This window comes from Leucoraja erinacea, chromosome 14 (genome assembly GCF_028641065.1).
Source record: "Leucoraja erinacea ecotype New England chromosome 14, Leri_hhj_1, whole genome shotgun sequence".
NCBI classification, from domain to species: Eukaryota; Metazoa; Chordata; class Chondrichthyes; order Rajiformes; family Rajidae; genus Leucoraja; species Leucoraja erinaceus.
Window position 1 is genome coordinate 29,862,568 of NC_073390.1, and position 72,089 is coordinate 29,934,656.

General features: G+C 44.1%; 1 long non-coding RNA gene across 1 annotated transcript; it reads right to left on the minus strand.

The window, feature by feature from the left end:
- Positions 1 to 12,288: 12,288 nt before the first annotated feature.
- On the minus strand, positions 12,289 to 32,312 carry LOC129703496 (uncharacterized). The gene is made up of 3 exons (XR_008724565.1): positions 32,042 to 32,312; positions 19,536 to 19,601; positions 12,289 to 14,171 (listed from the first exon to the last, which is right to left on the minus strand). It is a non-coding gene; the product is annotated as an uncharacterized LOC129703496 (long non-coding RNA).
- Between the last annotated feature and the right edge of the window lie 39,777 nt (positions 32,313 to 72,089).

A 72,089-nucleotide genomic window follows, 5' to 3' on the forward strand; every position in this document is an offset into this window, starting at 1 on the left:
GTCTCTGTCACAGAGGCTTTGATTGTCCTTTGATTCTTTTGTGGTGTAATCTTCCCCCTCCAACATCTCTCCTTTGTAGTTACCTCATTTTGTGGTGGGGAGACTTTGATCAGCATTCTTTTCGGTAAAGGCAGCTTTCCCTTTGTTTTGTTAATCCACGTTACTGTGCACATTCATTCTACTGACATGACATTACATGTTCTATGCCGAAGTAAGTGCCGCACACTTAGATTACAGTTGGGCAAATGTGCCAAGGTTCTAACATACCTGGGGCCAGGGTTGGAATCAATCTTCTTGACATAATAAAACAAAAGTTTTACAAGGATAATAAGAAATTCTGCACTCCCAGTACAAAGCCTCACACTATGGATTTACAGACATCATCGAGACAAAGCTGCCACATCCCCATCACTTGCAAACTTGCCTGGTAAGGACCATGCTGGGAGTATAGCCTCCTTCACCAGCGGAAGGAAATACATAGTGATTACAACAGTGAACAGCCAATTCGGACCGACTATTGCTTATGATTCAAAAGAGTAAACTGCTCATCATGATCAAAGGTTCAAAGGTCAATAAACAATAGTCACGTGTACCAACTAAGGTACAGTGAAACTTGAATTATCGTCCAATCAGTCCAGTATTCCTTTAATGGAAACACAAGAAACTGCAGGTTCTAGAATCTTAAGCAAAAAGCAAAGTGCTGGAGGAACTCAATGACTCAGGCAGCATCTGCAGTATGCATGTTTCGGGTTGGGACCCTTCTTCAGACCGATGGAGTAGTGGAGGAGAATGCTGGAAAGGAGAGGTAGGGGGTGGAGCCATTTTACCGAAATTTTTCGACAAATTTTATTTGTCTGCCAAGGCCTACTGGAGTTCTCGGTTGCCAACCATGTTAACTCTCCTTCCTATTCACATACTGACCTTTCTGTCCTTGGCTTCCTTTAATGCCAGAGTGAGGCCACAGAAAAACTAGAAGAACAGCACCAAATATTCCACTTGGGGATCTTACATCCCAATGGTATGAACATGGAATTGTCCAATTTCTAGTAATAATCACCACTATCTCCTGCCACTTCAGTCGCCCTGCCCTTTTCCCCTCCTCTGTGCACTCATTCTCCACTTCCCCCATCCTAGTCCTTTCTTTTCCTTTTAATCTCCCCTCTTTTCGATCTCCACATCCCCATCCACCCATATCCTTCCCTTTGGCTTTATAGTTCTCCCATCTTCATTCCTTATCTGACAGACTTTTCTGCTTTTCACTTCTTGTCTTTGTTACCTACTCCATCGATCCCCCCCCCCCCCCCCCTATTCACCTATCACTTGCCAGACTTTGCCCAACCCCACCTCTCTTTTCCAGCTTTCTTGCCATCACTCCATCAGTCTGAAGAAGGGTCCTGACCCAGAAAGTCTCCTGTTGATTCACTCCACAGATGCTGCCCGACCCACTGAGTTCATCCAGTACTTTGATTGTTACTCCATATTCCTTTAACATGTTTCCTTCATTACCCTATCCCATTAACATATACCCCATCCCAGTTGCAATTTTGATGAGGGAGGACATCATGGCAGTAGTCAGAGATGAAAGGATGAGGTGATGAATTTTGGTAAGTCAAGCCAGGGCATGAATTACTCAGAAAATGGTAGGACTCTGGAGAGTGTTGCAGAGCAAAGAAACTTTGGGATATAGGTACACAGTTACCTGAAAGTAGTGGTACTAGTTGACACGATGAGAAGAAAGCTTTCGGCATGCTTGCTTTCATTGACCAGGGTACTGAGTACAGGAGTTGGGACATCTTGTTACTGCTGGAAAAGACATTGATGAAACCACCTTTAGAGTATTTTGTGAAGATCTGGTCACCAGATGGTAAGAATGGAAATCTACAATTTGTACAAGAATAAAGAGGATCGGGTATGTTCATTTTTTGTTTGTAAAACTACTTCAATAAAGAACAGATTAAGCTGGTAATAATGACTGGAAGATTCGTTTTTTCTTGTCTGTGTAAGATCACTCCCACCTACCCGTGTAGTAAAGGCAATGGAAAAGTTTGGAAAAGTTTGAAATTTCCATTACAATGACCTTATGACGTAAGGGCGCTTATGTGTGTATGACTTCAAGACAGCATTCATCCATAAGCCAATACCCTGATTACAATCAGTCACCCCCAATTAGTGGACCATATTGTACACTTAGCTGGTTACAGACATTTGGAACTGGCCTCTTCCACAGCCAGGGACTGCCACAAGGGCAGAGAAAATGTCTGTAACGTTTCCATAAAATATAAGTCCGCAGACTTCTAGGAATATCTGGCCTCTGACTAATCAAAGTATGGAAGAACCATCCACTCACCTTAGTGTAATTATGATTTCATTTCAACACTGGGTAGATAGAACCTACAGTGGGAACCATTAATCAAGTGAGAATTGGTCATTCTTGTCACCGTGTTAGTGGGCTACATCATGTGTAAACTGTTAGATCACACAGTTTCTGAAGTTTTTATCAGGTTATAAGCTTCAGATCTGAGGAAAGGTCACAGACCCAAAATTTTGACTGTTTCTCTTTCTACAGATGCTACCTGCCGTGCTGAGTTTTTCCAGCATTTTCTCTTTTTGGTTCATCATTTAAAAACAAAAATCAAGTTTTGATCCCATTCAAGCTGTTAACGAGTACACAAAAATGCTGGAGAAATTCAGCGGGTGCAACAGCATCTATGGAGCTAAGGAGATAGGCAACGTTTCAGGCCGAAACCCTTCTTCAGACTGTTAACTTAACCTGTTAACGAGTGGTCAGGTTTTAGAATTAGGATTTTCCCAGCTCCTGCTTAATGAATGAAATGCAAACTGCATAAGCAAACAGGGAGAGAAATGTTGACACAATCAGAGTAATGGGTGTTGGTATGGAGTGGGCCATCCCACCAAATATTGGTGAAAATATCTGGCTGAATGTCATTGCAGTTGCTCAATCACAAGTTGGTCAACCCTGTACTTTTCCTTTCATCACGATGTAAAATGCTGCTAAAGTAACACCCAGCCAAAGCCCCAACATTTTCATTAATTCTCTTTGCACCCTTGATGCTCATTTAAAATAATTGTTTGAGGTCCTCAGATGGGAGTTGTCGAGCATCTACCTCTATTTTGTCAGTCCAAGTTATTGGGAACCAGTGCTTCAACTCTGAAATCCCATCCGAACCTGCCTGTCCTGGGTGCGGCCACACACAAACCTGAAGGACAGCACTTCATATTCCATTTGGATAGCCTATGACCCAATAGCACAGAGATTTAATTTTCTACTATCAGATATATTTACTCTTCTCTTCTACCCAATTCTCACCCTCATGCCACACCTTTCTTTCCACGCACCATGCCCCGTCATTCAGATCCTTTCCCCTTCTTCATCCACACATCTCACATCCTCCCTACCTCAATGTTCCTATTTTCCTCCACCTCCTTTTCCTCCCCCATACCCTTCCAACCACTCTGGTTCTACTTTTCACTCCCTATTTTCCTTCTTTACCACATTCTGCATCTGCACCTTTGTTGTCCCCACTTCACCCGCAAGTACTATCTCCACTGATCTGCCAATCATCCTTCCTCACCTGAATCACTTGCAGAGGAAGGAACTGCAGATGCTGGTTTACACTGAAGATAGACACAAAATGCTGGAGTAACTCAGGGAGTCAGGCAGCATCTCAGGAGAAAAGGAATAGGCGACGTTTAGGGTTCTTCTTCAGATTGAAAGATAGAGAAGGCCAGAACAAAATAGGGCCAGAAAACAGATGACCTCAGGAAGGGTGGATCCTTCTCCCCTCCCCCTCTCCCCCTTCTGCCACCCTAGTCATCCTACTAGTCCAAGTCCTACTAGTCATCCACTGTCCACATTCTTACTGCCTGACCCGTTGAGTTCCTCCAGCATGTTGCGCCCATCTATTACTTATCCGGTCCTGTTTCATCCCTTCCACTCATCTTTCTTTACCAGCTTTCTCAGTTTTATCAAGATGTACCAAATGTTGTTTGTTCATTTCACTCCACAGATGCTGCCTGACCCACTGAGTTCCTCCAGCATTTCATTTTGTGCTGAGGGCTGTGAAGTTGTTCAGGGATGTGAGTGACTCCCATAGACCAGAGTAAGAATCTCTCAGATGATGCTGTTTTCTTCAGGCGAGTTTCAGAAAGGTAGAACAGCAATGAAGAGAAAAGACGGTCCTAACCTCTCACTCATGTCCTTTCAAGTATTTCAGCAGCTCATTTTGTGATTACAATGTACCCTCTAGACATCTATGCAGGCTTATGAAGGAATTAATTGTTACAACTGTTTCTGAGTGGAAGTGACTGTTGAACAATTGTGAAATTATCCATTTTAATCCTACATATTAACTTGTCTTACCCTGCCTGCAGCATATATAATCATCATTCTCACCAATCATTCAAGAGCTCATATATTGTCCCAGAAAAGAGCTAACAGTGTACAGCAACAGTTTTCTGATAATTCCTAATTTCATAAGCGGACATTTTCATTCACTCCCTCGTACGTCAATTTTTAAATCCACAACTGGCATCCATCTTGCAAGAAATCCGCAAAGTAATATTTGGCCGTACCACCATTGTTCATCCTCTGCAACAATTGCCCCAATTTCACCCAGGGAGTTGTGAATCTGTGGAATTCTCTGCCACAGAAGGCAGTGGAGGCCAATTCACTGGATGTTTACAAGAGAGAGAGTTAGATATAGCTCTTAGGGCAAACGGAATCAAGGGATATGAGGAGAAAGCAGGAACATGGTACTGGCTTTGGGATCAGCCATAATCATATTGAATGGTGCTGCTGGCTCAAAGAGCCAAATGGCCTACTCCTGCACCTATTTTCTGTGCTTCTATTTATTGTGCAAACTTTTATGTTAACTAGACCAAGTGGGACCCATTGGGCCCGGTCCCCCAATAAGGGGGGCGGCCGGACGCGGCATCAGCTCTTACCCCGGAGATAGGTGCTGCCCAGGGCCAATCATGTTTTATTGTCATATGTCCCGGATAGGACAATGAAATTCTTGCTTGCTTGGCTTTAGGGTAGAAGCTGTCCCTGAGCCTGGACGTTACAGTTTTCAGGCTCCTGTACCTTCTTGCCAATGGCAATGGCGAAATGAGTGTGTGGCCAGGATGGTGTTGGTCTTTGATGATGATGGCTGCCTTTTTGAGGCAGCAGGGGGGAGGAGGGGGACGGTGTGAATAAACTGGGGGGGGGGGGAGAAAGAGGATGGTGGGTATGAACAACCTGTGGGGGAGAGAAGGGTGGGTATGAATACCTGAGGGGGGGGGGTGACTAACCCAGGGGGGGGGGGGGGGGGGGGGGGGGGGGGGGGGGGCACCAAAGTCAGTCATCTTCCTCTCATGTTCTTGATGTTCACCCATGGTTGGGGACTCCGGAGCCCTCCGCAGTCACCGCTACGGGCAGCCCGCCGTTCAGGCCCGCTCGCTGGGATGTTGGAACTCTGACGTCGGAACGGGAGGCCAAACTCAGCGGCTTGGACCTCCAAATTGACCACTTCCTACCAGAGTCCGCGGCTCCCGACGTCCCCAGGTCGCGCCGGGCGGAGGTTCAAGCTGGCGGCCCTTGACAAAGGGCCCCAGGGACTCCGCAATGTCGGTCAGCACCGCCCACGTTGGTAGCTCCGCGAACCACAGCCCCGTGATGTCGACGCTGCAGACCCAACGCTCCGGAGCTTCAAACAGCGATCCAGGTAGGTATCACCCACTGTGTGACGATACCTACCGCCGCCGAAGCTCTGGTCTTGTCCCTGGTCTTCGGTAGGAAAGGCTGCTCCGATCCAGTGGTAGGCCCCGAGGAGGGGTCGAGGACGCGACTTGGAGAAATAGTCTCATCCCCGCCACGAAGCGACTGGGAAGCGGTTTCCCCCTTACCCTCCCCCACATAGAAAAACGAAAGTATCCCCAAAACAAACTGGTTGGACAAACTAAAATAAAAAAGATGGGGAAAAAAAACGGACAGACTGTAGGCAGAAGCGCCTTCAATTTGGCACCCCTAGTGGTGCCCCTACAAATAGGATGAAATATTAAGTGAACCCGATTAAGACGTGGAGGGGAAAATGTGAGTCAGAATAAAAATGTAAGCGCTAACGTGTAGCATTTTGAGGAAGATACAAAAAAAAAACAAATATACAACACACAAGATGAGTCTTTTATAGGTATATAGATAAAGAGGGCCCTGGAGGATTCCTCATGAATGGGTTGACTTTGAATGCTATCCACAGGAATGTACATCATTTGCCCTGTATATTGTCCTAGCAATGGTTTAAATGCTTTCCAAAAAGGGTCATGATTTCGTACCAAGTTTATCTTTCAGTTTCCTGCTGTTATGATTCTTAATAATATTATCCACCATGATTGATATTTGTCCAATAAATCATAACCCTGTTGTTATTGTCTCCATTACCATTTTGTCCCCTGCCAACCTAAAAGTTATTCTAATGAAAGATCATCTGCCTGAACTGTTAACAATTTATATTTCTGCACAGACACCTGTTGAGAATTTTCAGGGTTTTTTCCCCCCCATTTATAATGATAGATAGATAGATATGCGATAGATATGCCATTTATTGTCACTATACATGTACAGTGAAACTGAAAGCTGCTCGTACTCAGTGCATACATACAATTTTACACAAAAAACAAGAAACAGAAAAACAAAACAGAAGGGAGATGGGGGGGGGGGGGATAGGTGCACAAATTCTACGGCGCTACATACATATATACATATATACAGATGGAAGTCCGTGTTGGGCGGTGTAGTCAGTGCATGTGTGGATTTGAATTTATGGTAGATATAATTCTCGGGAAGCAGCTATTCCTGAGTCTGTTTGTCCTGGATTTGATGCACCTATAGCGCCTTCCAGAGGGCAGCAGGTCGAACAGTCCAAACGCAGGATGGGAGCTGTCTTTGGTGATCTTCTTTGCCCTGCTAAGGCAGCGGGAGGTGTAGATGTCCATCAGGGAGGGGAGAGGGCAACCAATGATCCTCTGCGCTGTCCTGGTTACCCTCTGAAGCCTCTCCCTGTCTGCCATGGTGCAGCTGCCATACCATGCTGTAATGCAGTATGTCAGCAGGCTCTCGATGGACAAGCGGTAGAAGGTCAGCAGCAGGTTAGAGTCCAGGTTGTGCTTCCTGAGGACCCTCAGGAAGTGCAGCCGCTGCTGAGCCTTCTTGATGACCGCTGTCGTGTTGTCCGTCCAGGAGATGTCAGCCGCGATATGGACGCCGAGAAACCGGAAGGTGTTGACCCTCTCCACACACTCGCCGTTAATGTGTAGGGGGACTAAGTCGGTGCTGTGCCTCCTGAAGTCGACAATGAGCTCTTTTGTTTTCCTGGTGTTCAGAGCCAGATTGTTTTCTGAGCACCAGGTTGTCAACTTCAGGACTTCCTCTCTGTAGGCTGCCTCGTCTCCCTTTGAAATAAGTCCGACCACAGTAGTGTCGTCAGCAAATTTGACGATGCGGTTGTTGTTGTGGGCCGGACTACAGTCGTAGGTGTAGAGACAGTATAAGAGGGGGCTTAGCACACAGCCCTGTGGGGAACCGGTACTCAACCTGCGAGTGGAGGAGAGGTGGGGGCCAAGTCTCACAGTCTGGGGCCGGTTTGTGAGGAAATCCTTAATCCAGGCATCTAATGGAAGGAATTTGCACCTATATAACTATTTAATAACCTGGAATCATCCAGCAGTGTTGTTGTCATCTTTCACCTCTTCCCTACTCTTTAAATTGTTCTACATTGAACAGATTTGCAAAATAATCTTCCTGACTAAGCCAGTTTACATTTTGGCTCTGAGGCCTTGCATTATAAAAGGCCTTTCAATCATGAATGGTGCCACATGACAAGGTCTGAATGTTACCTGGCTGGTTAGAATCACAAATCATAAGTATCATGTAGTGGTTGCAGCATGGAGAAAGCTAAATTTGAAAAGGTTTCTCCACAATCCTCAATTAACAGATCCAAAGACCCGAGCAGTCAACAAGGCCATATATAATGGTTCATGTTGTTTCCTGTATTTCTCTAATTGGGGTTAGCACAGATTTAAAGACCATGTCCACTGCACCTGCACAGCCCATGCAAGGGCAGTTCAAGTCATAGAGTTAGACGGCACAGAAACAGGCACTTTGGCCCACCTTGCCCATGTCAACCCATCCACACTACTTCTAATGGATGCTGTTATGCAAATGAACATAATAAAGCAATTAGTTCACAGATGCAATCCATCTCTATCGATGCCTTTAGAGTAATTAGTGACTGATGGATGCTGGCCCAGACACTGAGAGAACTCCTTTCTCAGGAATGGAGCCTTCTGTTTCTAACAGTACAAACTGAAGGGGCTTTAATCTCCTTTGAATAAGATGCTGGAGGTCCATATAGATCTGTGTCCAGCACACTGAGAAGCTCCCAGGTAGGTCAGGATGTTTATTAAGCTTTCCAAACCTTTACAACATCAAGTGACCTGTATTTTTATGTGTTTGTTAAAGATGAATTTGTCTAGGGGCAATTTCCTGTAAACCGCCTGGAAAAGATTCCATCCTCAGCTTTCCAAATAAGCGTAGCCATAGAGTTATACCGTAATACAGCAAGGAAACAGACCCTTTGTCCCAACTTGTGCACGCTAACCAATATGACCAATCTACACTACAACCTGCCTGCATTGGGCCGATATTCTTCACAACCTTTCCTATCGTGTATCCATCCAAATGTCTTCCAGAATATCATTAAAGGGCCTGTCCCACTTTCATGAGTTATTCATGAATTATCCTGAGTTTTCCCCTTGATTCAAACTCGCAGAATGTTCGTAACGAGTCCGTAGGAGGTAGATATATTGTAGCGGCTCGTTATGCTAGCTGTAGGTACTGTGGAATCAGGTAAGTCGGGACGTTTTTTCCAGCTGGATAAAAAATGTCCACGAGTAAAAAAATGGTCGGAATGAAAGAAATTGCAACTTTTTACTCCTAAGGAGGGCATGGAAATAGTCGTGGGAGTTTGTGAACATAGTCGTGGAAGGTCATAGGAGTTTGTAGATTACCACAATCTTGATTTTTTTTTTAGGCCCTTTAAACTTGGCAGAGGTTTTGAATTAGGTCGTGAAAGTGGGACAGGCCCTTAAGAAGAATGGTCTTAGAAATAATTTGGACCTTCAAAATAAAAGTAAGCTGTTGGTAAACCTAATTAAACCATTGCACGATGTCACAGGTTTTGGCCGAAACGTCAATAATCTAGTGAGCATAATCAGATACAGTACAAGTAATGTAGCTTAGTATATTGGGGATAAAGAGACAACATTCTCTGACCATTGGATGATGTTCAACAAAGCTTTGTATACTATTCTGTGTGGTAACTTTCCATGATGAGAGTGTGGTCTGCTTCTAAAGGAAAAGCTTGGTTGAACAACACTTTATAGGTTAAATAGGTACACCATAGTAACCGGCACTTGGGTGGGATCCTTCGGGTTAATACAAGGGCAGCAATGAGGGAACCTCTATGATAATAACAGGGCAATAAAGAGGGAGGCTATGGGGAAATATCAGGGCAGCAATGAGAAAGCCCCCAGACTAATGTCGGGGCAATAACAAGGGAGCTCCTTGACTAATTTTGGGACACTTTCAAAGTTTAGATGAGTTTATTATTATAGTCAAGTGTACCGAGGTAGAGTGAAAAGCTTTTTTGTTTTCCTGCTATCCAATCAAAGAAAATACTACACATGATTACAATCCTGGCTAATATCAGGACAATACTGAAGAGATCCATGGGTTGACATCTGGTTAAAAAGTCTATTTGAATAACCAGCATCTGTCATATCTAGCGGGTGCTGGATCCAGGAGTTCTTGTAATTGCTATTGACCTGTCCTAACGAAAATTGAGCAAGCTTCATTGTTGTAAGTGAGCCCTATGTTATTTGTGAATGTGTGCAGTCAAACAGTAGAAGCATTAACCTGTTGATAGATCCCTTTACACAATTTATATTTAATGTAAGTACCGTCACAAAATAGCACTTTAATCACAAAAAGATCAGTATTGTGATTGAAGGAAACCAAGACCAATTGAGGACTGAATGATTGAAAGAATGTTAATGATCAATGTTGACTGTTCAGGACAAAGCCAGCAATACTCAATGTCACGTCAAGGCAAGTCAGAACCTGGTGTCAACGGAAGAAGGTTGAACAGTATCTGTTTCTTGACATCTTTTAGACTATTAAACGGCAATGAGCAACGATGGAGTTGGTGCTGTGCAATGGTTTCTTCAAGAATTCTACTCCAGAAAATATTATTTAGAATGCAGCACAATCAAAAGAAACCGAGGTTATTCAAAGCTCTTCACAGTTGTCACAACCTGGCACTTGCTCGATGTTCTGCTCGCTAATGGAGTGGAATCCATGACAAGACTCAACCTGGAAACCCCAGATTAATCTATATCATCCGTTTTCCCACTTCTAGATAGCCAGTGTTAAACATCAAAGGAAAATACAGCAGTTTAATGTCAAGAGTCAAGAGAGTCAAGAGTCAATTTAATTGTCATTTGGACCCCTGGGAGGTCCAAACGAAATGCCGTTTCTGCAGCCATACATTACACACAAATAGACCCCAGACACAACATAAATACATTTTACATAAACATCCATCACATAGCTGTGATGGAAGGCCAAAAAAACTTATCTCTCCACTGCACTCTCCCCCCCCCCCCCCGATGTCAGAGTCAAAGTCAAAGCCCCCGGCTGGCGATGGCGATTGTCCCGCGGCCATTGAAGCCACGCCGGGTGGTGCGAGGTCGCACACCGGGTCTTGGTGTTGGAGCCCCGGGTGTGCGCTCGCAAGTCCCGCAAGGCCCCGCTCCAGGAGCTCTTCGACCCCGCAACACGGGCGGGGGAAGTCGCCGTTGCAGGAGCCCCGAAAAGCGGTCTCCCTCCAGGGATCCGCGGGCTCCCGGTGCCGCCGTCCGCAGACCCGCAGTAGCAGCCTCCGCATCAGCAGCAGCAGCGGCATCGGCAGCAGCAGCGGCAGCGCTCCTCCACCGCTCCAACCGTTCCGGACTCGGCCAGCCCCGCGACGGCGAGTTGTAGCACCAGAGTCCCCGGCTTCTTCCTGTTGGAGGCCGCTCCTCGTTGCGGCCCCAACGACAACGGAAACCCGACGAGAAAAGGTCGGGTCTCCAGTGCAGGGAGAGATTTAAAAAGTTCCCCCCCCCTCCCACCCCCCCACACACACACCCCAATAAAAAATCACAAAAGAATCACAATCACAATCATACTTTATTAGCCAAGTATGTTTTGCAACATATGAGAAATTTCATTTGCCAAGTCAGGCATACAAACAAAAAGCAACGGAACACACAAAACACATTTAAACATAAACATCCATCACAGTGACTCCTCCACATTCCTCACTGTGATGGAAGGCGAAAAAAAATCAAATCTCTTCCCATTGCTCTCCAGCGGTCGGGGGCCTCGAGCCCTCCGTTGACTGGATAATCTTAACTCCCGTAGCCGGCAGTGGGCCCTCCGCGTTGAGGCGATCAGTTCCTGTTTTTGGGGGGGGGGGGGATGTCAGCTCCCCCACACTGGGCAATCGAACCCCGCGTCGGGGCTGGTCGAACCTTCCGCGACGTTGGAGCTCCCGACATCCACAGGCTCACCCGAGACTGTGAGCTCCCGATGTAAATTTCACCGGCCGCGGTTGGAGCGATCCCAGGCAAGGGATCGACTCCGATGTAAGTCCACGCCCCGATGTGGGGCCCAATGTCAGTTCGAGGAAGCCTCCAGCTCCATCGACGGTTGGCTGCAGAGCAACCGGAGAATGCGATCCAAAATTTAATCTCATCTCCGGCAAGGTAAAAAACCGAAACCGAAAAAAAAGAGAACATTTACACAGACTGTAACGGGTATAGCTTGGACCCAATAGCAGCACAGAATCTGGCAGGTATAATTGGTCATGAACTTTATTACGATACTGTAACACAGAGTAGTAACACAGGAATGGGTACACCGTACTCACACAGAGGCTCAGGATTGAGCGAGGGTTCCGAAGAGGGGCAGGCAGGAGACGTAGTCGGGGTAGCGGAAGGTCCGGTAACCAGGAGATCCAACACACGATGCAAACAAACCAGCGAGGGACAGACAAAAGGAGAGTCGAAGCCAGGCAGGAAGTCGAGAGGCCGTTGCAGGGATACACCAAACAGCCCAGGAGAGAGGCAGACAGAAACCCGGAGGTACGGGAAGAAGGCCGTGGTCAGAAGGCTGAGGTGATAGGAAGACAACAGGATGGAATGGTCAGGGTCAGGGGCAGGCAGGTTCGAATCCGTGTAGTCAGTCTGGAAATCGCTGGAGATCCTGCATGAACGCTGAGAACAATCTGGCACTGTGTGAACGGTGAGGAGAGTCTATATACCGGGTTAATTGGTGATCAGAGGCAACTGAGTGCAACAGGTGAGGAGAGTTGGGCTGATGAGAGGGGAGTGGCAGGCAGGCAGGTGAGGAGAAGGAGGGACCGGTGGAAAAGTACTGGGAGGTGAAGTGGATGAGAATGAGGAGAGCGCAGATTGTGACACAGACTTTTAACACACACTAAATTTAATATAAAAAACAAACAGACTGTTGGCGGGGCTGCCAATCATGCGGTGCCCCTGGTGGTATCCCAGAAGTAACCCAGCAGACTGGTCTTCTGGCAGAGCAGTGTTGATAGAGCTCAGAAGAGTGGGTGAGCTCCTGCAGAGAAAATGTTAGTTGCCACTGGAGCTCTTGTTGCTCATCTCACCAATATTTCTGCCAATTGTGGTTTGAGGCTATTTAGACTTGCATATTAAACTAATCATTTCTTGACTGATTTCCATTCTGCTTTGCCATGGATTACATTAATATCGGAAGTTGCAAGTTTCATTCTCCAGAGTCACCAATGGCACAGATTGACCTTAGTGTCCTGCATCAAGAGATTAATTGGATCTCCTGCTCCTGATTGCTGTACTTGAAAGTCCATTCTTAGTAAATCAGGATAAGCACAGCACAGACAATTTATTGACTTTGAATGGACCAGTCTCACCTTGTACTCTCACATTATGATTGAGACACAATTCAAATTATTGATCACTCATTCGACTGAAACATTTGTTCTGTTCCTCTCCACAAATGACGCACAATTTATTGAACTCTTCCAGTCTCATTCTGTTTTTTTATTACTATTGTTAAGTAGTTTGTTTTCATTGCTGGGGGATCACAATACATATAATTCTGTGCCATTCTGTACAATCTAAAGAAGTCCTCATTCAATGAACAATGGATTCTCCTGCTTCTCAACCTGCACCTTGAGAATACTTCAAAGAGGCAGGTTCAAGGAATGACACAAAAGAGGCAATAATTATCTTGTCACCAAGGACGGAAACAGTTGACTCCATTGTTCATTAGATGGTGTCCACTGTGGATCAGGATCTTTCTTCGGTGAAGATTCAAGGACTGCTTCTTTTCTAATGTGTCAGACTCTTGAACAGACCTCTCACAAGGCAAGGGATGTATTCCTGACACTCACCTCTGCCCCTCAATCTAATTTGTTGCAATCCTTGCACCTTTTTTATCTGCATTTTCTCTGTAGCTGTTACACTACATTCTGCATTCTTGTCTCCTTTCTCCTTGCACACATGTATGCTTGTGATTGTAATCATCTATGGATGTTTTTATTTGGATAGTGTTCAAAACAAAGTTGTTCACTGTTTCTCTATTTCTGAACGAATCTATACGCTGCTAGTCGCCTAAGTGCAGCTTGCATTGATTAATAATAAGTGGGATGATACTGAGACTCTAGCTGTAGTATTCACGTCAGGTACGGCATTGATATAGAAATTCAAAATTGTCTATTGAGGTTAGTGCAGTCATCAGCTTTGTTGAATAGCATTAATTTTCCAAAGGATTAAATTTTGACGTCAGAACTTGTTTTGTTTTCTTGACGTGCATCATCCAAGTGCATCAAACTCAAATGCACAGGCACTCAGGGAGCACTCCACTGCTGAATCCATTTATCTGATCTCTTTACTCCGTTCCTACTGATAATTGGCACTTGACGTAATGTAAATCTGACCATTCTGAATCATGCCAGTCACTCGTGGCATCTCTCGTCTTTACTTTCCAACCAACGGGCCATCGGACACATCTGGGGTAAAATCAAACAGCAAGAAAAAGGGAAGGAAATTAAATCAGGCCAATGCAAATATACACAAATCCTGGCAGGTTATCAGTGCCATGTGATACTGGGTTATGTTACTGTACATTGACATTGTTTTGATGAATTTAAAATGGTAAGGTAAATACATTCTCTGCAATTTCTTACGGTCTGGGATGGAGCTGTTCCCAAACCATGCACCAGGAATGCACCCCGATAAAATGCTTTCTACGGCGTATCTGTAGAAGCTGGTGAGAGTTGTGGGAGACATGCCGGTCTTCCTAAGTCTTCTAAGGAAATCAATGCTTTGGTGCGTTTTCTAGGCTATTGCTTCAATATGGGTGGCTCAGAAGATGTTTCTGATGATATTTACTCCTGACAATTCGAAGCTTTCAACCGAGATGGTTGAAATTACTTTCAATGAGGGATTACTTTGGCGCTGTCAATGCAAACAGGGGTATGTGTACCGCTTCGCTTTGTGAAATTGATCACTATCTCCTTTGTCTTGCTGACATTGAGAGAAAGGTTGTTGTCTCGATATCAGGTCACGAGGTTCTCAATCTCCTTCTAGTCATTATTTGATATCTGGCCCACAATGGCGGTGTCGTCTGCAACTTTGTAAATTAAATTAGATTTGTACCTGGCTGAACTGCCGTGGGTGTACAAGGAGTAGAGAAGGGGGCTGAGAATCCAGACTTAAAAACAGTTTCTTCCCCACTATTATCAGACCCCTTAACCAATCATATTGTTTACACATCTTTCCTGGAGGGGCTGCCATTGTTGGGGATTATCGTAGAGGATGATTTGTCCTCTATCCTCAAACAGGAATGCAAGAGGGAAACCGATGAATGAATCAGTCAAGTGATTGAAGAAGCAGATGATAGACTGTAGTGGCTAAATGACTGACATCACAATTCTCAGAGAAAAATAAGAGATGTACTGCATGGAGGTTCATTTGAGAAGGTGACTGAATCAACCAAAAAAGAAAAGAAAGATAAACATTATTTTATTTAGTTTATTGTCATAGGCACCAGGGTGAAATTAGATTTCTTGCTTGCATGTAATTCATAGAGTACACAGTCAACATGACAATAATAGATGCATTAATAATAATGAATGGATGCAAAACAGTTGAATGGTGCAAAGAATGTAGTGAAATCTGACGTTGTGCAAAAAAAACCCTAAAATTCAATCATTGAGTAACTGAATGAGGTAGAATTACGAACAAGAGGATGTGGCAGCTCCTCCAGAAAAGATGTGTAAACAATGTGATTGGTTCAGGGGTCTGATAATAATGGGGAATAAACTGTTCTTAAGTCTGGAGATGAAGACAGTTACTTTGCGGCAACTTAGCCACTGAGGACAGGAGATGATGGTGACATTTGGCGATTAAAAGGTGTTCCTATTCTTGAAAATAGCCAAGGATTGATCAGAGCAGGCAGTAGAAAAGGAGCATTAGCAGAGCTTGAGGTGGTTATGTCAATCCTGACTGCAGACAACTAGGCCAATGCTTTGCTTGTGATCCTTCAGATTATAGTATAAAAGCAGTGCAGTTGACATGACAGACTCTTCACACAACGACACACACGGCTACTGATTTTACAACACTGGCAGAGCTGAAAATGGACTTCAATGGTTCTCCCAGGAATCCTTTACACTTAACCTTCTCAAATGAGTGTAAAAATGTGAGGGCTGGCAGTTCAAAAAGGACAAGTTAAGAACATTCATGTTACATAAACACATACATTTGCAATAAATGGCTTGCATCTTTCTGCAGCTCAGACACAGACCCTTCAGACCATCTAGTCCATGCCTATCATCAAGCAGCAAATTATACCAGTCCTATTATTTAGTCTCTCTGCATCCCAATAAACCTTCCCCAAATACTACCACTCGCCTATGTACTGGGAACAATTTACAGCAGCTAATTAACCTTTTAACTCGCACGTCTTTAGGATGTGGGACATTGGAGGACATTGGAGAATCGGGTGGTGGGGGTAATGCACAGAGTCACAGAGGAAATGTGCAAAGTTTACACGGCTTGATTAATATCTCCTCTGTTTATATGATCATGGACTGAATGTTTTTACCTGGTTCGTGACACAGATCAAGTAAACAGTTGCTCTGGTTCCTAGCTGTCTGCCAATATGCATCTCTGCAGTTTATACAAAATGCTGGAGTAACTCAACAGGACGGGCAGCATCTCTGGAGAGAAGGAATGGTTGACATGTCGGGTCAAGACCCTTCTTCAGACTGATGTCAGGGGAGTGGGCGGTGCAGAGATAAAATGTAGTCGGGACAGTAAGACTGGTAGGAGAACTGGGAAGGGGAGGGGATGGAGAGAGAGGGAAAGCAAGGGCTACTTGAAGTTAGAGAAGTCAATGTTCATACCGCTGGGATGCATGCTACCCAAACGAGATATGAGGTGCAATTCCTTCAATTTGCATTGGGCCTCACTGACAATGGAGGAGGCCCAGGACAGAAAGGTCAGTGTGGGAATGGGAGGAGGAGTAAAAGTGTTTAGCAACCAGACGATCATGTACCTTTGATTTAAACCAGCATCTGCAGTGCTTTCCTACGCACTCTGCAGTTTATATCCCAGCTTGGTTGTGGAACTTCATCACCAACCATACGTGGAACGTTCAAACTGTGATTTGCACCAAGGCAAATTCCTTGTATGTGAATGTACTTGGCCAATAAACATATTCATTCATATTTAATTAATTAATTAATTGATTGATTGATTGACTCATGCATTCATTCATTCAATCAATCATTCAATCATTCAATCATTCATTCATTCATTCATTCCTCTGAGCCATTCAGCTGTGAAATAGGCCTTTCTAAACAGGTGGTTGTTACAATACATGCAAATGAAATAATTCAACTAAACCTAGCTCAGGTTTCAACTAAACTCAATAATTCAACTAAACCTAAACTAAACTCCAGTCTTTACCCTCATGTGTTATATACAGTAAAACCATTGTGTGGTATTAACCTCCATCAACAGTTCCTATTTTAGGTTGTAGGTTTTGTATCGGGTACAAGTAGTATTACAGTAAGTCAACAATTACATCAATAATCTAGGTCACACTGTACAGTTGATACACTGAATATTTCCAGCATTTCATAAAGTATTGGAGTAACTCAATGGGTTAGGACGTATCTATGAAAGGAATTAATAACCAATTTTTAGGGTCAGCACCTATCTTCAGCACGCATTTTCTGTTTTTATCTCAGGTTTTCAGTGCCTGTAGGTTTGTTTTGCTTTTTGTTTGCCATAGCACAGGGCATGGTCTCCAATTGTCTTGGACCTACTTGCCTCTGGGTCTTGGCTTCACTCTGCCAACACTGTGCAGTGTTTGACGCGCTATTGTTACCCAATGTTGAAAGGAGTAATATACAGAAACCTTCACTTCCTCAAGCTACTCGGATAGGTTGAACAATTTGTGGTTATGTCAGGTTACATCCTGCATTTCAAGTTGTTAATAGTCAATTTGATTTGGGTCAAGTCAAGTCAAGTTTATTTGTCACATACACATACGAGATGTGCAGTGAAATGAAAGTGGCAATGTTCGCGGACTTTTGTGCAAAAGATAAACAACAAAACAACCAAACAAATTATAAACACAATCATAACACACATATTCTTTTACATAATAAATAATGGAAGGAAAAACGTTCAGTAGAGTTAGTCCCTGGTGAGTGTCTGCTTGAGAAAGCAACTCTTTGCATATGCTTCATGGAAAAATAAAAAGGCTGCACTGAAACAAGCCCTTCTTCCCAACTTGTCCATGCTAATCCCATAAAGATGTTGACGTGAAGATGTCTTTCTGATCTCGTCTCATTTGCCTGTATTTGGCCCATATCTATCTAAACCTTTTCTGTCTACTATCGGAGAATATGTTCTTTAAATGAGACAGAGGTTGTGCCTATAACCTGAAGTTTTATAAGGGATCCCACAGTGCCTTCCAAATAATCACAGAAGAGGTCACTTTGGAGCTTCAGTGTAAATTACTAAAACGGAAGACTAAACACACTGCTGGAGGAAATACAGGTTGACCAGCGTCTGTGGAGCAAGAGGAATTGGCAATGTTTTGTATCGAGACCCTGCATCAGGACTGAGAGTGGAAAGAAAAGGTAGTCAGGGGCCAATATATGAAAGGTGGAGCAAGGAGGGTGAAGGATGACAGACAGATGCTGACAGGTGGGGGAGAGAGAGAGTGATGGAGTTAGGAAACAAAGGTAGGAAGTACTACATTATATCTTCTCACACGTAATTAAGGATGACCAATCAACACAGGCCCTTGAACAATACCTACAGTCACCTTCAAACTTTAGACTTAAGAGACACGGTGTGGAAACAGACCCATCGGCTCACCGAGTCTGCGCCGACCAGCGGACACCCCGCACACCAGCACTATCCTACACACTGGGGACAATTTACAATTTTACTGAAGCCAATTAACCTACAAATCCGCATGTCTTTGAAGTGTGGAAGGAAACCGGAGCACCCAGAGAAAACCCGCGAGGGCACAGGGAGAACGTAGATTTATTCATTTTCCTTGCTAATCTTCCTTTAGCATTGTATCATTTAATTAATAAACAATCAACCAAAATTACATTTCAAATGGTATTTATGATCTAATTGTAGTTTATATTTAGTTTTCTCTATCTATACGTGTGAGACCTGTGATGTCAAATATTTTTGTTTAGATAAGGCTGTATCCCATGTTGTATGTTGTTAACAAACCTTGGTGTATTGCACACTGTTTAAATAAATGTATGACAATTCCAAATTGTAGCTCGTATTGTCTGTCTGTTTTGCAGTAATGTATCGTTGTCACAGTACGTCAGGCTACCCTGAAGCTCAAAGACTCAATATATAATGACCTTTGGGTACGGCTCCTAGCAAATTAGTTATTCCCTCTTTTGAATATATTGATACAAATCGCACTTCAACACATTTGCGAGCAACCAAGTCATTAAAAAAAAAAAAACTAGTTGTTAAAATAAAAACAGAAAATTATGGAAATACTCGGCAGGTCTGTCTGCATCTATGGGAAAAGAAAAAAGGTAATGTTTCAGGTTGAAGATGATGTCCAAGTAACAAGGAGGGAGGGAGGGAAAAGATGAGCAAAGGGAAAAAGACCACAAGTCAATTGGCAGAAGTGGGAAAAGAACACAAGTGAAGTGGGTACCGGAGGTTGGAAAATTCAATGTTCCAGGAATCATCTGGGAGACAGTGTCCTGGAGTTACGGTTTAGGGGAAGGCCTGAGGAGGTTTATGTGACCAGTTGTCCAGTCTCTGCAAGGTATAAGACAGTGAACCCAAGCACACTACACCACCCTTACCTGTGGCTTTATTTCTGCTTTCCCCAATTCTTTCACTTTTCGCAGTCTGGAACTTTGTCTTTAGACCTGATTAAGGAAGGAAATCCACACACATTTGAACGATTTTAGAGTTACCGTTTGTGGAGGCTATATACTTTGGAGAATCTCTTGCAACATGTTGAACGTAAATTATAGAATTTTACATCTGCTACATACAGCAAAAATGAAGCTTACAGGTGTTCAGAATTTCAACCTGATCCAAGAAATGGAGGAGATTCATATTCTATTCCACATCTGAAGTTCAGCTTTATTGGTTTCGATTGAAATAAATGTCATAAAAACACCAGAATTCACACCTTCTTCAAAAACAAGGCTTTTAGTACCACAGTCAGGGATGAATTTCTTTGCTTTTTTTAAACTAGTTTGAAAAGATTGTGCTCAACGAAAGTCCTTACCCGTGAAGCCAAACCCCCAGAAAGAATTAATCATCAGTATTAATTGCATTCAGTTACAGGTCTCTGAATAGCTCTAAAAATTAAACTGGTTCATTTTAACACGAAGACACTAATAGATATGTCTTAAAAGCTTTTCAATGTAATTTTTTTTTAATTTGCCAAAAAATTGAATGATGTAAGGAGCAAATGGATTTTTGTATTTTGTAAAACTAAATTTCCATCATTTAAAATTGAGTTAGTCCCAGGTGACTATTTGACACTGTGATTAAAGTTGCATATTTTTTGGGATAAATCCATTTTCAGCTGCAATAGGCAAAATGTACCAGGTTGCCAATCGAAAATATATATCAAAAAATATATTGAAAACAACTTTTATTATTTTCTGCAAACGATACTAAAGTGAGTTTAAGCAGGAATTTGACATTAACTTAAAATGGGTGAAGTTTGTACTTTGACTTCAAAGTAACCCAAAGTGAAAACTCTAACTTTCCTTATACAGCAAAACTGATAACCCGGCAGATGAGAGAATCTGGTGCCACTGAACTAGCAGATTTTCCATGTGAATGGGAGTTACACTTATTGATATCAAAATATACTTTCATTTCACTTTCTTCCCTGTAAAACAAGTAGACCCATTTTATAATTGACCAGGGGAGGGGGGTGTCCGCTATAGCTGCGTAAACTACCATGATTGGATGTAATTGAAACAAAGAACTGCAGATGAAGGTTAATACACAAAAGGACACAGTGCTGGAGTAACTCACCGGGTCAGGCAATATCGCTGGAAAACATGTATAGGTGACATACAAGGGACCCTTCTTCAGGCTGAGTCAGTCTGTTGAGTTACTCCAGCACTTTGTGTTGTTTCACCTTACAACTAGACGCCGATGCTGCTGGTTTGCAACAGTGAGCCCTTCTTCATCGGTTGAAGTGGCTGTTGTTGAAGCCCTGAACGGCAGCCCTTTCCTCAGGCCGCTGCCAACATCAGGATGGTCTCGGTCACCGTGGGGCTCCCTCGCCTCTCACCCGTCGCTTAATCCGCATCCCCACCGCTTCTTCCTTCTCCCCCTCAGTTGCCTTTTCATCTTCCAAAGTGGAGTATGTTGGCGACTCCGGGAGGCGGGGAAAAGAGGAGGCGGCATTAGAGGCGGGAGAGGCCTCATGGACACAGCAACAGGAGAGGGAGGAGGAGGCAGCGGGGGGGGGGGGGGGGGATGGTGGACTAAACGAAGGAAGAAACGGTAGCTGGTGAGAGGTGAGGGAGCCCCAAGGTGACTGAGGGCGTCCTGTCGGTGGTGATAGCCTGAAGAAAGCTCTGTCTCCAGGGGCTACAACATGAGCTGCAACACCAGCCACATCAACTGGACCGTGTGGTGGGTGAAGAAAGGGTTCGTTAATGGCACTCTGTTTATTACTTTCAGTGATCAGTCAATGCTTGTGTGGTTAAAATATGCCAAATAATAATTTTGTTATTCCTCAGACTCTTGATAACATCTTTATTGAACAGCTTGTCAGGAGAGGAAGCTTCAAGGACATCTTCATCCTCAATGACTGTGGAACCCAGCATGTGAGTGCAATAGACATGACTGAAACACTTGCAATTACTTTCAGCTTGAATTGTCAGGTGGACAATCCATCACATCTTCCTCCAGAGATTATTACCATTACAGAAGCCAGCCTTCAGCTCATTCAATTCACCGCAGATCATGTCTTGGAATGAATGAGAGCACCAAATGCAACAAGTGCTATGTGTCCAATCAATGTCCTACCTGCATTGCTGAAGGACTACGCTCCTGAACTAGATGTACATCTAGCTAAACTTTTCAAGTGCAGTTACAACACAGGCTGCTACCTAACAATACAATATAACTTGTTCACGTAAATTTGGACATCCGGTGGCGCTGTTGCTAGCTGCCTCCACCCACGGTCTGGCTGTCCTTTATTTTATTTTGTTATGTTAGAGTGTTTGTTTTTTTGGGGGGGGTTTTCCGATATTTTTTGTGGGGGGAAGCGGCTAGGGTAAGGGGGAAACCGTCCTTCCATTGCTTCCTGGTGAGGATGTGGCTATTATCCGAGTCGCGTCCTCGACCCCCCCCCCCTCGCGGCCTACCAGCTGGATTGGCACGGCCTTTCCTGCCGGGACCGGACCAGAGCTTCATCAGAGGCGGCGAGGCGCTGGAAACATCGTGGAGCGGGCAAGGCCTTCCTGGGATCGCCGCTTGGAGCTCCAGAGTGCTGGGCCGGTTCTCCAACAGCGCGAAGCTGTGGGTGTGGAGCTCCCAACACGGGCGGCGTTGATTTTAACATCGAGGTGTACTGGAAACCTTTGCCGGGGGTCGCCAGCACGAATCTCCGCCCAGCCCGGCCTGTGGACATCGGGAGCCACGGACTCCGGTGGAAGGTTTAATTTTTTTAATTTTTAATTTTATTTTTTGTATGACTAAGGGAAAAATAATTTTGTTGTCTCTTCATTGAAGCCAATGACAATAAATTAAATCAAATCAAATCAAATCAAATTCAGTCCAGTTAATGGCCCAGTTTACACTTAATCATCAGCAAAGTGACTGAAGGTTTCATTGATAATGCAATCAAGTGGCGTTCACTCACCTCTCACCCGATCATTGATGTCCACCGCATTTTGCCAAGACAGTTGACTCCAGACATGATTACAGACTTGATCCAAGCATGGTTCAAAGAGCTGATTTCCAGAGGTGAATTCAAATAAAGCACTTGACACCTGGGCAACATCCGTCTGAATGCGGCATCAAGGTTCCCCTGGTGAAACTGTGGTCAAAGGGCATGAAGAAGAAAGAACGCCTATGGTTGGAGTCGTACGCCACTGGCAGCAAGGTTGTTGTGGTTATAGGAAGTTAATCATCAAAGACCCAGGGTCACAGCAGGAGTTCCTCAGAGCAGAGCCCTGGACCCAACCACTTTCAGCTGTTTCTCCAATGGCCTATGTTTCATCATGCGCATGAGAAGTGGGGATGTTTCCTGATAAATGTGTGAAGTTCAAATTGCATTCCCAACTTAGCAATTGAAGAGAAAATATTCAGGTTCGGTCTGGCAAGTTTCAGGTAAAATGTAAACACAAAACTGCTAGGCAACGACCATCTCCAACACGATAGAGTCTATCTTGTGTGTTCTCCTACACCACGGGGCCTGACTGTGCTGGGTCTTACTGCTGCCCCCCCCCCCCCCCCCACTGGGTCTTCTCCTTCCCCTTTTAACCGTGTGGCCCCAGTTACTCCCCACCCATACAATAGTCCTCATGCCCCCCCTCTTCTCTGAAAATTATTTCCTACAGAGTCTAACCTTGACATTCAATGGCATTACCATTAACGATTCTCCACCATTACCATCCTGCGGGTCAACATTTATCAAACATTCACTTGTAGCAGCCACATTAATACCAAGATTACAATAACAGGTCAAGGGCGGGATATCCTGCAATGATTGACTCATTCTTTCTCAGTCCAAAGTCTTTCCATGATATACAAAGCACCTATACACTGTAAATGGATCGATTGTAATCATGTGTAGTCTTTCTGCTGACTGGTTAGCACGCAACAAAAAAGTTTCACTTTACCTCGGTACACATGACAATAAGCTAAATTAAAGTCAGACATGCAGTGGAATAGAAACATAGAAACATAGAAATTAGGTGCAGGAGTAGGCCATTCGGCCCTTCGAGCCTGCACCTCCATTCAATATGATCATCCAACTCAGTATCCCGTACCTGCCTTCTCTCCATACCCTCTGATCCACAAGGGCCACATCTAACTCCCTCTTAAATATAGCCAATGAACTGGCCTCGACTACCCTCTGCGGCAGAGAGTTCCAGAGATTCACCACTCTCTGTGTGAAAAAAGTTCTTCTCATCTCGGTTTTAAAGGATTTCTTTAAGGATGTACTTAAGAAATGTACATTCTTTAAGGATGTACATTTCTTAAAGGATACTGCATTATTCCAACAATAGGCTCCAACAATAGTCACAAAGATAAACATCACCTGGGGAATAAAACAGCGTGGTGGATTAGTACCCCATCCACCACACTAACATTCCTTGTCTCCATCAGCAGTGCATATCATGTGACAGTAGTCCACACCATCTACAAAATGAACTGCGATTACCCTGACCACACTACCTAAACCTACCACCTCCACCACCAGGGCAAGATCAGCAGGCATATGGGACCATTCCTTCATGTTACACATCATCCTGATCTGGAAATATATTGACAAGCCTAATCATTGCTGGATCTAATTCCTGGAACTCCCCCCCAACAGAAGACCATCTTTACCAAAAGAGCTCCAGCAGTCAAGAAAGCAACTCGCCATCAGATTCTTGAGGGCAATTATGGATGGGCAATAGATGCTGATTGTTGCAGTCACATCTGGATCCCAATGAATCAAAACAAAGGATGACACTCTCATTGGTTCTCTCACTGTTGTATTGCATGCCCAGATTACGTTTCCACTCTGTCTGCAAACACCCTTTCTCCATTGAAGCAGAACCATCTTGTGGATGAGACAGTACGTCAATGTTTTGCTGACTCCACCTACACGTTACATTTAAAGTTATAGCTATAGAGTTATATAGCACGGAAACAGGCCCTTTGGCCCAACTCATCCATGCCAACTAGGTTTTATAGCTTAGTAGTCTCATTCGCCTGTGTTTTCCCCATGTGTTCGCCAGAGAAGACTGTGGAGACCTAGTGGATATCTTTAAGGCAGAGATAGATAGATTCTTGATTAGTGCGTGTCAGATGTTATGGAGAGAAGGCACGAGAATGGGGTTATTGGGGAGGTTAGATCAGCCATGATTGAATGGCAGAGTAGAGTTGATGGGCCGAATAGTCTAATTCTACTAATGACCTTATGTCCCTCCAAATCTTTCCTATCCATGTACATGTCTCAATGTATTTTAAGCATCGCCATTGTATCCATTTGTACACCACCCTCTAGCAGATCATTCTTGACATACACCGTCCTTTGCATGAAGAAATTGTCAGTTCCATTTTAAATCTTCCCCCTCTCACTATACACCTATGCCCTTAAGTCATGGACTCCTATATCCTGGGAAATAAGACTGTGACCATTCATTTCATCCATGCCTCATGATATTGTATACATCTTTAAGATCATACGTCAGCCTCCTACACTCCATGGTAAAAAAGATCCAGCCAATCCAACCCCTCCTTACAACTCAAGCGCTCTAGTCCTGGCAACATTCTGGTGAATCTTTTCTGTGCCCTTCCCAGGGTGGAGAAAAGAAATTTTGAGACAAAGAATCCTGTCTTGAAGCTACAGCTCCAGCTGAGTTTAAATAGAGGTCTGCTGGAGTGTGGGGAATCATATTAAATACATCAATTTCAAAATTAATAGATTAATCTCAGAAGAAACTGCAAAAATGTTTAAATACATTTATAAATTAATAAGTAGCTTAAATCAATTTACAAACCTGCAGACTGATACAAATTGAGCAATTGGTTTTTAAAATTAATTTTCTAATTATTTATAACAAGATAATCTTTTTATCATTAATGTTATTGCCAAAATAGCTGGTTCCTCTGAAAATTATGATTAAACTCCATTTCAAGATATCAAAATGAAACTTTGCTAAATTGAATTTTAAAATTCTGAATAGCTCACACACAGGCCTACCAGTCACAACATCACTGATGGCAGGTCACAGACAACGAATACAGATGTGGCCACAATCTCAAGGGCAATTGTTGGGAGAGTACTTCAAGAGGTCTGGTGTTTGGATTGAACTGCTTGAAATGACCAGAAATATAATGCTTTTCAAAGAAAGGAAGAACTTGTACCTCTTTTCAAACAAAGCACTATTCTGCCAAAGAACTATTCTTCAAGTGTGCCACTGTTGTAATGCAGAGAAAAACAATTATATTTATGTTAAGGAAGGACCTGCTGGTTTACACTGAAGATGGACACAAAATGCTGGTGTAACTGGGTGGAACAGGCAGCATCTCTGGAGAGAGGGAATGGATGACGTTTTGGGTCGAGACCTTCACACTGAGAGTCACGGGAAGAGGGAGACTAAAGATATGTAAGGGTAAGGTGTGAAAAACCGATCAAAGCAAACGATGAACAAGGAAATATAGAATGGTTCACAAAAATGCTGGAGAAATGCAGTTTCTCCAGCATTTTTGTGTACCTTCAATTTCCCAGCATCTGCAGTTCCTTCTTGAACAATATAGAATGGTTCATTGGTGGCTGAGGGGAAGGTGACAACGAGGCATACAATGAATAAAATTAATCAGGAGGACAGTGAAACTAGTCGGATAACTAGGGTGAGGGACGGATGGAGAGAGAGGGAAAACAAGGGTTACGTGTAGTTAGAGAATTTAATATTCATACCGCCGGGTTGTAAGCTGCTCAACTGTGGGGGTGCTGTTGCTCCAAATTGCTTTGGGCCTCACTCTGGCAGTGGAGGAATTCTCAACATGGAAAGTTCTTGGGCATTTGAATTGCCAAACCAAGCTGTGTTTCAACCAGTTAGTATGCTCTCACCAGGTCAAGCAGCATAGATACATAGAAAACAGGTGCAGGAGTAGGCCATTCGACCCTTTGAGCCAGCACCGCCATTCAATGCGATCATGGCTGATCATCCACAATCAGTACCCCGTTCCTGCCTTCTCCCCATATCCCTTGATTCCGCTAGCCGTAAGAGCTCCATCTAACATCTCAGTTCTAAGTGGTCTACCCCTTATTCTTAAACTGTTGTTCTGGACTCCCCCAACATCGGGAACATGTTTCTTGCATCTAGCGTGTCCAATCCCTTAATAATTTTATATGTTTACATTAGCATATCTGGATAACATGGATAGGTGACATTTCAGGTTGAGACCCATCTCTCCGACCAGAGGATTTGAGCTGAAATGTCAAGAGTCAAGAGTCAAGAATGATTAATTGTCATTTGTACTGGGATCAGAACAGTTAAATTCTTACTTGCTGCAGTTATCCAAGCACATTAAATGTTATGACACAACAAATAAATATTCGGTAAAATTATCAGGCTAGGTGAACTAGATCAAAATCGTGCAAATTTAAGTACACAGTGCAACCTTTTACAAGTCCATCATAGTTTGGTGCTGAGGACGGTGCACGTCAAGAGCTTGATTGTTAATGGGAAGAAGCTGTACTTGACCTTGGAGGTTGTGCAGTGCATTTGATCCAGTATTTTCTTGAGAGCAGGGACTTTACCGCTTTCACGATCACAAGCCTCTTACTTTCGCTTTCATAAAGATCTCGGATCCCTGGTCAACACGGCAGCAGCGCCATTTGGCTTACATTTCGGAATACACTACTTGCATACGGCACATTGCAGGGAAGAGCAATCTATTTGCAGATGCGTTGTCCCGCACCGCCATCCATGCCGTCTATGAGATGCTAGATGCAGGAAGATTGTTCCCGCACCAGCATCCAGCTTAAGGATCCTTTAAAACCGGATGAGCTTTTTTCACGCAGAGAGTGGTGAATCTCTGAACTCTCTGCCACAGAGGGTAGCCACTTCATTGGCGAGGGAGTTAGATGTGGCCCTGCTAAGGGGATCAGGGGGTATGGAGAGAAGGCGGTACGGGATACTGAGTTGGATGATCAGCCATGATCATATTGAATGGCGGTGCAGGCTCGAAGGGCCGAATGGCCTACTCCTGCACCTAATTTCTATGTTTCTATGTCTATGAGGTGGCTCTGGGTATTGATTATACTGCCCTGGCGGCTGCACAGTGTGACGATGATGAGGTGCTCGCCTATCACACCGCTATTTCTGGTTTGGTGTTGGAGGATGTACGGTTTGCTCCTGCTGGTGCCACGGTCCTCTGTGACGTGTTGACTGGTCAGCCGGAACCCATCCTTCCTGCACCTTGGCGTCGCTGGGTATTCGATCTTGTTCATGGTTTGGCTCATCCATCCATCCGGGTGATGATTTCATTGGTGGCGGCCAAGTTTATGTGGCATGGTCTGGGTAAGCAGGTAGGTCACTGGGCCAGAATGTGTGTCTCCTGTCAGACGTCTAAGATCCAGCGTCATGTCAGGGCGCCCATGCAGGGTTATGCTGTGCTCCAGAGTCGTTTTGACCATATCCATGTTGATATTGTGGGTCCATTGCCCCCATCTAGAGGGGTTAAATCTGTTTACTATCATTGATCACTTCACTCTATGGCGGGAGGCTGTTCCGATTGCTGATACCTCTGCTGCTACGTGCGCTCGTGCCCTCGCCATACATTGAATCGCTCGTGTTGGTGTGCTGGTGGACATTTCATCTGACAGGGGTGCACAGTTCACCTCTGAGCTATGGTCTGCCATGGCCCGGCTGTTGGGGACTCAGTTGCATCACATCACGGCTTCCCATCCGCAATCCAATGGGTTGGTTGAACGTTTCCACCGCTGTCTCAAGGATGCTTTGAAAGCATCACAGGTCCGGATTGGGTCGATGAGTTATCCTGGGTGTTGTTGGGAATTCGCACTGCCCCCAAGGAGGATCTGGCTACGTCCTCTGCTGTATTAGTGTACGGTTCACCGCTTACGGTTCCTGGTGATTTCATTCCAGCTGCGCGGGAGCAGCAGGAGTCGCCCTGCTCTGTGCTGTTACATCTCCCGTTCGAACATCCCAACATGGGGTTGCTTTTTCCTATGTTCCATCTGCCCTCAAGGACTACCCATCTGTGTTCCTGCATTGGGATGCTCATCGTACGCCATTGCAACGCCCGTATGAGGTGCATTCCAGATATTGCAGCACGGCATTTCGACTTTTGTGTTGGATGTAGACAGAAAGCCTGAGATTGGATCAGTGGCGTGTTTTAAGCCGGCTCATGTGGACATTGACCAGTGGTGCAGGTGGCTCAACCTCACCGTCGGGGGCGATCGCCGTCTCAGCCCCCGTCACCTGTGCCTGTGGGCTATCCGAATGCGGATCCTGTGGTTACGAGATCAGGCCGTTGCATTTGTCCGCCTGCTCGTTTTTGTTCCTCCGGTTCTGGGGGGGGGGTGTTGTGTGGCGCCATCTGGTGCCACACAGTGGTCAGGACACTGGTTAATCAAACTCCCATTCTTCATGTGGTAAGAGGCACAGGACTGAGGGGCGGGGGTTAAAAAGGGAGTAGAGGATGTGCCCTGCTGCAGTTTCTCTGGGCTCAGCAACACTGCTCTTGTTTTGGAATTCTTGTTTGATTAATAAAGCTTGTCCTTGAGTTTACAACATCTGACTCACTTTATTGTGCTTTAAGGTAATGATCCTCAGGCTGCAGCCAAGATGGTGTGGGACTTTGATAAGATACACTGCTTGAGGCAGCATTTCCTGTCGACCACTTCAATGGTAGGGAATTTAATACCCAAAATGGACTGGGCAATGTCCACGACTTTCTGCAGCCTTCTTCATTCTTGGGCATTTGAATTACCAAACCAGTCCATGATGCAACCAGTTGGTATGCTCTCCATCGAATACCTGAAGAAGTTTGATAGAACATTTGGTGTTAGGCCAAATCTCCTCAAACCTTTGAGGAAGTAAGGAGTTGGTGAGCTTTCTATGTAATTGCATCAATGTGCTGGGCCCAGGACAGATCATCAGAGATGTGCATGCACAGATGTTTGAACCTGTTCTTTAGCTCTTTAGCCATGGTAATATTGAGAGCAAGATTGATGTTCTGGCATCATTCAATCAGATTATCATTCTTTCTTCTGCATTCTGACTCATGGTTAACTGTTATTCAACAAACAATGGTGGTATTGTTAAAGTTAGTTTCACCTTCACAGACAACAAGCCAAATTAATCTGTAAAGCAAAGACTTCTTTATTACTCAGCAGGAGTGGGCAGCAGTTTTGAGCATGATTTATTCCACACTCAACTGCTCCTCGTGGGCCCACTCACAGAACAACGTCCAAGCATCGTAACTATACCATTATCTTATCAGTATAAACTCCGGGGTGGAAGATTGCAACCTTCACGTGGTCCGCACTGTTTTGACTAATGCAATCCACCCGGCGTGCACAGTCAAATAAGATCAAATAGAACAAGATGTCCTACAACTTTAGGCTGTGCACGCCATACGCAAGAAGAAGAAGTATAAACTCCTGCTATGTCCATATATGGTAAAACTAAAGCTCTACAGCTTCCTTGGATATCAGCAACGCTGTGCCCATATAAGGCTTATCCAATGAGGATGTATTCCTTATCTCTACAATTTCGCGAGTTTCTACAGTTTCCCGGGATTTTGCTTCTTACGTTGAGGAGGGAATACCAGTACTTATCCACACTACAAGCAAGATATCCATTTTGTATACTAGTTAAAAACAACAGCAGGGCAACCATTTTGTAACCTACTTGAATTTTACTTACATTAACTTTTAGTATCATTGGTGAATTTAAAGATGGCATTGGTGTTATATCTGATATCACAGTCATGGGTTTAGAGAGATTAGGGCAGGCAGTTTTTATGGATATTTTCAATCTCTCGTTATTAAGGTCCAAGATTTCCGCCTAAAAGGGCAGTAATAATACCAGTAAAGAGACATGCCTCAACGACTACTGACCAGTGGCACTAATGTTCATGGTGATGAAGTGCTTTGTGAGGTTGGTTATGGCTCATATCAATTCCTACTTCAGCAAGAACCTGGTCACACTACAACTTGCCTAGATCAATAGGGGATGTGATCTTGCTGGCTCTCCACTCTGCACCAGACCACTTGGACCAGCGCAGAGTGACACATATGGCAGGCTGGTGTTCATTGGCTATAGCATGACGTTCACCACCATCATTCCCTTCAAACATTATCAAATTCAGGGAAATGGGTCTCTGCTCATCCCTATGCAACTGGATCCTCGACTTACTCATCAGCAAACCTCATTAAGTATGTGTTGGCAACAACACTTCCTCTTGAATAACCATCAGCACAAGAGCACCTCAGGGGTGCGTGCTCAGTCCTCTTCTCTATACCCATGTCTACATACTCTACCTAGATTTAGTTCGAACACATCTTTAAATTTTCCGATGACACCACAGTTGTGAACGACTAACAATTAATGATGTCAGAGTATAGGAGGAGTTTGAAAATGTGATTAAACGGTGCTAGAACACCAATCTTGCTCTCAACGTCAACAAAATCGAGCTGATTGTTGACTTTAGAAGGGGATAACCTGCCTTCATTGAAAGATTGACAGTGGGGAGAGTCAGCAACTTTGATTCTGGACATGCAAATCTCTGAAGATTTGTCCAACACATCGATCCAATCATAAAGAAAGCCAATGAACATCTCTGCTTCATTCGAAGATTGAGACATTTGGTATGTTGGCAAATACTCTCTTGAACTTCTACAGGTGTAGAGCAGAGAGCATATTGACTAGTTTTCTCATGCCCATGGATCAAGCTGATTACAAAAAGCGGTGGGCACTGCCCCCCGTCCATCAAGGGTACTGACCTCCCCACTTCATATTGGAGCCTCTACCCCAAATAGGCAGCCGGCATCATCAAAGACCCGTATCACTCTTGCCATCTCATTTCACTCCTGCAATAAGAAGGTACAGGAGTCTAAAAACCATGACCACCATGCCCAAGAATAATTACTTGCCAATAATCATCAGGCTTTTGAACACCACACACCATTAACCTTAACAATGAACTCACTGTATTAATTTTGGAGTTATTCATTTATTGCAATTTTTGTTTATTGTGTTATATCTTTGTGAATTGTATTTACAAGCCTGTTTTGCTGCTGCAAGCATGAATTTCATTGTCCCATTGTTGGTACAATGAAGTTGAGAATTAAAAATACCTGACTTGACTCTTGCATACTTGTTGTCCATGATCCCATGCATGGGTGGAAGATTGCAACCTTCACGTGGTCCATCCTGTTTCTACCAATGCAATCAACTCGACGTGCACAAATGGAAGATCAAGTAGAACAAGTTGTCCAACAACTTTAGGCTGTGCACGTCACACGAAAGAAGAAGAAGAAGAGATCCCGTGCAGAGTGGGAGATTGCAACCACTGGCATCATTGTAACAGTAAACAACAAGTTCAAGTAGCCTGGCGTTAACGGCAAACTCACCGAAGGTCCAATAAATTCCACCCATTACCAGAGACTCTGAGACAACCCTGGAATGGTCACTGGTGTGCCTCCATTCAGGAATGAAGGAATTGCCATGTTCAAAGAGGAAGCAAAGCAATCAGGAAATTGCGGGCCAAAGTCCATCACAGTGAGCTGATTAAAATAGAAAATCAATCAAATCAACAACCAAGATTAACAAACCAAATAAAAGCGTTGTCAGCATACACACTGGAACTATTGCTTGTGACCACCGTGTGTAAAACATCTGTGAAGTTTCAGCAAGACACAGATACGATTAATCAGCAACTCTGTCACAGGAAGAACCCTGGTGCCCCCTTGTGACAAGCGGCGATATGGCAGATGTTTGAAACAACTCTTGCTCTGTCATCAAAACAATTGTCAAATAGCAGTGACTGCAGAGTATTATTCTTAATACACCAATGAAGATATGTATTATGGAGAAAGTTTCAACTGGGGGATTTTTCATGCTTGTTGGTTCAATTACATTGAACCAGTGGCACAGCAATTAGCTCTACTGCCTCACAGCTCTGGCCATCCAGGTTCAAATCTAATTCCAGAACTGTTTGTGTAGAGTTTACCTAATCTCCCTGTGACCATTTCCTCTGGGTGACTTTGGTTTCCTCCCACATGCCAGAGATTTGTGGTTGGTTGGTTAATTGGCTGGTGTGTAGGTTAATGACAGGGAATCGGTGGGGAGGAATTGATGGTGAGTTACAGAAAAATGGATCGATGGGGTGTGCGGTTGATAATTGGTGAAGATTTGGTATGCAGAAGAGCATGTATTAATGTTGTATGACTCCTGCTTGACAGTAGTGTTAGTGAGGTTTGTTAGTCTGAACAAAGCTGATTCCTGTTATCAGGGGTGTTAACTGGGTCTCTCCCAGCCCAAAGAATTTGGAAATCACTTTTGCTGCTGAATGTGACAACTGATACTCCCACCTCCCACAACACACCCATAAAGCACACACACACACTCACACACACGCTCACGCACAAGCGCACACTCACACACAAACACACATATACACACACACTCACATGCACACCCACTTACACACACACATACACACACAGATACAGGCATACATATTCGCACACACACGCACATACACACACACACACACACACACACAGACATACACAGATACACACACACACTTACATGCAAAGGGGTGCAAGCACTTGCTCATACCTGTACTAACTCTGGTCTTTAGCATTTTTCTAATCACAAATAGAATATATTTAAGCAGATTTATGTCAAAGATTTCTAATACATTTTCACAATAAATTGTGCCGCTCCGAACCCCGTCACTGGCAGACAGGCCAGGAGAAGGCAACGATTAGCATCATGAACAGCTCCTGGCTGATAGAAAACACCGGCACACTGGACTAAACTTTGGACTGAGCTGAGCCACCAGCACCTCCTCTTCAAGGCCAAGACTGAGCCTCCGGGACAATCCCAAGATCGCCAATACCTCCTCTCGAGGCATGCAATCTACTTTCCAAGTTACCAATTTACCAGAGGTATCTTAATTGATTTTTGTCCAAGACATGAAGAACTTGTTTGTCTCATTGGATTGTTGACAGAAGGGATGAAACTCTCTGAACTGGCGTTCTGATGTGCTCGGATCACTGAAGCTTCTTCCATCAGGTGAGTAGCCAGTGTAGTCATGCCCGCATTGTCCACCAGTGTGGTATTGAGGATGATGCCAGGTGGACAGCAGATGACTCCAATGAGGCCAAGACAGAGCTGCCGGGAAGCCTGAGACATCAGTGCTTCCTCTTCGAGGTCTAGACTGAGCTGCTGGGACTAGCATGAGTCCCTAGCACCTCTTCTCAAGGAAAGAATCAGCTGCCAGGGCAAGGCTTAGATATCCAGCCTCTGGGCAGAAATCGCTTTTAAAACATAGGGGGGACACAAAGAGAAAGGGCATGGAGGAGAGAGAGAGAGGGCAGAGACACAAAGAGAGAGGGCATGGAGGGGAGAAACAGGGGGCAGAGAGGAACGATCGCATCTTATAACGTACCACCGACCCATTCCGACCGCCGCCGCCGAACAACCCTCCCAAACCCCCCACATTTCACCCTTCTTCACGGTGGCACTGCAGATGTCTCGGCTCTGAAAATTCGAGGGATCTACCTGGTAACAACACTAAGAGCAGCTCCAGGACGCCATGCTCCCCGACTCAAATCGACTCGACGCCTAACTGACACACGCTCCGTCCTGCGCTGAGCTTGCTGCCGGCCAGAAAAAAAATCTTGTGGCGGGTGTTATGTGGCCCACGGGCCATAGTTTGGAGACCCCTGATGTACGCGTAGATACGTAGGCATGATACAGTAATTACAGTTAGCACTGGCTTAATTGGGAAGAGTTTAGCGCTAGCTTCCTTCCGTGGTGGGTGGGAGCACTTGGGGGGAGAATCGGCCTAGGTTACGTTTCGACATACAAGAAAACATGGGGGGGTTTGTCCTCCACCTCTCAAAACATGGGGGGGAGGGGGGGGGCACTGCACTGCACCCAGTGATTTCCGCACCAGCAGCCCTCATTTTCCAGCAGACGATGAAGCATTGCGTTCCCATACAGACACAGAGCGTCTCATGACTATCGTCATTAACTGTAAATAACCCTTGTCATGGGAGTTTACCCTACTGCGAGTGTTGCGATGTAATCATTGTCAACCTGGCTTCATTCCCGACACTACAAAATATAATATAAACCTTATGGTAATTGTTCATGTGGTCTTTGTTTTGGGGGACAAAGCTAACCTCAGCCGTGACCTTCCAAAGTACAGACCTCAGGTTACCTGTCCCACCAGAGGGGAGAGAACACTTGACCACTGTTACACGTCAATCAAGAATGCATATCGCTCTGTTCCCCGGGCGGGTCTAGGTCTCTCTGATCATTGTCTAGTTCACCTTATTCGACCTACAGGCAGAAACTAAAATCTGCTAAGCCTGTGGTCAGAACAACAAAAAGGTGGACAAGCGATGGCATTGAGAACCTACAATCCTGCTTTGACTACACAGATGGGGTGGAAGATTGCAACTTTCACGTGGTCCGCCCTGTTTCGACGAATGCAATCAACCTGGCGTGCACAGTCAAGTAAGATCAAATCGAACATGATGTCCTACAACTTTAGGCTGTGCACTTCATCTTCCAGCACCTAGACTGCCAGGGGACCTATGCGAGGATTTAGTTTGTTGATTTTAGCTCTGCATTCAATACCATTGTGCCAGAGCTACTACACTCCAAACTTTCAGAGTTGACTGTGCCTGAACTCCTCTGTCAGTGGATCACCAGCTTCCTGACAGACAGGCTGGGAAAGCGCATCTCGGACCCGCAAACCCTCAGCTTAGGAGCACTGCAATGCTGCGTATTCTCTCCTCTCCTCTACTCTCTCTACACCAACGACTGCACCTCCACTGAGTCCTCTGTCAAACTTCTCAAGTTTGCGGACGAAACAACCCTGATTGGACTGATCCAGGATGGAGAGGAATCTGCCTACAGCCAGGAAGTGACACAGCTGGCATCCTGGTGCCATCACAACAACCTGGAGCTCAATGCTCTTACGATAGTGGAATTTATAGTAGACTTTAGGAGAGCTCCCCCTCCCTCAACCCACATCAACAACACCACAGTCACATCTGCAGTCTTTTAAGTTCCTGGGAACCCTCATCTCCAAGGACCTTAATTGGGGGGCCACCATCGACTCCACAGTCAAAAAGGCACAACAGAGGATGTACCTCCTGCGGCAGCTGAGGAAGCACAATGTGCCATAGGCAATGATGGTCCAATTCTATATGGCCATTGAAGAGTCTGTCCTCACCTTCTCCATCATGGTCTGGTTTGGCTCAGCCACCAAGCACGACATCCGAAGGCTGCAGTGTATCGCCCGATCAGCTGAGAAGGTTATTGGCTGCACCCTTCCCTCCATTGACAAACTGTACACTGCAAGGGCCAGGAAGCGAGCGGGTAAGATCATTTCTGACCCCTTTCACCCTGGCCACAAACTCTTTGAATCACTTCCCTCTGGAAGGTGACTCCAGACTGTCAAAGCTGCCACAGCCAGACATAAAAACTGCTTTTTCCCCCACGAGTAGTAGCTCTACTCAATAACCAAATATCTGTAGCCTCCTTTTGCTCTGGTATTTTATTTAATTTACCTGTTTAATCAATAATGTTTTATTATTAATGTTTAATGTTTTATGTGCCATTCCTAACTGTCACTGTATGTCATGTTGCGGGCGGAGCACCAAGGCAAATTCCTTGTATGTGAATACTTGGCCAATAAACTTCTACATTCATTCATTCATTCATTCAATAATTAATTCATATACCATTATTTCAACGGTGTGTTCAAGTTCAGTGGGATAAATTGTCAAACAAAAGAAAGCATATGATATACTGTAGATAAAGACACTAAATGTTTTTTTGCAGTGAACAGACCTTTTAGGAACTTAGTAAGAGGATAAGGGAGTGAGGGTATTTGTCATTTCCCTCAATTAATTGGTGCAGGTACAGTGCAGCTGGTGCCATTGTACATCTCCATTGCGATGTGATGCTAAATTCTGAGTTTGATTTAGTTTATTATTGTCACGTGTACTAAGGTGTGGTGAAAAACCTTTTGTTGCGTGCTATCCAGTCAGTAAAAAGACTACATGTGATTACAATCAAGATACAGTGCACAGATACAGGATAAAGGATTCAATGTTTAGTGCAAGAGAAGTCCAGTAAAGTCCAATTAACTATAGTTCGAAGGTCTCCATTGAGGTAGCTGGGAGGTCAGAAAACTCTGTAGTTGGTGAGAGAACAGTTCGGTTGAATAATAACAGCTGGGAAGAAACTGTCTCTGATTCCAGAAATATGCAGTTTCAAACTTCTGTATCTCCTGCCTGCTGGGAGAGGGGTGAAGGGGGGGGGTGACTGGGTTGAGACTGGTCGTTGATTATGCTGGTGGCCTTGACAAGACAGCGTGAAGTGTAGATGGAGTCAATGGAAGGGAGGGTGGTTTGCGTGATGCTCTGGCCTATGTCCACATCTCTCTGCAATTTATTGCGTTCTTGGGTGGAGCTTTTCACAAACCATGCTGTGATGAGCCCTGATAAAATGTTTTCTACAGTGTAGGTATGTTACAATACTTACCTTCAGCGGCGCTGCAATTCTGCCACTGGCCGTGTGCGCGATTTTGGCGCGTTTGAGGGGGGGCGGGTTAAAACGCGTTTTTTTTCTTACCTTGTCCTGGATTATATTTGGTTGAAGTGCAAGCTTTTGTTGAAGAACCGTTCCGATGGGCGTTCTGTCTATTTTTTTTTTAATCACCCGACTCGTTCAGCGCTGGAGTCATTTTAAAATCAGCTTCTAAAGCCGTCAAGGACGGATTTCATGTAGGTGACAGGTAAAAGAAAGTGGTTTATTTTTATGTATAAAAGTGGTCTTTAAGATACCTTTAGTTCATATTTTAAGTTGCGAAACGGTGATTTAGTCCCCATACCAACGGGCAGTGTTTTAATGCTGATATGGGGATCTAAATCACTGCAAACCGCAACGTTCCAAATGGTCGCGTTCCAGAAAAACCCACAGGCAAGTTGATTTAAATGGCCATTAATTTACAGGTATTAAACATTAAATTCCTTGCATTTGGCCTATAAATCCATGACAATGAGATTTAAAAAATATGTTATATTGTGAATTCTTGTGTGAATGATATTTGGACACTTAGGTTATTAAAAAATGTTAATCTATTCTTAAGAAATTGATAGATGGTTAGATCTAGTAATTGAATTTTGTATCTAGCTACAATTAGGTAACTAATTAATTATATGCTTTAATTTCAAGTCATCTAAGTAAGATTGTTTCATATTTGTTTCAGAATGCTTCAATCTATAATAACTGAAAATTTCTTTTAGTTCTCTTAAATTTTATGAAAGGTATGGCCAATTGACTGTCCTCGATCACAGCTTTTGTGTTAAGTCAATGGAAAAGTAATAGAGAACAAGATGCTAATTTCCGAGTATGAAAATGGCCATAACTTTTTAAATACTGAAGATATGAAAGTGAATTAAACAGGTGATAAATTAAACTTATTTTTATGCTTAATCTGATGGGATAAATTACATGCTTGATTTTTAAAATCTCAACATTTTGTAACATTGCGTTACAGTGCATCTGTAGAGGTTGCTGAGAGTTGCTGGAAACGTGCTGAACTTCTTAAGCCTTCTAAGGAAGTAGAGGCGTTGCTGGATTTTCTTGGCCATTGCTTCGATGTGGCTGGTCCAGGACAAATTGCTGGTGATATTTATTCCTAAGGACTTGAAACTTTCAATCATCTCTACCTCTGCATCATTGTATACCGGGGTGTGTGTACCACTTCACTTCCTGAAGTCGCTCACAATCTTAGTCTTGCTAACATTGAGGGAGAGGTTGTTGTCCTGGTACCAGGCTATGAGTTTCACAATCTCCTTCCTGTCCTCCGTCTCATCATTGTTTGATATCCGACCCACTATGATGGTGTCGCCTTTGAATTTGTAAATTAAGTGGATTGGTAAGACCTTCCACTGCCTGCAACCTCCGGCAACCACCTTCAACTAGCATCGCAACCAGCTTCGACTAAAAAATTACCGATTTTTAAAATGGCAACCTATTTTTAGTCGCGGCCGGTATTGAATTTTTTGAAATAATTGTCGGAACATTGAAGAAGCGGAAACCACTTTCGACCATTAAGGAGCAAAGAATGCATTAATTTCATCACGGAGGACCGCAATATATATCACCCGCGATACTGCCTGATTTCACTTTGCAGCCAGTTATTGTATTCAGACCTTGGCACAGTCTGCCGCTACTGATTATACTGGGACAAGTATGTGCCGGTACCCTCTTGGCATTCCTGATAGCTTTGTGAAGATCGTAGCGAGTTTTCTTGTATCTGAGAGTTCTTTCCTTACAACTGGATAGGCTATACATTAACTTGAACTGAATGTTAATTAATCAAACCATGTCTTTAACCTTACAGCAGGCTTGCAAGGTTCCATAATATGAGAATCTATTTTCAAATGGAAGTTGTGACTGCATGAATGCAGGACCAGGCACTACTTACAACTGCAAAGCAAACAGCATGTGTGAAAGGGATAAATGCAAAGGGTTCTGCTGAAGCAAACTGGTGTGTGGAACCCGGCTTCTGTGTACGTCGACAAACACCTTTATTTGTTTAAGGCACTCCGTTTAAAGCTAATAATGAAAAACGATAGTTTTTCAGCTGAGGACTAAATAGTGTATAAGCTGAAAATCGAGGGTTTTTTTTATCACCACAGAATATAGAGCACAAGAACAGACCGTTCAGCGCACAATGTCCGTATTGAAGATGATGCTACCATAAACTAATCCTGTCTGCCTGCACAAGATCTCTTTCACTCCATTCCCTGCATTTTCATGTGCTATTTAAGATCTTCATGAAGGTCACTATCACATCTGCTTCCACCACCGCCCTTAGCAGTGATTTCCAGGTCCAAACCATGTTCTGTTAAAAACATTTGATCCCAATGACAAAAATTAAAATTTGCTCCAGTGCATTAATGTCGCTTGGTAATGTCTGCCTAATGTGCTTGAGACAATTGTGCTAATATACCATGGAAAAAAACACTGGTGGAATGTCAGAAACAGATAATGTGCATGGCTTGGCCAGCCACAGCAGTTTCAAAACTATCCTATTGTATTTACATGGTCATGTCATCTTTCAGCTCCTCTTCACTGAGAAGGTTGTGGTTTGAAATCTTATTCAACACACTTGAGGCAAAAAATCTGAGCTGAGGCAATGGGATGGTGCTACAATTTGGATATAATGTTAAAATGGAGTGCTGCCTGCAGATGGACATAAGGGTTGACCTAACTGTATTAAGCTGGAAATAGTGCATAGAAGATTTCCCAGGATGTTGCCAGGACATAGGGAGCTGAGCCATAGGGAGAGGATGGGCAGGCTTGGACTTTATTCCTTGGAATGCAAGAGACTGAGGGGTGATCTTATAGGGATGTATAAACTCACAAGGGGAATAGATAAGGTGAATGCACAGAATATTTTATCCAGAATAGGGGAATCAAATACCGGAGAACATAGGTTTAAGGTGAGAGGGGCAAGATGTAATAGGAACCTGAGGAGCAGCTTTTTCACTAAGAGGCCATGGGCATATGGAACAAGCAGCCAGAGGAGGTAGAGGCAGATACAATAACAGCATTTAAAAAACATTTGCGCAGGCACATGGATAGGAAAGGATTAGAGGGATATGGGGAAAACACAGACAAATGGGACACTTGGATGGGGCATCTTGGTCAGAATGGATGAATTATGGGCCTGTTCCACTAAGGCGACTTTTTAGGCGACTGCAGGAGACTATGCAGTCGCAACACGGTCTGCACATGTTCGCGGGTGGTTGCCGGGGAGTCGCCTTCATGGTCATGAGGAGTTCCCGCATTCTGGGAACTAGTCGCGGCCTCATTCTGGTCACTGGTCTGGATTGAAAAATTAGTGGCGACCAGAATGAAGCCGCCATGGACAGTAGCGAGAAGTCTCGTGCGGTAGGTGGGTCGCCAGGAGGTCCTAGTGGGTTGCCAGGAGGTCGAAGGCTCTCATAGGTTGTAGCCGGTGCTGACCGATGAATTTCATTGGCTCATAGGGAAAAAACGTAAGCTGCAGTTTTTAGAACCAAGGATAACTGATCGTCAATGTTAAATGTCTGCCGAGTTTCACAGCCGTGTATCTCTGGCTTCTTAAAAGTTGTATTCACTCCTTCTCCCTCCTTCTCCCCCCCTCCTCCCCCTCTCCCCGCTCCCTCCCTCTCCCCCCCCCCTCTTTTTAATGACTTACCGTACACTGTGCTTTAGCCGTCTTAATTACAGCGCCAACCTTCCTGTTCTTTGCAGTATCACCTTGGCTTTGCACCATGTGAATTCCACTCAGACAGCGCTCCCCTCACTTGCCCTGTCCCCCGCCTGCATAACAGGCTGGTGACGGAAGCAATGTGTGTGTGTGTGTGTGTTCCACTCGGACAGTTGCCGTTCCAGTTGCCAGTTTTTCAGGCGACTGCAGTCGCTGGCAATCACCTGAAAAATCGCCTAAGTGGGGCAGGCCCATCAGGCCGAAGGGTCTGTTTCCATGCTATCGGACTCTAAAAAAGGAGAAGGATAGCTGTTCTGAACCAACAGTTATCGCTCAAACAAAGATCATATTTCTTAATGCAAGATGTTGCTGCACACAATGTTTCCTATATTAAAGCACTAATTACACATTGAAAACTTTGTTCATTGGCTGTTGAGCATTTAAGGGTATCTTGAAGTTGTGAAAGATGCCATATAAATGCAAGTCTTTTTTTATTTACTATACACATTCTGATCCTTGTAAGTCCATCAATGTACTGAATAGTCTGAGCACAGATGGATACTAATGGACTGTTAATAGAATTTTCAAACGCTCAATAGGGAGTGCATTGCTCTTCATAATGTGTGCTATTGTTAATCTGTCATATACTTTATCAATAAAAGTGCTATTGTTCAAAGGAGCTAAGATTGCAGTCGGTGGAACTGAATGAGTCGGGGAGTATGAAAAGCTTTACTCGGTCACTGGAAATCTTTTCTGCAATGTGTGGCAGCAAGGAGCACTGCAATTATGAGGCACAAAGGCACTGAAAATTGCCATGTACTTACTAAGAAGCAAAATCAATTGCTGGCCACAAAGAGTTGTCTTTTCACATAATGGAAAGCGGACTTGTTAAATTCAGTGGTCAATGTAAGGGAGCAAGAATACCATTCACACAATTATACAATAAACGGCAGCTTTTATTTTTTCGCTTTTTCCCTTATCTTGAATCATCAACGTCCTTTGTTACAATGGAATCTTGATTGTGTTGTGCTTATGTCATGACAGGTGAAGGACTTTTTTCTCTCAAAGGAATTACGCTTTCTTCTTCCCACGAGCTGCTCAGTGGTGCCTTGCCCACTTTCAGGAAAGTACTGCACAACTTTCAGACGTTAGGATTTTGTTTCTGCTTGAAGGTTTAGGGGCTGTCCCACTTGGGCGACCTAATTGACGAGTTTAGAAGAGTTTGAAAAAATGGCATGTTGAAGACCTCCTTCGACTATGTAGAAGACCTCTTTCGACCTCCTTCGACTATTTTGAAGACCAGCTTCGACTAGCTATGACTAGCTACGACTAACTTCGGGAAAACTGGACACCAAATGGTGGAGAGTGAAGGCGACCTCCATCGATCTCTTTCGACCTCCCTTCGACCTCCCTTTGACAATGATGAAGATAATCTACAACTACCTTTGACTACTTTCGATTACCTATGATTAACTTGCTGACCTACTACGACCTAGTACGACCTACTATGACTAAACCTACGAGTAAAAAAAGTATCGTTTTTTTCCATGGCAACCTTTTTTTACTCGCGGGCATTTTTCAACATATTGAAAAAGCGCCATGACCTAGCTGAGGCCTCGAGTACGTGGACAAATAAGGTCACAAGGTCATAACGGATAGGAGTAGAATTAGACCACTCTTGAGTATGAATGAGAGTTACGAAGACCTCCAACGACCTTGTGTCGACCATGCTGCGAGTATGAGTTGAGGGCAAACTCGCCAGAACTCGCGGATTAGATCGCCCAAGTGGGACAGGCCCTTTTCACTCATTTCCACTTGGGATGGTTGGAATTGCTGAATTATTTTGAGGGAGAGTTCCTAACAAAAGCCTAGCCTTTTGACTGTCGCAGAGAAAACAAAACAAGGCTTCCAGCCAACAGGACTACATCCAGTGACTGCTTGGACAATTGAATTGTAGGCCTTTTCTTTGGAACTGGCAGCGGTACAATTTTCCAATCACTTCTGGTTTAAGTCATTCTTGTGCATTCATTTGAGCGAACTGCGGTATGGTGGCGCAGCAGTAGACTTATTGTCTTACAGCGCTTTCAGCACAAGCAAATTGAGTTTGATCCCGACTACCGGGTGCTGTCTCTACGGAGTTTGTATATTCTCCCCGCGACTGTATGGTTTTTCTCCGATATCTTCAGATTTCTCCGACACTCCAAAGATATACAGGTTTGTAGGTTAATTGGCTTTGTATTTAAAAAATGTTAATTGTTCCTATTGGGTGTAGGATAATGCGGGGATCGCTGGCCAGCTCTAACTCAGTGGGCTGAAGGGCCTGTTTCCACGTTGTATCTCTAAACTAAACTAAACTAAATCTGAGGTTTGGCTGGACATTAGAATAGAGATAAATGGATGCTGGTGATTCAGTGGAAGTGGTCAGATAACCAGATAGACAGATCAAAGTTCAAAGACATTGTATTTATGAATAGCAGAATAAGGATCCAAAGGTTCTCTCTATGTGAAGTGTGCAGCTTTTGGAGGCACTGCATGGAATACTTTGTGAATTCAGTGACTAGTTCAGTTCAGTTTAATTTTGAGGTTCAACGCGGAAACAGGTTCTTTGTCCCATGGAGTCCACACCAACCAGCAATCCCCGCACACTAGCACTATCCTACACATTGGGGATAATTTACTATTTTTAGCGAAGCCAATTAATCTATGAACCCACAGTATACATCCTTGGAGTGTGGGAGGAAACCACAGATCCCGGAGAAAACCCACGTGGTCACGGGGAGAATGTACAAACTCCGTACAGACAGAACCCGTAGTCAGGATCGAACCTGGTTCTCTGGTGCTGTAAGTCAGCAACTCTACCACTGCGCCACCATGCCGCCCATTCTAAATTGTAAATTTGAAAGTTAAAATAGCAGACTACTGCAATGTAAGTGACTTGTTCAACAGTGATGGCAGATGGAGGATTGTGTTAACTAGTTTCTGGCTCAGCATTGACACTTGCTAATAGGTTTGCAGTTTGTCCCCGTAGGCATGAAGCTCATGAAGTCGATCTCTCCACTCTGTCAATCCTGAAACAGGATCCTGCAGTCTCAGTCAATGACAGCACAATGGCTATCCAGCCAAATTACTAGTTTTGTTTACCAGTCTTTTAGTCAGTTATTGCAATCCCAAATATCACTCCCCCTTCAATTATTCTGATCAGGAAGAGCAATCGGGATTTTAGACCTGTCACAGAATTTTATTTCTTTAATCAGAGGGAGGGTGTGCCAAATCCTAAAGCAGGCAAGTGCTACGGACAGATCTTTGACCTGGCTAGATGGTACCTGGTTACAAGCTACACCCCCAAACCTGAGGCCATTTAACAGCAAGCTTGAAAACTGACCCCTCACTCTTTAACAAAGGCTTCAAACCCAGCAAGATTTTAGTTTCCCCTTACAGCAGCAGAGTAATTTAATCAGCACCTCCGCAAGATTTAGCTCCCTGCTAATTCCCGTCATGACTGCAAGTTGCACCTTATCTGTCTATCCCATTATACCTCGCTCTGCTGCGCCTTATGAATGGCATTAATGCTGTTCAATCAAAATTAGAAGGCAATTATAAATTGAAGAGGGGAGCAGGAAGGTTGAAGGGAAATCAGCAAATCTCTGGACACAGATCTGGGCTTCCAACTCCTGACTCGCTATATCCTCACAAAATGTGCTTCGCTGTAAATGGTCTCTGCTGAAAAACTCCTCAAGCTTCCTGGGCAGAAACCAATGCATTGTCCGCTCTGATTTTCTTCAAATCACTTTCTATCTTAATCTGACAGCCAGACTTGATTAACCTGAATGTAAATTAGTTTTCTTGCCACCAGCTGCTGTAGTGAAATTATCTTAATTGTACAGTTATTACCTTTAAGCTTTAAAGTGCGTACTTCCTCACTATCTTATTATAGAATATAAGGGGAATGGAAACTGACTGTTGTCTAGCAATCCTTAAAGGGACAGTGAACCACAATTTCACCCTTTCTTTTCTGATTCTACATGTTCAGGTCCACTGATGAATTCCACAGATTAGAGCAGTGCAGTGGCCTGCGTTCAGCCCTGAGCTCCGTGACCCAGGGTCTATCCTGAACCTTGCTGCTGTCTGTATGGAGTTTGACTGTGTGGGTTTTATTCCCCAGGTGCTCCAGTTTTCACCTGCATCCCAAAGATGGTAGGTTAATTGACCATTGTAAATTGTTCCTAATGTGTGGGTGAGTGGTAGAATCTGGGTGTAGGTGATGGGAATTTTAGGATATCAGGCTGCTGCCAAAATGGCCCGCCGTGGAACCGGAGAGCCCGCATAGAGTGGGCCTGAACCTCATTTCCTGCTCGCCCCCGAAGACTGGGAACCAGAGTGTGGAGAGAGTCATTCACTTCCTTTGCCTGACTATTGACGGCAATTTCTACAACTGCTTAGGTCTTATGAAACTCTCCCTTTCTCCATTCCAACCTTCGCTTGTCTTTTAAGAATTACATAAATGGGTCTCCTTGACTGAACTCTTTCTTGATCCATTTTGATATCCAAATAACATGACCATAACATTTCCAGCTCAGCATCCATGATTTTGTAGATCACACTATTTTGGGCTATTTTAGGGTATTGATAGGTGACATATCTTACACACTGAATATCCATTACCAGGAGAAAGGTAACCAAGCTCCACTGAGCTTACATTAAAACTCAAAAGATAAGGTCAAAATGCTGGAGTAACTCAGCAGAACAGACAACATCTCTGAAGAGAAGGAATAGGTGACGGATTGGGTCGAGACCCTTTATAGTTTGTCGGCACAGGCCTGTGCTCGCTAGAGTTTAGAAGAATGAGGGGGGACTTCATTGAAACATACAGAATAGTGAAAGGCTTGGATAGAGTGAATGCGGAGAGGATGTTTTCATTAGTGGGAGAGTCCATAACTTGAGGCCATTGCCTCGGAATTAAAGGATGTTCTTTTAGGAAGGAGCTGACGAGAAATTTATTTAGTCCAAGGATGGTGAATTTGTGGAATTCTTTGCCAGAGAAGGCTGTGGGGGCCAGGTTAATTAATATTTTTAAGGCAGAGATAGAAAGATTCTTGATTAGTGCAGGTATCAGAGGTTATGGGGAAAAGGCAGGAGAATGGGGTTAGGAGGATATCATAGAAAATAGGTGCAGGAGGAGGCCATTCGGCCCTTTGAGCCTGCACCGCCATTCATTGTGATCATGGCTGATCGTCCCCAATCAATAACCCGTACCTGCCTTCTCCCCATATCCCTTGATTCCATTAGCCCCGAGAGCTCTATCTAACTCTCTCTTAAATCCATCCAGTGGCTTGGCCTCCACTGCCCTCTGTGGCAGGGAATTCCACAAATTCACAACTCTTTGGGTGAAAAAGTTTTTTCTCACCTCAGTCCTAAATGGCTTCCCCTTAATTCTAAGACTGTGGCCCCTGGTTCTGGACTCGCCCAACATTGGGAACATTTTTCCTGCATCTAGCTTGTCCCGTCCTTTTACAATTTTATATGTTTCTATAAGATCACCCCTCATCCTTCTAAACTTCAGTGAATACAAGTCTAATCTTTTCAATCTTTCCTCATATGACAGTCCCGCCATCCCAGGGATCAATCTCGTGAACCTACGCTGCACTCTCAATCACAAGGATGTCCTTCCTCAAATTAGGAGACCAAAACTGTACACAATACTCCAGATGTGGTCTCACCAGAGCCTTATACAACTGCAAAAGAACCTCTTTACTCCTATACTGAAATCCTCATGTTATGAAGACCAACATTCCATTAGCTTTCTTCACTGCCTGCTGTACCTGCACGCCATCTTTCAGTGACTGGTGTACAAGGATGCCCAGGTCTCGCTGCACCTCCCCCTTGCCTAACCTAACCCCATTGAGATAATAATCTGCTCCCTTGTTTTTGCCGCCAAAGTGGATAACCTTACATTTATCTATATTATACTGCATCTGCCATGCATCTGCCCACTCACTCAACTTGTCCAGGTCACCCTGCAACCTCCTAACATCCTCTTTACACTTCACACTGCCACCCAGCTTTGCGTCATCCGCAAACTTGCTTGTGTTGCTCCTAATTCCCTTTTCTAAATCATTAATATATATGGTAAACAGTTGCGGCTCCAACACCGAGCCTTGTGGCATTCCACTCGCCACTGCCTGCCATTCGGATAAGGACCCGTTCATTCCTACTCTTTGCTTCCTGTCTGCCAACCAATTTTTATCCATGTCAACACCCTACCCACAATACCATGTGCTCTAGTTTTAGTCACCAGTCTCCCGTGCGGGACCTTATTAAAGGCTTTCTGAAAGTCTAGATCCACTGGCACACCTTCATCCTTCATCCATTTTACTTGTCACATCCTCAAAAAATTCCAGAAGATTAGTCAAGCATGATTTCCTTTTCATTAATCCATGTTGACATGGACTAATCCTTTTACTGCTATCCAAATGCCCCATTATTACCTCTTTAATAATCGACTCCAGCATCCTTCCCACCACCGAAGTCAGGCTAACTGGTCTGTAATTCCCCGTTTTCTCTCTCGCTCCTTTCTTGAAAAGTGGGATAACATTAGCTATCCTCCAATCCACGGGAACTGATCCTGAATCGATCGAACATTGGAAAATAATCACCTATGCGTCCACTATTTCTAGAGACACCTCCCTGAGGACCATGGGATGTAGACCATCATGCCCAGGGTATTTATCATCCATCAGTCCCATTAGCCTACCCAATACTATTTCTCGCCTAATAAAAATTTCTTTCTGGTCCTCTACACCCTTAGATCCTCTGTCCTCCAGGACATCTGGGAGATTGTTTGTGTCTTCCTTAGTGAAGACAGATCCGAAGTACCTGGTCAACTCTTCTGCCATTTCCTTTTTCCCCATAATAATTTCACCCGTGTCTGCCTTCAAGCGACCCACATTTGACTTTGCTACTGTTTTTCCCTTAACATATCTAAATAAGCTTTTATTGTCCTTCTTTATATTCCTGGCCAGCTTCCCTTCGTACTTCATCTTTTCAACCCATATTGCCCATCAGCCATTATTGAATGGCGGAGTAAACTTGGTGGGCCAAATGGCCTAATTCTACTCCTATCCGTTATGACCTTGTGACCTTATTTGTGTATGTGGAAGCTTGATGGTCATCGCAGACTCAATGGCTGATGGGCCTGTTTCCCCATCACACCTTTCTATAGCAGCAATTTTCCTGGTGCATCGAAGAAGCTACATTCCTTTGAGAGGTTAAAAAACTTACGACGATAAATTACTTTTGTAAGCAAGTGTTCATATTCAAGAGTGAAATTGTCTTGACAAAGCTTATATCTCATTGTGGTTATTCAGCTGGCAGAGATATAAAGCAAAGGCTAATTTACTTTTAAATAAGAGTCCTGGAATGTATTAGTAAAGCACTGAAGAAGCATTTAACTACCATTAAGAATTTAGCAAATTGGCCGATCTCAAACACTACCTTGTGACATTTGTGCGATACTAGACTTAAAAGGCTTAAGTACAATGAGCTCCAATCCAGCAGAACAGACCTATTTGAAATTATATGTCCTTTATTACAAGGGAGGTTGAAGCAATTAGATGCAGTGCATGATTTTTTAATGGGCATAAATCCAGACTGTAAGGCTAAAGCCAGGTCTGCTGTTAGAGATTCTTGTCATCTCTCGGCTTTCTAACTCTTAAGGGCCTGTCCCACTTGGGCGTTATTTGCAAGTCATTTACGCAACATCATATATGCGTCACAATTGGGAAATTCATTATCATTCCAACAACTAAAATCAAAATTTTAATTGAATAACAACCAATATTTTAAATATCTACAGGTATGTGAATTTATGAAGAAATCTATACCAAGATTTCAAAGTATAATTTTAGATCCACTGGAAGAAGTTATGAATATCAAGGCGGAGTCAAATAAATTAATATCATACCTATATAACAGTATTTTAAACATAGAATTACCATCAACAGAGGAAATTAGAGAAGACTGGGAAAAAGAATTAATGACAAAAATCTCAAAAGAAACATGGGAAAAGTATATGATATCTATATTACTAAATCTCTGATCTTGACCACTTTTGGCCTACTGTGCTGCGATTTCTGACAGAACGCCGTCACCTACGGCCGTCATTTATGGCCACTTTTGGGAAGCTCAGAGCTCCCCTCCGCCTTACGGGTGTGGAGGATTTTTCCTATCGATGACAAATCAGAGAGATATTAATGTTTTTAAAAAAATCACCATTCTCTCTGCTGCACCTGCTGGAGGGAGGGGGAGGGACTACAAAACCAGGAAGTAGTGTGCCTTACTCAATCTCTGCAAGAAGTATGAAGCCAATGTAAGTAGGCACTACTTACTGCAAATGGTGGCATGAATTTGAAAGGGACTACTTACTGCAAATGGTGGCTTGGTGCTTTGGCTTGAAGTTGAAAGGCACTACTTACTGCAAATGGTGGCTTAGGGTGTTTTGGCTTGAAGTTGAAAGGCACTACTTACTGCAAATGGTGGCGGGTGATTTGGCTTGAAGTTGAAAGGCACTTCTTACTGTAAATGGTGGCTTGGGTGCTTTGGCTTGAAATTGAAAAGCACTCTTTACGGCAAATGATTGAAGTTGAAAGGCGCTACTTACTGCAAATGGTGGCTAATTTGAAAGGCACTACATACTGCAAATGGTGGCTTGGGTGCTTTGCCTTGAGGTTGAAAGGCATACTTACTGCAAATGGTGGCTTGGGTGCTTTGGCTTGAGGTTGAAATGCACTACTTACTGCAAATGGTGGCATGGGTGCATTGTCTTGAAGTTATAAGGCACTACTTACTGCAAATGGTGGCATGAAGTTGAAAGGCACTACTTACTGCAAATGGTGGCTTGGATGCTTTGGCTTGAAGTTGAAAGGCACTACTGCAAATGCACTTATTTCCTGTTTGCACTGTATATTGATTTTAGATAAAACGCTACACTTACGGCTGATTTTTGGCCATCTTACTCAGTCCCCCCCTCCGCTGAGCAGGTGCAGAGAATTCTTCCCATCAATGAAAAATAAAAGTGTTATTTGTGTTTAAAAAATGTTGAGAATCTCTCTCCTGTCAATCACGCCCTGAAAGCCACACCTTTTCTGGTGGGAGGGGGAGGGGTTATAAAACCCAGAAGTGTGGGTGTGGCTCAGTCTCTGCATGATGGGTGGGGGAGAGGTCATGACTGTCTGAGCTGTGAATCAACTGAACACACTGAATGTCTATTGAACTGTGAGTTTGGTGTTTTGTGTGGTTTTATGGTGGTTTCACCCTGCATGAAATGGTATGAAGCTGCATTTGAATTTGGTGGCCTTGCACTCTGCTGAAAGTGGTATGAAACTGCACTTGAATTTGGTGGCCTTACATCCTGCTTGAAGTAGTTGGATACTGCACTTGAATTCGGTGGCATTGCACCCTGCTCATAGTGGTAAGAAACTGCACTTGAATTTGGTGGCCTTGGCCCTGCTTGAAATGGTGGCTTGGAACATGGATTTGAATTTGGTGGCCTTGCACCCTGCTTGAAATGGAACTTCAAGGAATAGTCATGAGTCACCTGCCAGCCCACCAGCCGTGAGTGAGCTGCCAGCAGATCAAGCTTGAGGGACTGAGCTGCCACCCCAAGAACCCATACCAGCACTCCAGAAAGCCCCCCCCCACTGGCTACCAATATTGGAATTGGTGAGAGGTGGAATATTGCATCGGGGGACCAGCCCTCCCGTGTGAACATGGGACCCAACTGGTCCCACTTAGTCTAGTATCTACATAAATGCTCGATCAACGCTAGACATAATTTAATTCAATTAAAAATATTACATAGATTTTAGTATTCAAAAACTAGGTTGAATAAATGTTATCCAAATATTTCTCCCATCTGTGATAAATGTCTTTCTCCAAATGCCAATATTACACACTCATTTGTTTTTTGTACAAAACTTTATAAATTTTGGTGTGACATATTTGATATATTCTCAAAGCTATTTAAGATTTAAAAAAATGGAACCTAATACAGAAATGATTATATTTGGAGTAAGTGGAGATGTGAACAAATTAAATACACATCAAAACTCATTTTTCAATTATGGGTTAATAATAGCAAAAAAACTCGTACTTAAATTTTGGTAAAATGCTAATATACCAACATTTAAAATGTGAATCGGTAATATGTTGGACACAGCACATTTGGAAGAAATGAGACTCCTCCTAATAGACAAACAAGACCAATTCTTAATGAGTTGGTCCCCATTTATTGATCTCTTGGATTCATGTGGTGCCATAGTATTGTGAAAATTAAAATGGGTGAAAGACGATTCAGAATATTAAAAAATCATCTCCTTGTGGCAATTGAATAAACTCCCTCCTGCTCTCCCTCTTCACTTATTTATTTTCTTCACTATTCTCTTTACCTGTCTTTCATTCACGCTCACTAGTCTGTCCTTCACTTTCTACAACCTCTTTTTCCTTTTTCTCCTCTTCTCTATTAAAAAAAAGAAAAAAGGAAGTTGTACAAAGAATGTAATATGTTAACATAATTTTTGTACCACTGTATTGTATTTCTAATAAATAAATTTTAAAATATATATATATATAAGCGTCACAACACACGACGCAACATTATTTACGCGTCATGCACGTGTCGTCATACGTACGTGACGCGCGCATGGCACGTGGTGAGGTAGGCAGTGATGCACGGCCGTGCGCGACGCCCCAGGATCTTGGGATTCACAAAATCTTCGCTCGCCACCTGCGTGATGCGCAAATGACGCCCAAGTGGGACAGGCCATTTACCTCCCTGTAAAGGAATCCATTGGGCCAGGGCCATATCTGGTTGCCTGAGTTGCCTGAGCACATTCATATGCCCCCATTCAAGGGATATGGGGAGAAGGCAAGCACGGGTTATTGATTGGGGACGATCAGCCTTGATCACAATGAATGGCGGTGCTAGCTGGAAGGGTTGAATGGCCTCCTCCTGCACCTATTTTCTATGTTTCTATGTTGAGACTGCATTAAATGCCCAAAAATGCCCTGCCATGGTGAGGAATGAGCCATGCCTTTAACAACTACATCTTCCTGGCAGTGTGCTATGGTTGTGTCGGGGGCAGGATACGGGTAGACTGGTCCAGGGTGGATTGATGCTTTATTCCCAGGTCAGGATGGTGCATAACTGGGAGGAACTCTAAGATGATGTATGTGGTTCACAGTAGAAGTCAAATCAAAGTGAGTTCATTATTACGGGCAGTGTTAGGTGTGAGGAGGATGCTAGGAGACTGCAAGGTGACTTGGATAGGCTGGGTGAGTGGGCAAATGTTTGGCAGATGCAGTTTAATGTGGATAAATGTGAGGTTATCCATTTTGGTGGCAAAAACGGGAAAGCAGATTATTATCTAAACGGTGGCCGATTGGGAAAGGGGGAGATGCAGCGAGACCTGGGTGTCATGGTACACCAGTCATTGAAGGTAGGCATGCAGGTGCAGCAGGCAGTAAAGAAAGCGAATGGCATGTTGGCTTTCATAGCAAGAGGATTTGAGTATAGGAGCAGGGAGGTTCTACTGCAGTTGTATAGGGTCTTGGTGAGACCACACCTGGAGTATTGCGTGCAGTTTTGGTCTCCAAATCTGAGGAAGGACATTATTGCCATAGAGGGAGTGCAGAGAAGGTTCACCAGACTGATTCCTGGGATGTCAGGACTGTCTTATGAAGAAAGACTGGATAGACTTGGTTTATACTCTCTAGAGTTTAGGAGATTGAGAGGGGATCTTATAGAAACCTACAAAATTCTTAAGGGGTTGGACAGGCTAGATGCAGGAAGATTGTTTCCGATGTTGGGGAAGTCCAGGACAAGGGGTCACAGCTTAAGGATAAGGGGGAAATCCTTTAAAACTGAGATGAGGAGAACTTTTTTCACACAGAGAGTGGTGAATCTCTGGAACTCTCTGCCACAGCGGGTAGTTGAGGCCAGTTCATTGGCTATATTTAAGAGGGAGTTAGATGTGGCCCTTATGGCCAAGGGGATCAGAGGGTATGGAGAAAAGGCAGGTACGGGATACTGAGTTGGATGATCAGCCATGATCATATTAAATGGCGGTGCAGGCTCGAAGGGCCGAATGGCCTACTCCTGCACCTAATTTCTATGTTTCTATGTTTCTATTATCATATGCACAAGTAAGGAGAGGTACATGAACAAATAAATATTGCTTGCAACTACAGGCAAATAGATAAACATACACCAACTTAATGTGTAGAAAGGAACTGCAGATGCTGCTCTATACCAAGATAGACACAAAGTGCTGGAATAACTCAGTGAGTCAGGCAGCATCGCTTGAGAAAAAAACGGTCACATTTCTGGTTGGTACTCTTCTTCGGACCCCATAAAATGCATCATATGAGCACTATAAAGTTACACGTAAAATTCTGCAAGTAAAAAGGTAGTCAAGGGAAATACTGTGCAAAATAACAAGATATTAGTGCAAAACACAATCAGAAAAATAAGAAGCAAAACAAAACGTACTGGAGCAACTTAGCGGACAAAGCATCATCTGTGGAGGCAATGGACAGGCGTAGTTTTGGGTCAGGTTCAAGAACCTGATAGTTGTAGGAAAAGGAACAGTTTCTGAACCTGATGGTGTGTAATTTCAGTTTTCTGGCCCTCCAGCCGATGGTCACAGCAGGAAGAGGTTTGTGGGAAAGGAAATGCTGCCAATTTTGCCAGGGGAAGGACCTGCATGGTTGTGAAAGGCTCACATAAAGATGCTGTACGTAATGGAAAATGCACAGATTTGTACATTAATTGGCTTCAGTAGGATTGTAAAATTGTCCCTAATGTGTACAGGACGTGCTAGTCATCATTGACTCAGTGGGCCGAAGAGCCTGTTTCCACGCTGTATCCGTAAAGTCTAAAGACAAAAGGTGACGTTGTTGGTTAGGACCCTTCTTCAGACTGTCTGAGAAAAAGGTCCCACACTTGCCCATGTTCTCCAGGAATGCTGCCTGACCCGCTGTTACTCCAGCATTTCATGTCTTTCCAAGAACCAACAAATGGTGTTCTGTGATTCAGATCACAATGCATAATATTTAATGTATCCACCAGAGGGAGCAAGAGCTCACTATAATTCTGCCTTTAATTTGGAAATCTCATAGTGAATCAACAATTGAGATTATAAAGCTAAATTAAAACATTGCTGTGGTAATCCTCCAACACAGTTCTATGCCAAATGTTGCAATTTCATAATCCAAGTTCACAACCATTCCTCTAACAACTTATTCCTTATGACTTGGAGGAGATCATCCTGAGATGTATATTATCCAAAGCTAAAGTGTCTCTATTAAATGACTTTGTACTCAACATGACAAAGACAATCTAAACATATTCATGGCTCATTGCTTGAGAAGGAATCGTGCATGGTGATCTACATGTCTCTGACAGGACCGGCCTTAGGAGGTGCGGGGCTCAATTGGGAACAATTTTGGTGAGCCCCAGGTTCCCAGCCAAGATCTGTAGAATCATAGAAATACAAATAAAGTCTATTATAGACTTTATATCTCTATGGTAGAATAGAAACTAATCAAAATGTGCGCTTAAAAAGTGGCTGTGAGTTATTGGACCAAACAGATCTAAGCTACATTTTAATATAAAATTGCATACATGTAAGCCTACAAGTAACAAACAAAATGTGTAGATCATCTCTGAAAAGTACATAGTTACAATACCACTTGTTTTAGTGACTGTGAAATGAAAAAAAAAGTAATTTAATTATCTAGATCCTGGCAAACCAATAACTATTGGCGAAAAACCAGTCCAGGCATTAAATTTTGGGCTTCAGCCCCATCCTACCTTTTGGGCTTCTACTCCATCCTAACTTAGTTGTGTGTGGGTGTGTGTATATTAGTTGTCTGTGCGTGATGTGTATGTGTTAGTTGTCTGTGCGTTATGTGTGTGTGTGTGTGGGGGAGGGAAGGAGAGAAAGGAGGGAGGGAGAGAAGGGAGGAAAGAGAGAAGGGAGTGAGGAAAGTAGAGAAAGAAGGGAGGGAGGGAAGGAGAGAACGGAGGAGGGAGGGAAGGAAAAAAGAGAGGGGAAAAAAGAGAGGGAGGGATGGAAGGAGAGAAGGGAGGGAGGGAAGGAGAGAAGGGAAGGAGAGGGCTGGTGGCGGGAGTGGGTGCCGCAGTCCGGGTGAACGCATGTGAGATGAGGCCGAGGTTTGTAAACGTTGCTCCAAACCCCGGCCTGGCCCTCCCTGTATTGTTCACCGCGTCTCCCCGGGGAGAGAGAGGGGTGTAGCCAGGGACTAATGGCAGGTACTCGGGACTCGGGAGAGCTCTTGGAATGAACTCGTACCATGGGACAGAAGTTTTGGCATGGACTGCTCGCATGGCAACCAATACAAACAGCATGCAATAGACAGAGCTAGTCGATCCCACAACTAATGAAGGAGAAGGCTGCATAAAACTCCCCATTCTCACCAATGAGGGAGCCCAGCACTTCAGTGAAAAGAGAAAGTTGTAGCATTTGCCAGGAATTTAATTCAGATGTACCATGCACGTGTTCCATCTCAAACTTTTCCAGGGGTCCCCAGTTAGACAGGTGCCAGCCTTCAGTTGATCATTCCAGGTGATATCAAAAAAGGCTAATGACATTGGATACAGAAAAAACTACGGGCCCTGATAACATTCTGGCAATAATGCTGAAGACGTACGCTCCAGAAAATGCTGTGTCCTTGGACAAGCTGTTCCAGTACAGCTACAACACTGGTATCTACCCAACAATGTGGAAAATTGCCCAGTGATGCCCTAGTTACGAGAAGCACCAACCTTACTAAAATCACCCATTAATCTACTCTCGATCATCAACAAAGTTGGAACAATTAATCAAAGGTGCTATCAAGTGCCATTTGCTTAGCAACAACCTGCTCACAGAAGCTCTGCCTGGGTTCTGCCGAAGACGCTCAGCTCCTAACCTTATTACAACCTTGGTCTAAACATGGACAAAAGAGCTGAACTCCAGAGGTGCAGTGAGAGTAACTGCTCTTGACATAAAGGCAGCATTAGATCAAGCATGGCATTAAGGAGCACAGAGTAAACTGGAGTCAATGAGTCAGAGGGAAAACCCTCCACTGGTTGGAATCATATTTAACATAAAGGAAGATGCAGGAAGATTGTTCCCGATGTTGGGGAAGTCCAGGACAAGGGGTCACAGCTTAAGGAGAAAGGGGAAATCCTTTAAAACCGAGATGAGAAGAACTTTTTTCACGCAGAGAGTGGTGAATCTGTGGAACTCTCTGCCACAGAGGGTAGTCGAGGCCACAGTTCATTGGCTATATTTAAAGAGGGAGTTAGATGTGGCCCTTGTGGCTAAGGGGATCAGGGTTGCCGTATGGAGAGAAGGCAGGTACGGGATACTGAGTTGGATGATCAGCCATGATCATATTGAATGGCGGTGCAGGCTCGAAGGGCCGAATGGCCTACTCCTGCACCTAATTTCTATGTTTCTATGTTTCATATCTAAGATGGTCGTGATGGCTGGAGGTCAATCATCTCAGCCACAGGATATCTCTGTGGGAAAGCCTCAGGGTAGAGTCCTAGGCCACCATCTTCAGCTACTATATCAATCACCTTCCATCATTCGTGAGGCCAGAAGTAGGGATGCTCACTGATGATTGTACAATATTCATCGTCATAGAGTCATAGAATGATACAGCACAGTGCAAGAATCATGAATGAGTAATCCACCCCCATTGGACCTTCTTTGCTCCCACCCTAACGATAGCCTTCCACTGCGTGTTTCTAAAAGCTGTACAAAGTCGTGATATTCGCAGATAAATTATAATGAGCACAAATGTTAGAAACAGGAAGAATGAGGAATCAAAAAGCAAAATGATGCTGGAATTCCAAAACTGGAAGTCCAACAGTTGAGAAGTATACATGTAGAAAAATAGAGGTGGCCTTCTTCTTTAATGGCCATGAGCTATTGATGTTAGATCAAATTTGGAACTATTATCTTGTCTGCTTTACACAGGTGCTCCTGAGCTCCATAGGAATCTGTTCAGACCCTTTAAAAAAAAGGGCAGGTACATCTGATAAGGAAGGGGACATAAGTGGAGAATCAATACTATGGATGGTTGTGTCAAGTGGTCCCCTTTTGTGTCATTTTTTACAATTATTATGGTTATATGGTTAATATAACTGAATGGTTAGCACGGGCATGAAGGGCTGAAGGGAGGTTTCTGCTCTATGGTTATGTGACCATGACTGTTATATCTATGGAAGATTTTTCAGACCATTTGGAGTCAATATCAGTGACCAAGTCTTTGAAGTTTCAAGCTGTTTGTACTAATTGGATGCAAACATTTTAATAAAACAGATGTCTCCACATTAATAATTTGCCAGAAAGCAATAAATCTAAACTGTACAGATAGAGCTTATCAAAGGACATATTGTCAAGTTAATAGAACAAGAGATTGCACAGCAAAAGAGCAAACACAAGCATTGGGCAATATAATCCTCCTGATGTAAGGAACAATATTATTACACTCATGCCGCTGTGGGCGGGGGGGGGGGGGGTTAGTTTAAAAATGAAAGAGAAGCGAAATAGGCCTTTCCTCCCACTGAATTCATGCCGAACAGCGAAAACCCATTAGTTCTATGTTATTCCACTTTCTTATCCACTCTCCACACACTAGGGGCAATTTTTACAGAGGCCAATTAACCTACATATCTGCACATTTTTGGAATATGGTAGTAAACTGGAGCACCCAGAGAAAACCTATGCAATCACAGAGACCCCGTGCAAACTCTGCACAGACATCACTCAAGGTCAGGATTGATCCCGCATCTCTGGTGCCGTGAGGCAGCAGCTCTACCAGCTGAGCCACCGTGCCACCTAGAAAAACTCTACTGAAGAAACATGCAGCATGTACAGTGTGATACAAAAAAGCAGGGGGAGTTGCAGAGGTGTGTCAGGGTCTTCCCAAAATGCCGCAACAAAGGACACATAATCAGAAAAATGTCATATATGTTGCTGCACTTGTATACATATGCTACACTAAAAAAGAGCTTAACTGTTTTTTAAATTCTGTTCAATATTTGTAAATCTACTGATATTGCTTTGTGCTGATCTTTAACAATTCTGTAGATCCAGAATTGTACAAAATCATGAGAGGAATAGATTGGGTAGATGCATAGAGTATTTTGCCCAAAGTAGGGGGAATCGCGAGCCAGAGGACATAGGTTAAATGTGAGGGGGGGTGGGGGGGGAGGAAGATTTAATAGGAACCTGAGGGGTAACTTTATCACACAAAGGGTGGTGAGTGCACGGAACGAGCTGCCGGAGGAAGTGGTTGAGACAGGTACTATCGCAATGTTAAAGAACAATTTAGACAGGCACATGGATATGACAGGTTTGGATGGATATGGGCCAAACGCAGGCAGGTGGGACTAGTGTAGATGGGACATGTTGGTCAGTGTGGGCAAGTTGTGTCGAGGGGCCTGTTTCCATGCTGTATCACTCTATGACTCAATGACACAAATTATTACAGCAATCACTTTGTTACTCTCTTCAGTCATGTTCTGTATCAGTTTTTTCAAGAGCAATTATAGGGCTCACTTCAGGAGTATGTGCAAACTCACAATCATCCCCATTATTATCTTGGGAACGTGCACTAAGATTATGGTAATTCCAAACCTTCCTTCATATCTGAAGAGATAATTCTAGGAACTGCGTATTTATGCTTTCCTTGTTTCTCCTCTCAAATTTGCCTGTTAGTGTCAGCACATAAACCATCATATAATCTATGTTTTCCTTTTATAGCAGGTATTGTGCTGCTTGCTTTGTTTCGACTGCCTTTCATCTACCTTTCCTTGCAGATTTGGCTGAGGCATGCAAACATGTTCTGAGCCTTCAACGAGTCAGCATTTCTGCAGGAGAGTAGCAGACACAGAGTGTGGCATCAATCTGGAATATAATCTGCGCGAAGCTGGTTCATTGTAGGATCTCATTTGTCTTGCAGGACTCATTGCTCTGTTGTTTCTGAGCTGCCGGCACTGCTTTGTTTGATACTGGAAATGAAGCAATGGTTATCCAAAACAAAACCTGAAAATGAAGGAAACAGCTGCCAAGATAACATTTGCAGAAAATATAAAAATTGAAGAAAAATAAACCTTTCAGGGCGGCATAGTGTCACAGCTATTAGAGCTGCTATCATAGCACCAGACACCCGGGTTTGATCCTAACCTCAGGTGCTCTCCCTGCTGCTTTGATTGCCGGTGTGAATGCCAGCCTTGATCTTGGTAGCAATGGTCTGTCATGATACTGCCTTTTGATAATCAGCCAGGTCTGCCCATAATATGTCTTCACCACAAACTTAAAGGGGCCGCAGAAGCAAATGGAAGCTGATTTCATTCCCATTCTAAGTGCTCAAATGCTGCACTAAATTGCAGGTCCCATGTTAGTTAGATGTATTGTACACCATCTGTGCTGCCTTGGTTTAAAATGCACCAGCTTCAATTAAAAAAACAAACGAGCTAGACTATAATGCTTAGCTCATGAAAAATTAAACACTCTAGCTCATACTCTTCATCTCTAATGTCGCTCCAGTGGATTTTGAATTTTACCAGCAGGTTGTGACTTGTGTGGTCCATTGGATGAATTGTTTTCATTCTGGAAGTGGAACATCTGAAGGTGATGAGTTCAAAATTCTATATTTGGTCCAAGACTGAAGACATGATACTAGTTCATAGCTCCATGACAATGGCAACACAAATAGATACGGTGATAAAGAAGGCTTCAGCATGTTTGCATTCATCGGTCAGGGCACTGACCATAAAGGGTGAGGAATCATATTGCAGCAGTATAACATTTTGGTAAGGACACTAGAAGTATTGCATCTATTACAGAAAAGTTGTGAAGGCTTTGGAGAAGGTGCAGGAGCAGAAGGTGCAGGTTCACAAGGATATTGCCTAGATTGAAGAGTAATAACTAGAAGGGGAGTTTGGACAAACTTGGAATGTTTTCTTTGAAGTGTCAGAGGTCATCTTCTTCTTGCGTATGGCATGCACAGCCTAAAGTTGTGGGACAACTTGTTCTATTTGATCTTATTTGATTGTGCACGCCAGGTTGATTTCATTCGTTGAAACAGGGTGGACCACGTGAAGGTTGCAATCTCCCACCCAGTCAGAGGTAATGAGGTGACCTGAAAGTAACATGTTAAATTATGAGAGGCAGGGATATGTTATATTGGTCGTGTCTCATTCATTGGATGGAAATATCATATGTCGTAGTATTGAGCTTTCAGGTGAGAGGGAAACATTTAATGTAGAATGTGTGAGGAAGGTTTTTTTTTCACAGAAAGAGGCAGGGTGCCTGGAACACACTGCTGAGAGAGTGAAATAGTGATGTTTAACAAATATTTAGATAGCCACTTGAACATGCAGGGATTGGAGGGATGTGGATCATTTGCAGGCAGATGGATTAGTTAGATTGATATCATAATCTGATGACAGATGATGAGGATATTTATAGGCAACGACGCATGCTGTATGTACAGGCAAATATTCTCTTGTGTAAATTTGGTGCATGTGCAGATGTGGTGAAGATGTCGCTATTTAGAGCACTCACACACTTACACTGCACACCTGTGGTCGAACTATGGAAAGAAAAGTTTGCAGAGACTAAATGTGGCATATAACGATGCCATGAGAACACTGCTAAGGAAACCTAGATGGTGTAGTGCTAGTAATATGTTTGTGGCTGCAGGAGTCAGCAATTTAGAAGCTATGCTAAGAAATCACATGTATAAATTCCTTCGCAGGATAAATTACTCTAAAAATGTAATTATTGTGGCCTTGTCAAACATAAGGGTTAGCACTACACACTACGAATCCCAGCTGTGGAGACACTGGTATCGTTGTCTCGTTGTAGGACATTGATCATTCTTTTAATCTGGATCTGTATTGAATTTTTTAAAATATAATTTATGATGCTTTTATGTGATATACTAAGATGTTATATGTACTTTATGATATTTTTTAATATGCAATGCATTTTTTATGTAATGTTGCCCCTTGTCTGGACCTCGAGTCCGAAATAAAGTTTATTATTATTATTAGTCGCGGTGACGAATGATGAGAGAAATCCCTCACTCCTCAAAAATGTGTAAATGCTGCGATACAATTGAAATATTCAAAAATATGATCAATATATTTTATTATCAGGAGGGATATCAGAAGGGAACTGGCGTGTGACGGGATATGAGATACAGTACAGACAGAATCTGATGGAATGATAGAACAGCCCTAGAACAGCCTTAAATGTTAATGAGGGAACCAAATTCCTGAATTAAAAACACAGTTGAATCTTAGTCTCTCTACTTGCAACGATTCATATTGACAACTTTGACAAATTCTTGATTAGCAAGGGTGTCAAAGATTATGGGGTGAAGGCAGGAGAATGGGGTTGAGTGGGAAAGGCAGATCAACCATGATTGAATGGCGGAATAGACTTGATGAACCAAATGGCTTAATTCTGCTCCAATGACTTATGAACATAAACTTATAAAATCCAAACAGCCAAACATTTATTTCTAAACTCTAATTCTCAGATTATAATCCCTCCCAATCTCAGTCACCTTTTTCAGCCGTCGAACCTCCTGAGCCATCTGCACTTGGCCAACTCCGGGCACTAATATTCATTGTTTCAGCACAAATTCTTCCACAATTGGACTGAGGGAAGTATCCTGACTGATTACAACATGGCCTGTAATGGTAATTCCAACACAGAGGAATGCCAGAGGCTACAGTGAGTGGTGGACTCAGCCCAGTTAATCACAGGCACACTCCCTCCCCACCAATGAAAGCATCTACATAAGGTCTACCGCAGGAAGGCAGCATCTATCATCAAGGATCCCCACTATCCCGGTCAAGCCCTCTTCTTGCTGCTACTATCGGGTAGGAGGTACAGACACCTGGATCGCACAACACCAGGGTCAGGGACAGCTAAACTATCAGGCTCTTGAAGCAACCTACATAACCCTAAAATAGGCACAAAATGCTGTAGTAACTTAGCAGGACAGGCAGCATCTCTGGAGAGAATGAATGGGTGACGTTTTGGGTCTAGACCCTTCTTCAGACCCTTCTTCGTAATAATCCTACCTTGACATCAGAACACTATGCACCACCTCTTGCACTACCATGGATTGCTTGATAACTGTGTTTTGCAGTCTTTTACCTTGTCACTGTCTCATAGAATTTACGCATGAAGTATGCATAATTTACGTTCTAGGTTGTTACAAGAAAAATTTAATTCTACCTGTACCTCACTGTATTTGTACATATGACAATAAACTCGAATTAGCTTAACTCAAGAGTTGCTTGTCAAGCCTGTTCTATCTCCCCCACTCCCCACAGCTTGCCCGTCCAAAGGCATATCTGTCACCAATGGCTTGATCATTTGTACTAACATGTAGCTCATTGTCAAATTTTGAGTGAAAGCATTTCCATAGGAGAGCCTGGGATGAATGAACAATTTAAAGGTGTTATACTAATATAATTAGTTGTTACACTCTATAGATGTAGCGATAGAGCCCCTAATCTCCCTCTGCCATGGCTGAATATGGCCACCAGTTTGTCCGCAAAGCTCTTTCAATTCGTAGGTTAGGACCGGTTATTTTCCTGGATTATAACATTCCCACAAATAGTACTTAACTAAACTGGTGTAAATCTAGTACACACTCTAGTACATGCTTTAAAATAAGAACCATCATTCTGGTCATATTTTTTGGGAAATAAAGATAATTGTTGAGGCCTTGCTGCATGCTTGCACACCCAAGGAGTTAAGATTGGATTTGAATACTGTATGTTCATCAGCAATTATCTACACTTCTCATGTGTTACTGATTTATTGTAAGGCTCTGGCTTTTAATATTTGCAGGATTTCTGATGAGACCGTGTTGTTGAGTCTGTGGAACTAAACTTCATGCTACACATATTCAACACCACAAGTCTTGAGCTTCTCCTGCCTAGAACTACAGAGACGTGATATAAACAAACTGATGCATATTCATATTGGTGTGTTTTATTACTGTTATGTGTACTGAGATACAGTGAAAAGCATTGTTTGCATGTTTCATGTCAAATCATATTAGAGTGCAGAATAGAGTGCTATAGCATTAAAAGTGTTACAGTTACTGAGAAAATACAGATTAACAAATGCAGGGTTTGCAATGAGGTAGGTTGGAAGATTGGGAAGACCATTCAGTGGGCTGATAACAACGGGGAAGTTGTTCCTGAATCTAGTGGTACATGCTTTCAAGCTTTTGTACCTTCTGCCTGATGGTAGTGGGGAGAAAAGGGAATGATTGGGGGGGAAAATGGTCCTTGATTATGTTGGCTGCTTTCCTGAGGCAGCGTGAAGTGTAGATGGAGTTTAATGGGGAGTTGTGGAGTGGGGGGGGGGGGGGGGGGGGGGGGGGGGGGGGGGGGGGGTAGTAGCTTGTGCGTATGTAGACTAATCAGGTGGGTGGGGGGGGGGGGGGGGGGGGGGGTGGCTTGTGCGTATGTAGACTAATCAGGTGGGGGGGGTGGGGGGGGGGGGGTGGGGGGGGGGGTGGGGGGGGGGGGGTGCGTATGTGCTTGTGCGTATGTAGACTAATCAGGTGGGGTGGGTGTGTGGGGGGGGGGGGGGTAGCTTGTGCGTATGTAGACTAATCAGGTGGGGGGGGGGTGGGGGGGGGGGGGGGGGGGGGGGGGGGGGGGGTATGTGCGTATGTGCTTGTGCGTATGTAGACTAATCAGGTGGGGTGGGGGTGAGGGGGGGTAGCTTGTGCGTATGTAAACTAATCAGGTGGTTTTCCAAAGTTCTCAGCATGCCGTTTAACAACAATCTCCAGCGTCATTTAATCTTTTCCACCATTTTATTTTGGTTTTGGTACGATGAGGCATTAAAATACAAGCTCCAGAGTTGTGACAATTGGCAATGCATGTAAATTGACACTTACTCCAAGCCCTGAGGTTAGATGGTACATACATTCAGTCATGATGAGTACGACTCTAAACAATATAGCCTATATACACAGAAGCAGTTCACATAATCTGAGTGAAACAATTATGTGCCATAAATATACACAAATCAACATGATGAGAACTGAATGGTATCAGGATATTCCCAAAATGAGCTGACAGATAACTCTTATCAGTGCTGCAGTTCTGGAGGAAGAGCATGGTTGTGATATCTAACCGGCAATACACAGTTGAATTACCACAGAGAGCCAAGAATTAAACTCGACATCTCACGTTGACTGTGGGCATGAAGAGATAGCAGTTTTAGTAATTCCGCTAAGCAGGTGCATGAGAGTGCCGAGAGCTCGGAGAGTTGGCAGCTTTCCTATATCTGACAACTTCCATTCGGCTTAAACTGAGCTCAGTGAATTAGAGAACATTTCTCCATTCTATGCCTCGGCCTCATTACTACACCAAACCCAAAGCCCAAATGAGGCCCAAGCACAATTCAATGGGATGAATGTTACATCTGATCAATTTACTAGGAGTGCCCATTTGATGTGGAGCCATATAAACCTAAACTTGTAAGTTGCCTTGCAATACAACTTATATTTCTGTAAAGTTCACTTAAAGTCAAGAACTTTATCAGATGCTTTGTTTCTAAATGTTTTCTTAATATTTTTACAGATTTGTTCAGAAGTCAATACTTGGACTGCTTAAGTTTGCTTATGATGTATTGGAGGAGTTGCAGACAGTGAGGATTGCTGTCAGAAGATACTGTGGGATATAGATTAGCTGCAGAAATGGGCAGAGAAATGACAGATGGAGTTTAATCTGAGCACGTATGAGGTGTTGCGCTTTGAGAGATTGAATGTAAGGAGAGACCATACAGTTAATGACAAGACACAACACCATTGAAGTGGAGAGGGATCCTGGAGTCCAAGTTTGTAGCTCACTAAAGGTGACAGCACAAGTAGAGAGGGTGGTAAAGAATGCATATGGTATGCTTGCCCTCATTGCGAGGGGCATTAATTATAAGAGTCAGGAAGTCATGTTGCTGCTCCACAGGACTTTGGTTAGGATGCATTTGCAGAATTGCATGCAGTTCTGTTCACCCCACAAGTAAGATGTGCAGGCTTTGGAGAGGCCACAGAAGAGGTTTACCAAAATGCTTCCTGATTTTGGAGAGTTTCAACTACAAGAAGTGGTTGGATAGACTTGGCCGTTAGGACAGGGATATAATGCCACCAGTTAATTAACCATGTATAAATGTATATCATGTATTACATGTATAAATTTGTTCTTACATTAATAAACTGGTGGCACTATTTCCCTATCCTAACAGCCTTTGATTTAGTCGGTGATTGCATCCATTCCATCCCTCCGTCGCAAAGATGTGGGATTTCAATTTGAGCGCACTTGTTTGAATAGATGCAAGCGGCATGTACAGCGTCTCTTCTGGGCGAGCAATACATGAAGCCGATGAAATTAGACAACTGTCACACCAAAATAGACACAAAATCCTGGAGTAAAGTGCCTGTCCCACTTGCATGCGATTGCATAAGTTTGGCGCGACCAAACGTGGTCGCTTGAGCCGTACGGGCCGTGCGGGGCTGGTCCCGCTTCAAAGAGCAGTGGCGTATGGAGTTGTGCGGGGCTGGTCCCGACATCGCGCGGGGCTCCGAAAATCCCGCACTGTCTGAATATTTTGCGCGCCAACGGCCTGTCGGCCCGCAGTCGCATTGAGGGCGTACGTGGCGTCTTGACGGCGTACGCAGCATCTTGACGTCATACGCCTAGCGCGTGGCATTGCGCGATGACGCCACCGCCTGGCGTGGCGTTGCTTGATGACGTCACCGCCCGACTCCGTGTGACGTCCAAATTCAGTCGGCCCGCCTCCTGCCCAGCTGATTGGTAAGTATGATGCAAATTACGTCACGTGCAAACTTAGTGCGTACTTAACGCGAACTCCGCTTCCGTTTTGTTCGCGCCAAACGCATGCAATTGCATGCAAATGGGACAGGCCCTTAACTCAGCTGAATAAGCAGCATCTCTGGAGAGAAGGAATGGGTGGCGTTTCGGGTAGAAACCTTTCAGACGCATTCTGAAGAATGGTCTCGGCACGAAACATCACCCATTCCTTCTCTCCAGAGATGCTGCCTGTTTTGTGCGTGGGAGCTTGGGTGCGTTCCGCAAGCACTGAGACAGTAATAAATAAAATATCTGTCCCTGTGGCCGGGGTGAATCACCCGGTGTGGGTGTCGTGGTCCAGGGGTCGGAGGGGGGTGAATCGCGGTCAGTGACAGTGGGACGCTCCCGCGGGGGGAGACAGAGGAGAGAGAGAAGGGGGAGAGAAGGAGAGAGAGAGAGAAGGGAGGAGAGAGAGAGAAGGGAGAGAGAGAGAGAGGAAGGGAGGGAGAGGGAAGGGAGAGAGGAGAGAGAGAGAGAGATGGGGAACAGAGGAGAGAGCGAGAAGAGTGAGGGGAGAGAGAGGAGGAGAGAGAAGGGAGAGAGAGAAGGGAGAGAGAGAAGAGGGGTGAGAGAAGGGGGATTTGGGAGCTTGGGGTTCATTTTCCCACACAAGCCATAGGTGACTGGGCAGTCTGAATCCAAGCACCAAGTTGAAAGCGGCCGAAGGTGTGCATCCCTCGGGACAGCCCCCAATCTCCCACAGCCACCCTCCGCGGGCTACGGGTCGGGTGGAGCTAAGGTTTGGGACAATGTTTATGCCTTCACAGTGATGTGAAGGATGCGGGTTTCTGGACCAAATGCTGACAAGTCTGGCCCCCAGCAACGTCAAGTCCGTTATTGGACTTTTCTGTTGAGCGGCAGTCGGTCCTTTGGCCTGTAGGCGACGCCGCTTTTCGGGTAGGTGGCGTTTCCACAGAGCGGCCATTCGGTAAGTTTGCTTTTAGGCGACGCAGCTTTTCGGTTCGTTGTCTTTTAGGCGTCCCGCCCTTTCTGTTAGTTTGCATTTAGGCGTCCCATCATTTCCGTTAGTAGGCGTTTCGTCTTCGGACTCTTTCGGTTTATTGGCGTTTCGACCTTGTTTCCATTCGGTTCATTGGCTTCGACTTCTTTGCTTCGGCCTCTCGTCCGTCAGTGCCACGTCTGCACATGATGAAATACAGTTCAAGACGAGTATTACTATACATGAGCACAATCTCAGAAGTACAAATGTATGGGAATATAAGGACAGTATACAAAAGTCAACATGTTTAGGTGCCATTTTTCAAGTTTCAAGTCTGAAAGTTGTTAAACATACTGTGTTTTTGACTTGTCTATGAGGTGGGTTGACCTGGTAGCATTGTAGGTGAGGTTATCATCTGGAAGTTTTGCCCTCAACATATGAAAAGACTGCCAGATAGGGCTACTGAAAGGCAAATGGATGGGTGCTTGAAGCTAAGGGGATCAAGCTGGAAATGCGACTGACAGGACTGTAGAGCATAGATTCAACGTGATGAAAGAAAATACAGGCGCTGAAAATCTGAAATGAAATGAAATACAAATTAGCAGCAGAAAGAAAGATAAACTGTCGGCATCTGGGGTGACATCATGGGTTGAATAGCCTTGTGTTCTGTAACAACTTTATGGCTTTATTCTAATTTAGTGAGGAGATGAAAATGTTTTCCACCTGTCAGAATGAGTCTGAAGAAGGGTCTTGACCCGAAACGTCTCCAGAGATGCTGCCTGTCCCACTGATTCACTCCAGCCTTTTGTGTCTATCTTCAGTTTAAACCAACATCTGCAGTTCCTTCCTACACAGAATGAATACCTGTCCTGAGTTAGGGTACCTTTGGCCTAATACCTCAACCAATAGATGTCATGGGGACACTTGGTCTGACTTTATCTTCCAGGTATAAGATGAAATCAGTCAGAGGGTGATATCAGAGAGTGACCTCAGTGTAATGGCCCTACTTGACAAGAATGCGGAGGTGAGACTAGCGACACAACTGGCCTGTGAGAAACTGGTTTCAGCTCATGAAACTCATTATCAGCTACCTCGAACCCTGGTGAATCATTTCCACAAGGAGGCAAAGGTCCCCTTCTGTAAACAGTGAGACAATGTTTATAATCTATTTAACTATTTGGAGCGAATGGAGTTTCGGCAATTCATGAATCTGGCACGCATGTGATTATAATTATGAAGGCAGATAACATGTTGTGATGTCCATATAAGGAGTGTGGATGAAACCTCATGTATTCCCTTTGACCAAACTGTAATCCTGAACACCCTCAGAAATGCATAACTCAGAGATGTTGTGTTCAGATTTGTTTATTTTTAACAGTAAGTTACAACCTCCTTAATATAACACAAGACATCACAAAGAATTGAAAGCTCTTTTTGATAGTGTGACAGTGGGCAGTAACAAGTAAAATGAAAACTGACTGAAGATGGGGCGAAGGAGGTAATCCTGCTGCCTAATATGGGCAAACAGTGTTCAGGGAGGTTGGGAGGATGTTGGAAGTGTGGTTCCCAGCTATATTTACCCAATCGTTAATGTCCTGATGCCATAATTAGGGCTAAACTCAACCTGTTGGTTCCAAGAGCAGGGGGTGGTGGCTGGGGGGGGGGGGGGGGGGGGGATTGTGCGGGAGGGGGGCAGCGAGCATTGTGGAGCCGGGAGAGGGGTGTGTGGGGAGGGGGAGGAGAGGTGGGGGGGGTGGGGGGGAGGGAGGGGGGGGGGGAGGGGGTGTGGGGGGGGGGGGGGGTTGGGGGGGGGAGGGGGTTGTGGGGGGGAGGAGGGGGTGTGGGGGGGGGGAGAGTGTGGGAGGGGGGGGGGTGGGGAGGGGGGGTGGGAGGGGGGGGGTGTGAAGTGGGGGGAGGGGGGGTGTGAATGCGGGGGGATGGGGGGGTGGAGTTGGGGGGGAGTGGGGAGAGAGCTCGGAGAAAAGACAGGTTGTGGGGGAGTATCACGGGGGACGGGGGCTGCAGCCAGCGAGGGGGACCAGAGGGGAAGGGGCTGTAGGACTCACAGCGGGCGATGTGGACTCATAGCGGGCGCTGGTCGCTGGACATTCTCCTCAGCCAGGATCAGAGTCTCCGTTGTCCGTTTGGCAACATCTTCGCGATGGCCCTCCGAAAATTGTGTTTGGTTGGAGACATCCGCCAACCGCCAAGAGCCTCCCTCAGCACCGGTAAAGGCACGATGGCGCAGGAATGGGCGGACCGTCCCAAGGAGTGACAGGAGAAAAGACCAATCAACGCGGCTCCAAGTAGATCGAACTGCGCATGCGCAATTTTTAAACCTCGCTAAATTTTACATTAGACCACCGATCGGAACAAAACTTAGTGCAATCGCAGCAGAGTAGAATGTAGCGTTATCGCGTACCGTTTTTTAGACAGACAGACAGACAGACAGACAGAAGAGATAGAAGATAGATAGATAGATAGACAGATAGAAAGATAGATAGATAGATAGAAGATAGATATAGATAGATAGAGAGATAGAAGATTGATAAATTAGAACATAGAACAGGACTGTGCATGAACTGGCCCTTCAGCTTACAATGTCTATGCTGAACATGATGCCAAATTTAACTAAAACCTTCTACTTGCATATGATCCATTTCCCTCCATTCCCTGTATATTCATGTGCCTATCTCAAAATCTTTTAAATGCCTCTATTTTATCTCCTTCCACCACCATCCCTGACAGTGTGATCCAGGCATCCACCACTTCCTGGGGGAAAAAAAACTTGCCCGCACATCTCTTTTAAACTTTCTGATTCTGACTTTAAATCTATGCCCTCTAATGTTTAACATTTCCCCCCTGGCAAAATGGTTGTGACTCTCTATCCTATCTATGCTTATCATCATTTTATAAACCTCCATCATGCCACTAATATCCTCTGTTGTCACCAGAGAAAACAAGCCAAGTTTGGTCAACCTCTCCTTATAGCTATTACTCTCTAAAATCAGATATTCTGCTCATAGTTGCCCATCATTCTCCTACCGTAATTGTGTCAGTGCCTCTTCTCATGAGCAACTCCAACTGTGTAGCAACATAACTAATCTTCATGCAGCCTGATTATTACCCTCCTTCTCTACCTATTCCTTGTTGATGCTAATTCTTGGAGTGGCATCCTCTCTAATTTTCCATTCAGCTCTCTACAGGCTGTTTTCTCATCAATTTCTCTTCAGTCTTTCAGAAAACTAGTTGCCCCCTCTGCCTCTTTACTTCTCTCGACTTTATTAATTGTTTTATTTGATATTAAGATCAATAGATTTATCTATGGTGAATGTTATGTAAGGTATGGCTGGTGAAGACTTTAGTTTAGTTTAGAGATACAGCATGGAAACAGGCCCTTCGGCCCACCAAGTCCACGCCGACCATTGATCATCTGTTCGCACTATGTTATCCCACTTTTGCATCCACTCCCTACACATGAGGATAATTTGCAGAGGCCAATTAATCTACAAACCTGCACGTCTTAGGGCATCCAGAGGAAACCCACGTGGTCACAGGGAGAACGTGCAAACTCCATAACATTTGAAAAAGAGACGGGGTACTTGAGCAGACCTGTGTCACTGTTTCTTGTTTGAACCCAGGAATGAGAGGGCATAATCTCATCTTTCATAGAAACATAGAACATAGAAACATAGAAATTAGGTGCAGGAGTAGGCCATTCGGCCCTTCGAGCCTGCACCGCCATTCAATATGATCATGGCTGATCATCCAACTCAGTATCCCGTACCTGCCTTCTCTCCATACCCCCTGATCCCCTTAGCCACAAGGGCCACATCTAACTCCCTCTTAAATATAGCCAATGAACTGGCCTCAACTACCCTCTGTGGCAGAGAGTTCCAGAGATTCACCACTCTCTGCGTGAAAAAAAGTTCTTCTCATCTCGGTTTTAAAGGATTTCCCCTTTATCCTTAAGCTGTGACCCCTTGTCCTGGACTTCCCTAACATCGGGAACAATCTTCCTGCATCTAGCCTGTCCAACCCCTTAAGAATTTTGTAAGTTTCTATAAGATCCCCTCTCAATCTTCTAAATTCTAGAGAGTATAAACCAAGTCTATCCAGTCTTTCTTCATAAGACAGTCCTGACATCCCAGGAATCAGTCTGGTGAACCGTCTCTGCACTCCCTCTATGGCAATAATGTCCTTCCTCAGATTTGGAGACCAAAACTGTACGCAATACTCCAGGTGTGGTCTCACCAAGACCCTGTACAACTGCAGTAGAACCTCTCTGCTCCTATACTCAAATCCTTTTGCAATGAAAGCTAACATACCATTCGCTTTCTTTACTGCCTGCTGCACCTGCATGCCTACCTTCAATGACTGGTGTACCATGACACCCAGGTCTCGCTGCATCTCCCCCTTTCCCAATCGGCCACCATTTAGATAGATTTCAAGGCTCGCTTTACCTTCTGTACATTGGGCAGCCTGGTGGCACTGCTAGTACAGCTGCTATCTCACTGCACTAGAGACCCAGGTTCAATCCTGAACTCAGTTGCCATCTGTCTGGGGAGTTTTGCACAATCTCCCTATGACCCTGTGGGTTCCCCCTCAGGTCTGGTCTCCTCCCATATTTCAAAGACTAGCAGATTTGTGGATCAATTGGTCAAATAGTTTATAGTCATAGAGTCAGACGGCAGAGAAACAAGTCCTTCAGCCCAACTTATCCAGGCCAATCAAGGAGCCCGATCTACTCTAGTCCCATTTGCCAGCATTTGGCCCATAACTCTCTTTATCTTTCCTATCAATGTTTCTTGCCTATCTTCCCAAAAAAACTGTTCTCAAGCCCATTAGGGAAAGGGTGCTTCCATGGATGTTAACCCCCTCACTAACATAAGGGCCCAAACGCTTATTTTAGGTTTTCTATAAGAAATAGTCTAAAATAATTTACAATGGGGCGAATGCTTGCGCGGTTGGGCACTGCTAAACTGGTAGCCTCTGCAATAATTCTGTACTTGAAAGAGGGTAAAAAATGATCAGTTCCTTCACCAAACTATCCTGTTTGGAATATTAACAGTTCAAAAACTTTGGGGCACCCAATTGCCAAACAGGATGTGAAGCAAAACAGGTCACGGAGGATAAATATTATTCTAGCCTCAGGTCGCTGATGGCACTGAGCTGGTTCTTGGTACTGATAAGCAGCAGTATGTAAACTGCCGCTCAGGTTCAGACTTT